Here is a 60,948-nt window from a genome sequence, read left to right as displayed (position 1 = left end):
TGCTGAAGGCCTAAAAACGCTGGTGAATTTGTTCTAGTCCAAACTCAAAGGCCTGAGACCCAAGTGAGTCAATGGTGTTTCAGTCCAAGTCTAAAGGCCTGAGAACCAGGAGCAGTGAAGTCTGAGGGGATGAGAAGACAGATGTCACAGCTCAAGTAGAAAGGAAAATTCACCTTTTCACCTTTCCACTGTCTTTTTTGTTTTTATGTTTTTTTTGTTTTTTTTTTGAGATGGAGCCTCTCTCTGTGGTCCAGGATGGAGTGAGGTGGTGTGATCTCAACTCACTGCAGCCTCTGCCTTCTGGGTTCAAGTGACTTTCCTGCCTCAGCCTCACAAGTAGCTGGAGCTACAAGCATGCACCACCACACACAGCTAATTTTTGTATTTTTAGTAGACAAGGGATTTCTCCGTGTTGGCGAGGCTGGTCTTGAACTCCTGGCCTCAAGTGATCCACCCACTTCAGCCTCCCAAACTGCTGGGAATACAGGTGTGAGCCACTGCGCCCAGCCTTCCACTGTCTTTTTGTTCTATTCAGGCACTCAATGGGTTGCACAAGGGCATCTTCTTCCTCAGTCTACTGAATCTCTTCCAGAAATACCCTCACAGACACACCCAGGATGTAATGTTTTACCAGCTATCTGGCCATCCTTTTCCCAGTCAAGTTGACACATACAATTCATCATCATACTCAGTATTTATTTATCCATTCTCTTGGTTAATATTGTTTATTTTTATTTTTTCTAATAACAATTCAACTATGAATATTTTTTATATATTTTCTTGTTCATACATGCAAGAGTTTCTCTAAAATGTGTATATTTTCTTTAAATACTCATGTGTATATATGTGTATGTGTGTGTGTGTGTGTGTGTAGAAGTGGAATTGCTACTGGGCATGGTGGTTCATGCATGTATTCACAACACTTTGGAAGGCCAAGGTGGGAGGATCATTTGAGCCCAGGAGTTTGAGACCAGCTTGGGCAACATAGCAAGACCCCATCTCAAAAAATTTAAAAAATTGGCCAACTTGGTGGTACACACTTATAGTCCCAGCTACTTAGGAGACTGAGTTGGGAGGATTGCTTGAGCCTGGGAGGTCAAGGTTGTACCACTGCACTCTAGCTTGGGAGTGCATGATGGAACCATTGCCCTCCAGCCTGGGACAAGAGCAAGCCTCTGTATCAAAAAAAAAAAGGCGGAATTGTTAGGTTGTAGATTATGTACATTTACCATTTTCAGATGTTGCTAAATTGCTCTCAAAAGTGACTGCACTTAGTTGTGCTTCCCTCAGAAGAGAATAAGAACCCCCATTCCTCAACGTCTTACCAATACCTGATATTGCAAGGCTGCAATGTTTACGAATCTAATGCATAGGAAATGAAATCTGTGTGGTTTAAGTTTGAATTTCCCTGATCTCAACTACATATTTTTATGTATTTATTGGACATTCTTGTGTGCTGTTCTATGCATTGCCCATTCACTTCCTTTGCCTGTTTGTTTTCCATTGGGTTGTTCATATTTGCTTTTATTATTTTATAGTAGGGATCAGCAAAGGTTTTCTGTTAAGGGCCAAGTAGTAAATGTTTTGGACTTTGTGGGCAATATGGTCTCTGCCACAACTATTCAACTCTGCCATGCAGCACAAAAGCAACCATAATACAAAATAGACGTCATCGTATTCCAGTAAGACTTTTGACAAAAACAGGTGTTGTCCGGGCACGGTGGTGTGTGCCTGTAGTCCCAGCTACTCGGGAGGCTGAGGTGGGAGTTCTGGGCTGTAGTGCGCTATGCTGATTGGGTGTCCGCACTAAGTTCGTCATCGATCTGGTGACCTCCTGGGAGCGGGGGACCACCAGGTTGCCTAAGGAGGGGTGAACCAGCCCAGGTTGGAAATGGAGCAGGTCAAAACTCCCGTGCTGATCAGTAGTGGGATCGTACCTGTGAATGGCCACTGCACTCCAGCCTGGGCAACATAGCAAGACCCTGTCTCTTAACACACACACACACACACACACACACACACACACACACACAACTGTTGGACTAGTTCTGGCCCATGGGCCATAGTTTGCTAACCCTGTTTTATAGGATGTTAATCCTTTATTGAAATATACTCATTATTTCTGTTTGTTTTTGTTTGCTGCTTGTTTTTAAAGACAGGCTCTTCCTGTGTCACCCAGTTGTGTGCAGTGATCTTAGCTCATTGCAGCCTCAAACTCCTGGGCTCAAGGGATCCATTCTCCTCAGCCTCCAGAGAAGCCAGGACTGTAGGCTCGCACCACCATGCCAGATAATTATTTTATTTTATTTTATTTGTAGAAACGAGTCTTGCTGTGTTGCCCAGACTAGTCTCAAATTTCTGACCTCAGGGAGTCTCCCACCTCAGCCTCCCAAAGTGCTAGGATTATAGGTATGAGCCACCATGCCTAGCCTAGTAATTGTTTTGAGAACCATTTACATGATTATGTAAAATTCAGAGGCACACACCTCAAAAGTAACCATCTTTTCTTGCAGGTTAAGATCAAGGGCTTTCAAAATTCTGGTCTCCATGGTGAGCTCATGCTGAAGATTACATTGCAGAATGAGCCAAGAAGAGCGCAAGCTTAAAAATGCCCTGCTTTCTAGAATGAAGGACGCAGGGGGAATCCTGGCTACTTAGAGTTTACCTTACTTACCCTTTGTGCAAAAGGCACCCTAAATATTTTTGACTTGAATAATCAAATAAACTGTGAGAAATAGTTATCGAGCTTAAATAAAAGCATAGGTGCCAAAAAGCTACCTGAAGTGAGAAGCTGGCTATACATTAAAAATATATTTTTTTAATTATTAGATATTAAATAATTAAATAGGCTGGGAGCAGTAGCTCATGTCTGTAATCTCAGCACCTTGGGAGGCCCAGGCTGGCGGATCGCTTGAGGTCAAAATTCGAGTCCAGCCTGTTCAACATGGTGAAACCTCATCTGTACTAAAAATATAACATTGGCAGGTACCTGTAATCCCAGCTACTGGGGAGACAGAGGCAGGAGAATCACTTAAACCCAGGAGGCGGAGGTTGCAGTGAGCTGATATTACACCACTGCACTTCAGCCTGGGCAATAGAGTAAGATTCTCTCTCAAAAAATAAAACAAAAACAAAAACTATATATATATATATACACACACATACACATACATAAAGTTTTGTGTACATAAGTGCACATACATGAACATTTCAAGACATGATAGGGTTAGGGAATAAAGAAAAAGATATCAAGTCTAATCCCTACTGATTGGATATCTGATAGGCGCCTACTCTACTGAATGAATCTTCAAGGTCGTGGATAGTTTCTAGGCTCTGACGCCTCCATATTTGCATGGGGAGCTTTGGGATGGGGAAGCTTTCACATTAGGCTCCAGAGGCTTGCAGTTATTCTGTTATGGTCTCAAGGTACTTGTACACACCTATCAACATCCCTAGAGTGGTCCTACTGTGCACAGGAGTTGGCATCTAATTTTTTAGGGCTAAGTGAAAACAATGATTTTTTGAACAAAAAATAACAACGTTGACAAATTTTAAACATCGTTTTAAGTTACACAAGTGACTAAATGTGGGCTTCTGGGTCCTCTTTACTGTACCTAGAGCTCAAGCAAGGGTAAAGGATGGCTGGGAGCAGCACGTGCCATTTGTACAGAACTGATGGGACCTTTGGGACGTGAGGGCTAGTAGTGAGGCTTCTGGCAGGACTGGCTGAGGGCCATTCTTGAAGCCAGCCTTTTCCAAAACATCACCAAAAAGCATCTTACTCTCTCAAGCTGGTTGGATAGTACAGAGTCAGATAGCCTTGCAATACTTCTGAAGACTCATATTGACCCGAAATTTCAAAACATCTGGATAAATATCAGAAATATTTCCCTATTCATGCCTAATCTTTTCTAAATCTGATTTTTTTTTCCTGATCTTTCCCTTTCAATTCTAACACAAGAGGAAAATGAGACTCAAGGGAACAACTTCTGGATTACAGAACCACATGTGGGTTCCAAAGTCTGAGTGCATAAATTACTGGGGAGAAATAGAAGTAGGCAAAAATTAAATCATTGTCCAAGAAACCAGATGTTATAAGAGATAGAAAAATAAAGGTAGAAGAATCAGAATAGAAAAGCAGGAAGATTACCACCTGATCAAGCTGATAATTTGTTAAGACCAAAATACCAACACCAAGTTCAGCCATGGAATTGATTACTTTTCACTCCCTCAGAATTACAAATAGAACTTTGAACAGGTACTTTCTGCTAATCTCTCTCTCGTTCTCTCTCTGCCTTAGGCTAATGTTAAAACATATACTTCGCCATCTGTAGAACACAAGAAAAAATTTAGAAAATGTTTGATATGAAAGAGAAAATGAAGGATGTTGAGGTAATAGGGAAAAACATAGTAACTGCCAATTTGCCTCATTTATTCTAAAATAACACAAACTTGTCAAGCTTTTCAACATCTTTTTGATTTTTTTTTTTCTTTTTTGAGATGGAGTCTCACTTTGTCACCTAGGCAGGAGTACAGTGACGTGATCTCAGCTCACTGCAACCTCTGCCTCCTGGGTTCAAGCAATTCTCCTGTCTCAGCCTCCTGAGTAGCTTGGATTACAAGTGTGCACCACCATGCCCGGCTAATTTTTGTATTTTTAGTGGAGATGGGGTTTCACTACGTTGGCCAGGCTAGTCTTGAACTCCTGACCTCAGGTGATCCCCCAGCCTTGGCCTCCCAAAGTGCTAGGATTACAAGCATGAGCCATTGCGCCTGGCTGGATTTTGTTTTTCAAGGACTATTTACCATACACCTACTTTTCAGAATTTACTCTGCTAGGCACTGAAGAGTTTTGCCTGATGCAGGGCTGCCTGCATGTAAATCACATGGGAAAGATTTGCAATACAGAAATCCCAAGATTCCATCTCCATTGATTCTATTATAGTAGGTCTCTGTGGGTCTCTGAATTCCCAGTGTTTAAAAAGTTCCTGATTCTGACATAGGCATCCACCTTTAACCAAAATCTATGACTTTTTGCCACAAGATAATGCATGTGTGGGTCCTCTGAGAAGCAGACATCAATATGGATTACTCATGCAAGAGATGTATTAGGGAAAATGATTGTGAGGGAAAATGGGGAAGGAGCTAAGGGCATCTCAAGAGCCATCAGACTGAGATGTAGGTCTGGCCCTAGGTGAGGAGGTGAAGGAAGGAAAAGAGTCTTAGATTGCAGTGCAGTTCTATAACATTTCAGCAAGGCCACAAAAATTATCTGTCAGAGTCCACATCTCCCAGGAACAGGCCTGCCTTAGTATCTCTGCCATGCTCAGTCATTGGCTGAGACCCAGCCCATAGGAAGTGTGGCCTTGGGACAAACAGGGTGAAGGATTTACCTTAGGACTGTTAGTCAGTTAGTCTCCCCACAATCAGAGCTCTGACAGGTGCCTTTCATGGCAGCCCCAGGATATAAGGTATGACATGGAGCTCTCCTCCAAGCAGTTTACAATTCAACTTTCAGAATTTAGAAACGCAGGGTTAGAAAAGACTAACACTAGTTTGGTTACCTTCCTAAGGCTTAAGAAGGCTGAATAGCATCCCTGCTGTTCTTGGACACCTCAGAGTTGGCATATTCATACCTCCACGGGGAGTAGTCCATCTTTGGGCAGTTCGGGCTGTTAGACAGTTCTATTATGTTGTGACAAACTGTTTCTTCTTAATGCTTTAAAAATTAGAAATAAGGCTGGGCGTGGTGGCTCACGCCTGTAATCCCAGCACTTTGGGAAGCTGAGGCAGGAAGATTGCTTGGGCTCAGGAATTCAAGACCAGCTGGGCAACAGTGAGACTTCATCTCTACTTAAAACAAAAACAAAAACAAAAAACATAGCTTTCTGGGCTGGGACCTAGTTGGCAGTGACATGGCCAGATGCACCAAGAAAGTCAGAATCATCAGTAAATACGGTACCTGCTATGGGGCCTCCCTCTGAAAAATAGTGAAGAAAATTGAAATCAGCCAGCAAGCCAAGTACACTTGCTCTTTCTGTGGCAAAACCAAGATGAAGAGATGAGCTGTGGGGTTCTGGCACTGTGGTTCCTGCAGGAAGACAGTGACTGGCAATGCCTGGGTCTACATACCACTTCCGCTGTCACGGTAAGGTCGTCATCAGAAGACTGAAGGAATTGAAAGCCCGGTAGGCACTCCTCTACTCTTTGAGACATCACTGGCCTATAATAATGGGTTGATTTACGCCCATTTATTATAGGCCTTGGCTTGTTAACTTTATTAGACATTCTGATGCTTGCATTGTGTTAATACTATTGTATTGGAAAAGCATGCTGAGATGGATTATTTTAATTCAGTTCCTTTTTTTAGTAGTCAAATGATAAAATATGGCATAAGAATATGAGCCTTCCAGGTTAGGTATATCTATTAGCTTTATATAAATCTGTTCCTGCCAGTTTGACTTTGAGATACATTGGAGCGAACTGCAAACTTTAGTTTTAAAATTACAGTTAATATTTTAAAAAAATGTTTTTAGTCTGGGCATGGTGACTCAGGCCTGTAATCCCAGCACTTTGGGGGCCTGAGGCAGGTGGATTACTTGAGGCCAGCAGTTCGAGACCAGGCCAGGCAGCCAACGTAGCAAAACCTTGCTGCTACTAAAAACACAAAAAATAGCCGGGTGTGGTGATACATGCCTGTAATCCCAGCTCAGGGGAGGCTCAGGCCCCAGGATCGCCTGAACCCAGGAGGCAGAGGTTGCAGTAAGCCGAGATCATGCCATTGCATTCCAGCCTGGGTGACCGAGGGAGACTCTTATCTCCAAAAAAATGTTTCTAAAGGTATAGGATATACTAAAGAATATATGTATACTGCCTCTTCTATTATACTTTTGGTGTTTTGTTTGACCTACACTGTATCAGCATTTTCAGGAAACAATTATAATTTCCCATTAAATGTCTATATATATATATATAATGATAATTAGCCAGGTGTGGTGGCCTGCACCTACGTCCCTGTTACTCGGGAGGCTGAGGTGGCAGGATCATTTAAGCTCAGGAGGTTGAGGCTGCAGTGAGCCATGATCACACCATTGCACTCCAGTCTGGGTGACAAAAAAAGACTGTTTCAAAAAAAAATCCTCAAAAATAGAAGAAAGTTTGGGGATATGTGCTAAATCCCCTCATTTAATAGTATGAAATCAGACCCACAGAGGATAACTAAATTACTCAAGGCAACAAAGTACCTAGATACAGACAGAACTGGAGCTAATATCTAGGTCAATTGCTCTTTCTATTCTGTACTTGGCTTTTTATTTTAAATTTTCATGGAAAAGAACATTTTTGACAAGTTTATTGTCACACAAAACAAGTCAATCACAATGATTCAGATGGTTTCCAGTTTATTTAAAAGAAGTTGTCATATCTCCTCTGTAATTACTGTTCTCAAACATCCTATGAAGGGTGAAGACACCTAAGAGATACAAAGACAAAGATAATTTCCATTTCATCTAAAGTTGTTTATATTTAGTAGAAAGACCAAAAAAGCTGTATTAAATACACCATCACACCACCTCCCCAAACCTTTATACTAAACGGTAGATGACTATTCATGTGGTTTGGTGTTTTACATGTTTGTTTTCTTTAGGATTTATTTGCGAAGAGTTGTTTCTCCACATTTACAAAGCTTTGAATTTTATAAAATACATTTCAATTTTAATTTTGAATGAAAAAGAAAAGATGGAGTACATTTTAAAGCTTAGGTCTGATTTTCAGTTAGCAAGAACTGCTAGAAAATTCTAAAGTAGAAACAACAGCACTTTGGCGCCACCTTGTGGTCAAATGTGAAAAGGTAGGAGAAAAAGGTTATGTGTACAGTGTAATTAATCTGTGAGGAGTTATATGTATTTATAGAAGGCAGTGGGGGGAAACGTGTGTGTGTGTGTGTGTGATTAAGTCCTTCCCTCCTTAGCTTTATTTTTTTTGCGACTGTGTCCTACTCTGTTGCCCCGGGCTGGAGTGCAATGGCACGATCTCGGCTCACTGCAACCTCCACCACCCGGGTTCAAGAGATTCTCTTGCCTTAGCCTTCCGAGTAGCTGGAATTACAGGCATGCACCACCACACCCAGCTATTTTTTTTTGTATTTTCAGTAGTGATGCAGTTTCACCATCTTGGGCATGCTGGTCTTGAACTCCTAACCTCAGGTGATCCACTTGCCTCGGCCTCCCAAAGTGCTGGAATTACAGACCTTAGCCACCACCCCAGACCCCTCCTTAGCTTTAAAAGAAAACTATTCTGACTGGGCGCGGTGGCTCATGCCTGTAATCCCAGCACTTTGGGATGAATAGCTTTAATACCTAGAAAGCATGGTATTCTTGCAGCCAGGCAAACACATGAACATATCAATAATTATGTGAGTAGAATGGTTGGGAACAAAATTAAAATACGTATTTTTAAATCACCTTTAGGAGTGAGTGAGCACTCCTAACTGCTTTCACCCTTGGTAACATTCACTTCATGGGAGTGGAGTGGTACCTGACTAGTAATCGGGGAGGCAGCAACAGGTCCTTATCCTGGCCACGCCTAGAGAGGGAACAATGTCTGCCCCTGCAGAGTTCAGTCCTGACCATGCCCATTCCATGCCTGAAAATTGGCCAGGCTGAGGCCCCCAGCCACAGGCTTCTCTGAGAAGCTCCTCTGGCCAGTTTTCAGAATGCCTATTTTCTTCTCAGGCCTCAGATACATGCCCCTGCCCAGCCTTGAGCAGAGTGTCAGCTCTGGGAGAGCAAAAGCTTCATTTTGTTCTCCGTAGAATTCTCCCATCCAAGTACTAACCAGGCCCGACCCAGCTTTGCTTCCGAGATCTGACGAGATCAGGCGCGTTCAGGGTGGTATGGCCGTAGACTCTCTGTAGAATTCTCAGTCCCTAACCGTGGCTAGCAAATAGTGGACATCCAACAAACATTTGTGATCAGTATAAATTAATAAATAATAAAGCTCAGACAACTCATTTAATTCCTACTGTACCTAGAACCCAAGTAAGTAGAGAAGAGAGATACTCTTCATTGGTCCCTGTCAAAAGCCCCAATTTCCCAGATAGTCCCAAGAGTGGCTTCTTCAGTTCACGCCATTCAGGTCGTTCTTTAAATGTCATCTCAGATGTTCTTTCTTGTCCTAAAAATAACAGCACAGTCTTCTTTCAAATTGTTTCTTCTGTGAACAAATATCGTTTAGTATGTGGTAGGTGCTGTTCTTAGCTCTAAATATGTAACAGAAAACTAAACAGGGTCCTGCCTGCCCTCAAGTTTATAATCTTGAGGAGGGAGTAGACAAAATTGACAAATACATAGCAGCAGAGGGCAAAGGAGGTTCCAGGGAGACAGAACCGCAAATGTGAAGCCCTGTTGGAGACACCTGGAGACGGAGAGGGAAAAAGTGTATGAGTGAAGGCTGGGGAGGGAAGCAGAAGCTGAATAGTGCAGGGCTTGATGGGTCACGGTGAGAGGCTTGGGTTTCTATTCTTTTTTTTTGAGACAGAGTCTCACTCTTTTGCCAGGCGCCAGGCTGGAGTGCAGCGGTGCGATCTCGGCTCACAGCAACCTCCGCCTCCCGGCTTCAAGCAATTCTCCTGCCTCAGCCTCCCAATTAGCTAGGACTACAGGCACGCGCCACCACACCCAGCTAATTTTTGTATTTTAGTAGAGACAGGGTTTCACTATTTTGGCCAGGATGGTTTCAATCTCTTGACCTCGTGATCCGCCCCCCAGGCCTCCCAAAGTGCTGGGATTACAGGCGTGAGCCACCATGCCCAGGCTTGGGTTTTTATTCTAACTGGGCTGGGCAGCCAATGGATGTGTTGTTAAGGATAACTGGTAGAAAGGGCTCATCAGCACACAGCAGGTGCTTTCAAGATACTATGAGTGTTTGTCAGGTGCAGTGGCTCAGGCTGTAATCCCAGCACTTTGGGAGGCTGAGGCAGACATATCACCAAGGTCAGGAGTTCAAGATCAGCCTGGCCAACATGGCAAAACTGTCTCTACTAAAAATACAAAAATTAGCTGGTCTTGGTGGCGAGTGCCTGTAATCCCAGCTACTTGGGAGGCTGAGGCAGGGAGAATTGCTTGAACCTGGGAGGTGGAGATTGCACTGAGCCAAGATTGCACCATTGTACCCCAGCCTGGGCAACAGAGCAAGGCTTTGTCTCAGAATTTAAAAAAGAGAGAGAGAATATGAGCGCTTAGTAATTGCAAGCATGATGGGAAGTGCAGTTGGTGCTGTATGTAGGTTCTGACAAAAGCCACAAGCTGCTTAAACATGTTGAGCCCACTCTAGACACAGCCCAGTATGAGGAGAAGGGACTGTGAGATTTAGCTGGGACCTTGAAAGGTGACTGAATGTCCATGAGTCTTATGCTTTTTATTGCTCTCTAGCCCTCCTAGCCTGCTGGACTTCATAATACTTGTCACTACCTACAATTACATTATTTGTTATCTTGTTCTTCTGCTTCTCCCACTAGAACATGCACTCCTTATTAGCAGGATTTTGTCTTATAGACTGCTATATAAGTACACTGTCCAGTGCATAATAGATGCTCAATAAATAAATGCTGAGTGAATGAACAAATGAATTAATGTTATGGTATATGCCCAGTAAAACAAGACTCAAGATCAAGTTCATTTTATTGAAATGTATAAAACCATAGCTGATCACTTTCTTCTTCCAATTTTTCCCATTGTTATTTGTTCAGTCACTTCCTTCCACCATCATTAAACAGTTAATAAAATGCTATTTCATTATTTTTAAATAAAAAATTTATGTAGAAATGGGGTCTGTGATGCCCAAGCTGGTCTCCAAATCCTGGCCTCAAGCAATCCTCCCTCCTCAGCCTCTGAAACCATTGGGATTACAGGCGTGAGCCACTACACCCAGCCTTTTTTTTTTGCTATGAAAATAATTCACTTAAATTGCTACTTTCTGTAGCATTCATCTCTTAAAATTTTTTAATTGCTACAACCTTATTTATAATTTTGTGATACAAAGTAACAATAGGTAGAAAGTAATAGGTGGTATTTTCAATGTGTGAATGTTATTTAACAAAATAATACCTGTGTTCTGAGGAAGAGATGCCAACTTAAAAATGTCCAATTAAATATTAACATACCAGTTAGAGTCATACTGCTTTGTTGCTGTTGTTCATACAGGGCTCTATCGAAAAAACAAAACTAAACAAAACAAACGAAAAAACGCAACAAATCAAACAAGAAACCTCAAAAAATAAAATGAATGAGAGACAAAATCTAACTAAAAATGCGACGTGGTATTGTGGGGGAAATTATGGTTTTTGGCAACAAACTTGGGATTAGAATCTGGTCCATGAGTCACTATGAGTGTGTGATTATGAATAAACTATTTGGTGTTCCTGATTCTGTGAAACAGAATTAACACGCATCTTACTGAGCAGTTACAAGGATTAGATGCAGTGCTTAGTAGATGCTTTATGAAAGGCAGCCATGCATGATTGTCAGTATTTCTGATATTTCAACAAATACCCTCTTTGTGCATAAACTAGTTTATATGTCATCACATGACACAAAATAATTCACATCAAACCAATTGCATGCTAACATCATTGAACTTTTAGGACAGGAATGGACTTCAGAGTGGTCCCTGACATTTTTGGCACTAGGGACTGGTTTTGTGGAAGATAATTTTTTCCACAGGGCGGTGGGGAGAGGCGGTGGTTTACAGGGAGATGGGGATGGTTTCAGGATGAAACTGTTCCCCCTCAGATCATCAGGCATTAGATTCTCATAAGGAGCAGGCAACCTAGATCCCCCACATGCACAGTTCACAATAAGGTTGATGCTCCTATGGGAATCTAACACTGTCATCGCTGATGTGACAGGAGGCAGAGCTCAGGCGGTAATGCTCACTCTCCCGCCACTCACCTTCTGCTGTGTAGCCTGGTCCCTAACAGATTTACCAGATCCTATCAGATCTGCAGCATGGAGTTGGGGTCTCCCGCTCTAGGACAAAGGTTTTCAAACTGTGCTCAGACGAACTCCTGGCTGCAGCGTGGGAAGTGGGGTGAAGGGGACAGGCTTCTTGAACCAGCGTAGTTACATATATTAGGCTTTGGTTGAAATGAGGACTTTTCTAAGGAATAAAGAAATGAAACCAGATTGGAAACTACCAACCTCCCTTATTATACAATCAAGAAAATTAGGACTTAAGGATCATATGTTAAGTGGAAGGATTAGAATGGAAGTTCGTGTTTCTTCCATTACACTGTCATTGCTGTTATTTTTTGAGACAGGGTCTTGTTCTGTCACCCAGGCTGGAGTGCAGTAGCACGATCAGGGCTGACTGCAGCCTTGAACTCCCAGGCTCAACTGATTCTTCTCCTCAGCCTCCCCAGTAGCTGGGATTTCAGGTGAGCACCACCATGGCTGGCTAAATTTTGTAGAAATAGGGTTTCACCATGTTGCCCAGGCTGGTCTTGAACTTCTGGGCTCAAACAGTCTGCCCACCTCGGCCTCCCAAAGGGGTGGGATTACAGGTGTGAGTCACTGCATCCAGCCTTGTTATTTATTTAAAATTACACAATAGACATTTTTAAAAACAAGGTCTTGGTTAGGAGTGGACAATTCTTCATTTAATTCTGGTTGTTGCAATAACCAAAGAAAGAAAATCTTTGTTCTAGTTTTAAAAATGAGGTGTTACTATACAAATTTTAGCTACTATTAATATTAGTTGAAACAGTTTTACATGAAAGATGAAAGTAACCTTCATTGTTGTCCTCCACAAATGATACTCGGCATTTTGATGGAGTGAGGTAATAAAAGATTGACAAGGGTATTGCCCCTTTAATATTTTGATCCTTTCCAGGACATCTAACACCAAGATCAGTTGATAAATTCTGTGCCTACCTTCTATACACATCGTTTTAATAGTTTCAATATAAGTTTTTGATTCACCTGTGGAATTATGGAAAACCAGTCAATCCAACAAGGTATATAAATCATTCCATGTTTTAGGGACTTTTAAGTAATTGGGGTACAGTTGTGTCCTTCTTCCTGTCATGTAACTTAAATTCTAATAGAAAAGACACAATTAAGCATGTTAATATAAACAAGGTGTCGGCTGGGCACGGTGGCTCATGCCTGTAATCTCAGCACTTTGGGAGGCCAAGGGGGGTGTATCACCTGAGGTTGGGAATATGAGACCAGCCTGGCCAACATGGTGAAACTGTCTCTACTAAAAATACAAAATTAACTGGGCATAATGGCACATGCCTGTAACCCCAGCTATTTGAGAGGATGAGGCAGGAAAATCGCTTGAACCCAGGAGGTGGAGGTTGCCGTGAGCTGTGATTATGCCATTGCACTCCAGCCTGGGCAACAAGAGCAAAACTCCGTCTCAAAAAACAAGCAAACAAAAACAAAAACAAGGTGTTGCTATATTAAAGGAGGAGGAATCAGCCTTTAGATGGTGACCTTAACAGGCAAGGCGACTTCAGCTGACACCTGAATGAGGGGCAGCCAGTTAGTGGAAGAACCAGAGGGAAGCCTTCCAGTAAGGGAATAGGCTGTGGAGCAGAACAAGTAGGGCAGTAGACTGAGATGAGGCCCGAGAGGAAGTAGGGCATGGATTACGCAGAACTTTTGAGGTCATGGCAAGGTATCAGGATTTTATCCTAAGTACAATGCAGAGTTTTAAAAAGGGAGCAACACGATCAGTTCTGGTTGAATTAGTGCTTGGTACCAGGCCCTTGGATCATAAGGAGCCTGTACAAACCTTTAAAGGCTGAAATGCCCCAGGTCAAAGACAAATCCTCATTTCACTCCAGCTGGAGCAGGGACTGCTGCAGAAACTTCTCTCAGTGCTGAAGGAGACAATGCCAACTCCCAGCAAGTCCTGGAGTTGAGAAAGACGCAGCCATGCAGTAACTGACAACCGAAAGTGAAGAAACAGCTAGGTGCTTAGGTACTTGAGTCCAGGGGGCCATCATGGAGGCACAAGCTCAGTTATACACAGCTGCACAGGTGTCCAAGGATGAATTACAACCACAGAAGACAAAGAAACCAGCATTCTCCTCATACCCAAGGGCCAGGAATCGCATCTTTTCTTAGTCACAGCCACTCCTACTGGAACGTTTTTATCACACATTGGACAACCCACATTTAATTTTGCTTCTGTACCCATTTTTGGTAGTGATGCCACCGAAAGGTAGATTCTCACATGTATTAGGTTTCTCGGGCTGGCATAACAAAGTACCACAAACTGGGGGGCTAAAGTGAAAATTATTGTTTCATAGTTCTGGAGGCTGTTAAGTCCAATATCAAGGTATCAGACTTGGTTCCTTCTGCGTGTGAGGCAGAATTTGGTTCATGCCTTTCTTTCTGCTTTTGGTATTTTGCTGTCAATCTTCAATATTTGATTTGTAGAAGCATCACCCCAATCTTTGCCTTCAACTACCCATGGTGTTCTCCCTGTGTGTGTGTGTGTTCAAATCTCTCCCAGCTTTTTAAAAACTATGGACACCAGACATACTGAATTAGGGCCCACCCTATGACCTCATTTTAATTGGATTACCTCTGTAAAGATCTTATCTCCAAATGAGGTCACATTCTGAGGTACTGGGGATTAGAACTCCAACCTATCTTTTTTAGAGGAACACAATTCAACCCATAACACTGTAAAACACAAAGGTTAGATAGCATTTAAAGTCTGGGCTCAAAATTACATCAAGTAAGAGATACCAGTAATAATTTTCCTACTTCATGGTTTGATTGCATTTCTTTGCCAAATAAAAAACACAATATTAGTTTTGGGCTTTTAATACCCTCTGATAAAATGAATTACTTTCAGTAACTGTCATATACAGGAAACTTACCTGATGCAATGGCTAAAATTTGTATACCTATTGGTTAAAATGAGAACTCATCCACACTTTCTCACTCAGAGACAACTTTAAAAACACCAAATCTTTATTGTTTTTTTTGAGACAGGGTCTCATTCTATTGTCCAGGCTGGAGTGCAGTTGTGCAATCTCCGCTCAGTGCAACCTCTACCTCCTGGGCTCAAGCAATTCTCATGCCTCAGCTTCCCGAGTAGCTGGGACTACAGGAACACACCACCAAACCCCAATAATTTTTGTATTATTATTTACTGATTGATTCAGACTCTGTCACCCAGGCTGGAGTGCAGTGGCGCAATCTTGGCTCACTGTAACCTCCGGCTCCCGGGTTCAAGTGATTCTCCTGCCTCAGTCTCCTGAGTAGCTGGGATTACACACACAGGCCATCATGCATGGCTAATTTTTTCTATTTTTAGTACAGATGAGGTTTTGCCATGTTGGCCCGGCTGGTCTGGAACTCCTGACTTCAAGTGATCCACCCACCTCGGCCTCCCCTAAAGTGCTGGAATTACAGGCGTGAGCCACCATGCCTGGCCTTAATTTTTGTATTTTCAGAAGAGACAGAGTTTCGCTATATTAAGATCTTTACAGAGGTAATCCAGTTAAAATGAGGTCATTAGGCTGGTCTCAAACTCCTGGGGCGCTCAAGCAATCCACCTGCCTTGGCCTCCCAAAGTGCTAGGATTACAGGTGTGAGCCACTGCACCTGGTCCCAAAACTCCAAATGAGGATGTTTGGTGATTTTAAATATACATATTTTGGTATCCAAAATATACCTCTGTAAGATTCATGAGAATTAAGAGAGGTCTAAGATATACCTTGTTGTTGACATGAATAATTTGTCCCTTTAAAATTAAAATCCAAAAAATAAAATTGAAAAATTTGCTATGTAAAGTAAATCTTAAAGTTTTCATCAGGGAGATTATCCGCCACTAGTAAATAAATGTACAAAATATGAATCACCAATTCATTATATTAAAATCAAAATAATTAACAATAGTGAATATAACAAAACCCAAATCGAAAAATTTAGAGAATGGATACTCTGGTCTAGTGAAGTTTTGAAAGAACTGAGTCCTAACACTAAACGCTTTTGCTGTTCCTTGGCTGCTTGGCACATTGCCACGCTTGTTTGAAGTTAATGATGGTGATGCCCTGTACTTTCCAGCATTCCACTGTCTCCAGACCTAGATCATCTTCTCGCAGTGTTTTTAATTTAACGGATCCTTACTTGGACTTATTTTCCAATGATTTTCATTTGAATGTGGCCTAAACCCTCAAAGCTCCAATTCAAAAATTCTGAGACTCTTTAATCAAAATAGAAATTTGATAATTTCTTATGAATCTTATTCTTCTAAGGTTTTCAAACATAAAGGTTATGTTTTCTAAACATCTAAAGTAAAAACTTGCTAATTTTAATTATTTGACCAGAATTATTTCCTGTAGCTCATAAGGTCCGGAAGCTATTTTACATGAACAAAAGCAAACACAAACAGTATTTACTATGCCAGGCACCTTTTTAAGGGCCTTACAGAAAATGGTATGACACTTACAGGCATTCTTATTACCAATGACAGATGAGGGAACTAAGGCACCAAGAAATTAAGCAACTTGCCTAAGGTGACACACAGTAATGGTGGAACTAGGATTCAAACCAGAGTTGTTGGGCTTCAGAATCTGTGCTCTCAATCACATCGTACTGCCACTCTCAAAATAACACAAGAAAATGTTTTCTTTAGTTAACTTTTATGAAAGACAAAGCAAGATATAGAAATTCAAAGTTTCATTTCAGCAGCCACCATGAATTACGCTTTTACCTTATGTAAAAGTTATTTTATACATAGCTTTCACAAACATTATCTATTGTGTAGTTACATCAACTTTTTTCAAATCCAAAGAATAAGGACATAACACACACAAATTTCTTTTAAATAAGCCTTAAAATCAGAATTATATTGATAAATGAAGTCATCTATTGAAAAAGTGTTATTTTACATCCATTCTGGGTATTACCACAAATTTTAAAAGTAGAAGCATAGCATTTGCCAGTATTTTTAAAAACCAAGTCAATACAAATTAGTCTGAAAGTTCTTGAAAATTAATAATTGATTTTCCCCACTATTTAATCATAACTGGAATAACCTTTGAAGAAACACTACTAGCAAACTTTAGACAACAATTATAAAACCAGATTGTTGGCAGAAGACAACAAAATGTAAGTTAGAAAATTCATAAACATACATTTATTCAGGAAATACAATTACTAGAATCCTTGATATTTCAATGATCATTCCACATTATAAAATATTCACAAACATGTAGTCTTTTAAGTCTACACCAGATCATGCTGATATTCTTTTCTGATAAGCCATAACCATTTCTTCTATTAAATGCTATAATACCTTTAATTGTAAACAAAGTACTTGAGCCAAACTACTTAAGTACTTGAGCAAAAGAACTTAAAAAATCTTAGGAGGATAATGATATTTTTGAAAAACATATTTGAGGCCGGGTGTGGTGGCTTATGCCTGTTATCCCAGCACCTTGGGAGGCTGAGGTGGGTGGATCACGAGGTCAGGAGATCGAGACCATCCTGGCTAACACGGTGAAACCCCATCTCTACTAAAAATACAAAAAATTAGCCATGTGTGGTGGCACACGCCTGTAGTCCCAGCTATTCAGTAGGCTGAGACAGGAGAATCGTGGGAACCAGGGAGGCGGAGGTTGCAGTGAACTGAAATCGCACCACCGCAGTCCAGCCTGGGCGACAGAGTGAGACTCCATCTCAAAAAATAAAATAAAACAAAACAAAATAAAATGGAATCATCAAATCCTAAAGAACTAGGCTGCTATAATCTAGTAGTATATTAACAAATGAAGTGCCCACATTAAGACAGCACATAATTATTAACGACAATATTTCTCATCTGCAATTTTTAAACATGCTTTCTCAAGTAACAATCATATATTTTTGTAACTTTTAAAGGCAAAGGGGGCAGAATGATGACAGACATTAAAAGCTCACTTTTAAACTACTGGTAGATTTTATTTTTAAAAAAAGAAAAAAAAAAGATAAGACTGTAATTACTTCCCAAAGAAAGAAATTACTTGGCCAGGTGCAGTGGCTCACACCTATAATCCTAATGCTTTGAGTACTGAGGAGTTTCAGGCTTCAGAGAGCTATGATCATACCACTGTGTTCTAGCCTGGCAGACAAGGCAAGACCCTGTCTCTTAAACAAACAAACAAACAAACAAAAACAACTAAGAAATATAATTAATCATTCAGTAGCTGCAAATTGAACTGTTCTATTCTGATACGTCCAAAACAGTGTCCAGTGTAATCAGATCATTTTATAATGAGTTCTCAACCCTAGGTTCCCTTTAAAACCACTTGGAAACTTAAAAAAAAAAAGTGATTTTCATTTAGTTGTTATGGGATAGGACCCAGGTATCAGTTTTTTAAAGCTCTGCCAGGCTTTCTAATATGTAGGTAAGATTGAGAATCACTAAGTCAACACATTTTGACATATCAAGAAAATAAATGGAAATAGGGGTGATAATTTATATTTGTAATTTACAAATCAAACATCTATATCATACACTTACTGTGTACCTAGTTTTATTTATGAATCTTCTACTTCTAAGATAAAAATTCCCTTCATTTCCTCACTGCACTTCACCATCACTGTACATCTTTGCCAATGAATGACTGTATTTTTCTATGGTCAAGACTTAAAATTCTGGGGTACATTATGAAAACTGCATTAATGAAAACAAATTATTGCTACTCATACTCAACAGTAGCAAGCTAAATGACTGTATTTGGTTCCTCTGAGCTACCCTCATTTTAAGATAATTATAAATAGGTGTCAACCCACACAAAGAACAGATTGTGGATTACCGTAGGGAAAAAAATAGCTTACTCAACTTACTAAAAGTTTCAACACCAAAAAAGATTTAACTTGGCTGAAAGTTCTGAAACAGCTGAGACACCAAACCAGGAAGCTATAATTTATAATGAAATGTTGACATCCTTAAAAGCTACTGCAGCTGTAGCTATACTAAAATAAGATTTCTTCAGGATTTACTTACCCTGAAATGCAAGAATACAAGCATAACAATAATATTACTGTTTTTATATGCACCAATACCTCTCTTTAATATATAAAGCTCTACAACAAATACCTCTAATAATTTTACAATTAAATTAAGTCCATACTTCTATACTACTTTGGTCTCAACATTTTAAAAACATCAAATTAATTTTGAAAATATACAATTTAACAACATGATCCTATCAATAACAAGCACATTTTGTAGTGGATTAAAGACACATTCAACCATGCAATCCAGTGTTCAGTACCTAAATGATGAATAACAATGCTGACTGATTTTTATTTTGAAAAATCATTGAAAACTGGAATAATTATCTGAGACTCACAGTGATCACAAACATGCAGATAAAAGCATACATTTCTATTCTTCCTGAAGGAATGTTACAAAATGCCCACTTTTTTTATACAGGGTTAATAATGATGCCAAATTACTTATATTGTTCAATCCATTATCTTTTAACATTTGTCACTTAAATTTTTTTTTAAGTACAAATATTCCTGTAATTTGTGACAGAAAATAAACCTCAACTTTCAGTCTTTAAGAAGACCTCAGCCACAGTCACACACTAATAGCTGCCTTTTAGTAAAATGGTGACATCCAGTGGACCAATGAAATAAAATATCTCTCAAATTCCCATATTTGAATAACAAAAGTTGCATCTTTAAATCCAACAATTTTAGGATGAGTTCCTATTTTGATGGAATCTACAGATTCTCATGATACATCACATCATAATTTCTATGTATCTTAAATATATTCTCTCTCCTTCCTATTTAAAATCAATTATTTAAACTGAGCTAGTAAGAATGTATACTCTTGAAGCTAGTGAGGTTAAAGGTATTACTTTTTCTTCTTTACTTCAGCTACTTCCCACCACAAAACAACTGGTTCGTCTCTAGGAATGGAAGGACCAAAATATAGGGGAAATACTGTGTATTAAAATAAAAATGAAAAGCATTGGAAAAAAACTGCAAGAGATGAAATCTGAATCTGTTTTGCATTTATAATTTGATATATTGTTGAATATAAATAGGGATGTAATCAGTAATGCTATTAATTACATCCTTTTGTCCCAATGCTCAAATATTAAGAATACATATTTTAGCAATGATTGTTTCAATGTTTAAAAACTTACTTTTAAAAATCAGTACAAATGAATATCCATTATATATTATGTTTAAGTAAAAGTAAAAAACTTGCACTGTGCTGAGTCATGGTTTACCATTGGTTATATATATTATGTGTGTGTTCAAAGTACAAAATGCAGCAATGATGTTAACATTGACAGTGTAATGAACTGCTCTAGGTGAGACTGTTAGGTTTAATTTCTTGGAAAACTGTAAAGAAATGTTACAGGTTAAAAAAACAGAGTAAGCAAAAAAAGAATTGGAGAACTTTACTTTTAAATCAGCAGCCAAATGAAGAAAACTTTTCTTTTCTAAAAAAAGATTTAAGAATGTAAAAGTACATTTTAATATTAAAAAAGCATTTTAAAAAATCTATAACAACTTTATGACAAAATCTGCATTTGAAAAAGGCCTGTAAAAACAGTAGGACAGAATTGCCCTTATCACCTTTTACTTTTTCTTGTCAGAAAAAAGAGTATGCATCTCTGGAACCATAAATGATGTTAAAATAGGCATTTATAAAATGGCAAGGAGAATTTCATGATAAATTTGTTTTTTTTTTTACAATCATTGGCATTGCAGCCATCAGTAAGTCACAAGGAAAACATCTCTAGCTAAAATGCAAAATGAAATATCAAGTTTTGAAATGTATTAGGTCTGTTGCCTGCGTTTTGCTGATCTCATTTTTTCAAAGCGCGACTCCATTTCTTCTAAGACTTTGGGTGTATATCGCACCACTAATTTAACCTTTCCTTGTGCGGCTTTCAGCAGTTCTACAGCTTTTTCATGATGCTCTCCTTCAACACTCTAGGGAAAAAAAAATACACTAATATCTACGTTTTGAAAAAAACTCAAAATGCAAAAATGTTTAAAATATATATAAGAAAGTTTTAATGCTATATTATTCCAACACTATAAAACTAAGAAATAATCCTGTTTTACCATTTTAAAATATATGAAATCCTCTCTTACATCATTTTCTGGCTTTAAGTTCCAAATAATTAGTATATCAACCTATATGCCTTATTATTTCAGTAGATCAAGCAATTGCTATTTTATAAAAATAAAATGAGGGTAGGCTTCTAATTTAATGTTGCCTTTAATGAAGAACTTATGTCATTAAAAATTACACTAAGCACTGCTAATTCACACTGCAAAATACACTTACAGTGCTTTGAAAAAAAAAAAGGATCATATTCCTCAAGGCATTTCTAAACCACAAGTTTCTTAGGTTTCTCCTATAACTCAAATATGCCCCCAGGTGGTCATAACAGATCACTACAAATAGAAATAAATTCATCCTTACCACTCCATTAACAGAGAGGAGTTGATCTCCTCGTTTGAGGCCCCCATGTCTATCAGCAATTCCACCTGGAATTATTCGAGATATATAGATTGGAGAGTTTTGTTCTTTGCCTCCCATAATATTGAATCCAAGGCCCTCTTCTGTTTTTGGTAGCTCTACAACTCGAGGATGAGAATGTCCTTCACTAGCAGCAAATGCAGCAACAGTAGCCTGAAAGGAAGTTTTGTGTATTAAAAATATGACTTTTATTTACTTTGGTCCTTTTACTTTTGAGCACATATTTTTGATGTTTGAACGCTCACAAATTCACTGGTGATTCTGAGAAGGTAAGCTAAACAGAAGGCACTTTAGAGATGACAAATGAGTAATTAATTCTGAGTTACACAGGAAATATTACGATTTTTTCAGGTCACTCCTAGCCATGCAGTGCCCAGTCTTTTGCGGAGTCCCATATGCACAGGGCTTGGCAGTAGGCTTGCTGAGCAGATGGACATTGTACATGGTAAGGAGGAAAACCCCTCCCCCAGCATGCCAACAGCCCTGAGCTTTAGGTCTGGATCGCCCAACTCCTTCCGGAGCCTTGTGCAGGACACAACCTACCCATATAATCAACATGGAGCTGTCCTTATATGTAATCATTTTGGCTTCTATACTATTTGTACTACATACTAAAGATGTCAAGAAATAACTCAATATTGTGAAAAAGAGGGGTACATATAGACAATCTGAATATTTTGTTGCTTTTGTTAACTAGTTACGACTAAAAATCCCCACAGAGCCATATCTTTTTTAAGGCTCAAATTTAGACTAATCCAAATTAATTATAAAGTTGAGATTTAGGGTAATTATCTCATTTTTTGGTGATGGATCACAAAAATAGAGAAAAGGAAAGAAACCAAGATTTACTGAATACCTGTTACCTTCAAAGCTCTGAAAAAGTCTCATTTTCCAGATAATGGAACTAAGGTTCAGAAATTCAGCAGGCTGTGAAAGTCACACAACTCAGCGATTAAAACCATGTTTCTCTGGTCTTTCCTACACTGACAAACTACATCCAAAAGTTTTAAGTATTTGTATTCAACAAAGAATACAATATTTCCTTTTGTGAGCCATTAACTATCCATAAAGAATTATCTGCTAATGATTAAGTTACCAACTGCTGATATTACCCTGTTCAAACAAACTGTCATGAATACGGAGGTCAATAACTGAATTATTTGAGGAAAACAATGACACACAAATGCACATAATGTAAAGAAGAAAGCAAAAATCAACCCGGGGAAGTACCCCAGCTCTATCATATGCTTTTTATATGGTTTGGGGCCAATAACCTAATCTTCATGCTTCCTCATCAATAAGATGAGGATAGTAATTCATGTCTTAGAATGTTGATTAGATTCTGATAATTAATATTATATAATATTGTATATAATATATACAACACAATTATGTATTACATGATACATATTGTGTGCAAGTATATTTCTAATGCATTATCTAAACTACATAAAATAGCTTATGTAATACCAATAAAAACAAATGTCTTTATTTCTTAGTACTTAAGAAATTTGGTGTAGCTTTAAAGATACATGTTACTCTTCAAAATAAGTTTATTACGAATTTAATAATTGCATATTTTAAACTTCTAATTTATGAAGAATTCTTACTTTTGGTAAACAAAAGAAATTTACCTTTGCAGTAGCATTTGCTCTCACTTCGGGACTGCTACTGATGTCCACAGTCTCATAGACATGTTCATATACCTGTAAAACCCAAAGTTACCATATCTCAGAATACACCACACTTAAGTTCTCTGTGAAGTTAATTAATGAGTTAAAATTTTTAGGCAAAGTTATTCATCTTTATGTTTTTTCTATCAGAAATTCAAAAAATAAGAGAGACTGGTTTTAATATTTTCTAAAGTTTTTAAGAAATTTTGAACCCAAATTTAGAGTATTATCTGACCTAATTAACTCAAATTTTTAGCAAATTTTAATGATGCTTGCTCACCTCTCTCACAGCATTGCAGAACTCACTTTGAAGGACTCTTTGTAAAGCCTGAAGTTTCTGTGGTGGTACTTCTCCACTCCTTTGTAGTTTTTCCAATAATTCAATTGCTCTACAAATATCTAGAGTTAAACACACACAGATAATTTTCTCCAAGGGTTTTCTCAATGCTTATGTAACAGTGTAGCAGTTAGGATTCATTCCTCAAGGGCTAATAATATACAATAGTGGGGAAAAAGCAGCATTGAATTTGCACATGTGTTTGGTGGGGAGGAGATTATGCGTGTGTACACACATGGAGGATGAGAATGTAAAATGTAAGAACACTAAATTTTATGGGAGATAAGAAAAACTACTGAGGTTCCAGAAACATAAAATTTAGAAAAGACGACCTTGGAGAAACAAAGGCAAATTGAATACAAAATATCAAATGTCATCGGAAAGGACAGTGACTCAAATGTGAAAGACAGATGAACACTGTACTGCTTCAGAAAAGCTGGCAATATTGTCAGAAACTAGTCAATAAAAATTTACCTAATTATTATTATTAGTAACCAAAGCAATGAACAGTACAAGGCACTATAAGCTAGCAAAATCACTCTTCATTTCTCAAAGGAAACATGATACATAGGTAGATGACCGTTCAAGAGCAGATGCAGTTAGTGGCAGGGACACATTGAAAACAACCATAAAAATGCATAAAACTAGCAGTACAAATGAAATAAACTGATTTGTTTTCAACTTAATTCACATTGTTAATTCAAACAAGCTCAAAAACCTATGTTTACGAAAAAGAAAAAGAAAAACAATTAGCTTTGTCAATCCGGTCTCAATACTACCTGTGTGACCTTGGGCAAGTTATATGACCTCCTTATGTCTCAGTTTCTTTCACTGTAAAATGGAAATAACAGTACCTTCTATATAGGGGTAATGAGGAAGAGTTATGAGCTCAGTTAACGACTGAACCACAGAATACATAAAAAAGGGCTTAGCAAGCAAAAATGTCATGTTACACTGGTACCAATTAATCTTAAGAAATATTGGCCAGGCATGTTGGCTCATGCCTGTAATACCAGCACTTTGGGAGGCCAAGGTGAGCAGATCACCTGAGATGAGTTCAAGACTAGGCTGGCCAACATGGTGAAACCCCATCTCTACTTTAAAAAAATAAATAAATAAATTAGCCAAACATGGTGGCAGGCGCCTGTAATCGCAGCTACTTGGGAGGTCGAGGCAGGAGAATCGCTTGACCCAGGAGGCGAAGGTTGCAGTGAGCTGAGATTGTGCCACTGCACTACAGTCTGGTAGACAAGAATGAAAAAACTCTGTATCTCAAAAAAGAACAAACAAAAAACTAAGATAGCATACATTTATACAAATATATGAAGCATGTTAGGGAATTCTCATTAAGAAGTGTGAGGATAACTGTTTTATTAATTGAGACATTTTAGAAGATTCAGGAGGTCAGCTATAACACTGTTAACTATCTCTACTTTGATTTTTTTTCCCCCAAAAACTGTTTTTGTAAACTGTTTTTGTACCCCAGGTGCTACAGTGCCCAGTATTCTATTATTGCTTTGCTTCCTTTTGACTTAAATGGAAGAAGTTCCTGATTTCATGTTATATTCAAGAACAGGACATTTTTTTTCTTTTTTTAAAAAGAGAGAGTCTCGCTATGTTGCCCAGGCTGGAGTGCAGTGGCTATTCACAGGTGCGATCCCACTACTCATCAGCACGGGAGTTTTGACCTGCTCTGTTTCCAACCTGGGCCGGTTCACCTCTCCTTAGGAAACTTGGTGGTCACCTGCTCCCAGGAGTTCACCATATTGATGCCGAACTTAGTGCAGACACCCGATCGGCATAGCACACTACAGCCCAGAACTCGTGGACTCAAGTGATCCTCTAGCCTCAGTCTCCCAGGTAGCTGGGGATATAGGCATGCGCCAGCACGCCTGGCTAAGTTTTCTTTATATAGTATGGCCTTCTTTGTGTTTGCAGACAAAAAACTATGAATAAATGTAGTAAAGATACTTATTGGAGACGAGGTCTTTGTCTGTTGCTGAAGCTGGGGTGTAGTGGTACAATCTTGGCTTACTGCAACCTCCGCCTCCAAGGTTCAAATGATTCTTGTGCCTCAGTCTCCTGAGTAGCTGGGATTACAGGCACCTGCCACCATGCCCGGTTAATTTTTGTATTTTTAGTAGAGACGGGGTTTCACCATGTTGGTCAGGCTAGTCTTGAACTCCTGACCTCAAATGATCTGCTCACCTCAGCCTCCCAAAGTGCAGGGATTGCAGGCGTGAACCACCGTGACTGGCCAGAAAACAGATTTTTAAATTTGAGATAAAGAAAGCTTAAACTTAAAAAATTAATCAAATGCAATGGAAACAAATAGACCTTCACCATTCTGATTTCCCATCACCAGAATGACTGATAAATGAAGACTGTTGGTTCATCAATCATTTTGATGTATAAAGTTATAATATGTAAGCCATATAAAAATTTCCAATTAACAAAAAAATGGAAAAAAGTAAAATGCTTTTGACTAAATCTAAACTGTACCTAATATGTGCTCAAATTTGTGTTTCATTAAAATCATATTTTGATGATTTAGAAGGGTAATTTAAATCACCATATGTGATCAGGTACTGAACTGTAACTGTACTGTAGGATTTTCTACTGTAGGACTGTTGGGAGTGTTTGTTAATAGAGTCTGTTAGAATTCTAAATAAGAATCAGACCTGATGTAATCTTTTTTCCCCTGCTAAATGGCAACCACTAGTACAGCTGTCTCGATAACCGTGGAGAATTTGTTAGGATCTTCTTCGGATACCACAGATATCAAAATCTGCAGATACTCAAGTCTCTGATATAAAATGTAGTATTTGCATATAACCTATGCATATTCCCGCTCCATACTTTAAATCATCTCTATATTACTTACAACATCCGATGCTATGTTAATAGTTGTTATATCACATTATTTTTGTCGTTGTTGTCGTTTTGAGATGGAGTCTTGCTCTGCTGCCCAGGCTGGAGTGTAGTGGCACGATCTTGGCTTACTGCAACCTCGGCCCCCTGGGTTCAAGCAATTCTTTGCCTCAGCCTCCCAAGAAGCTGAGATTACAGGCGACCACTACCACACCCGGCTAATTTTTGTATTTTTAGCTGAGAAAGGGTTTCACCATCTTGACCAGGCTGGTCTTGAACATCTGACCTCGTGATCCACCCACCTCAGCCTCCCAAAGAGCTGGGATTATAGGTGTGAGCCACCGTGCCAGGCCATACCACATTGTTTAGGTAATAAGGACAAGACAAAAATGTACACGTTCTGTACAGACAGGATTTTTTTCTCTGAGTATTTTCAATCTGTAGTTGGTTGAATTCATGTACATGGAACCCATGGATATGGAGGGTTGACTGTAATCATCCCTCTAAGGGGCTGAGCCTTTACTGAAGAACGAAAAAGGAAAACAAGCCTGTAACAGCACAAAACAAAGCCATGACTATCAAAACTAATTGCCACAGGAGTTCCACATTTTGTGCTGCATTTAAAAACACAGAAAACCGTTCGGGCGCGGTGGCTCACGCCTGTAATCCTAGCACTTTGGGAGGCCGAGGCTGGTGGATAGCCTGAGCTCAGAGTTCGAGACCAGCCTGGGCAACATGGTGAAACCCCGTCTCTACTAACATACAAAAAATAGCCAGGCGTGGCAGAGTGCGCCTGTAGTCCCAGCTACTCCGGAGGCTGAGGCCGAATTGCTTGAACCCGGGAGGCGGAGGCAGTAATGAGTGAGATCGCGCCACTGCATTCCAGCCTCCCCGACAGAGTGAAACTCTGCCTCCGGGGGGAAGACCACCAATATGTTAGAATCTTACAACTAGCTTTCAAAGAAAAACTCCTACTCCTGTTAACACCAAACAGATTTGCTCCCATCTATAAAACACAATACCATTGTGCTCAAGAGAAAGATGTCAGTCTTAGGCCTAACTCAGCAAGTGTTCCCAGAGTAGCTAGTCCTGTCTAAAATGACGTTTTAATAGGCTTAAGGGAAAGAATCTCATTTACTATGAGGCTTCCAAATGGTGAACACTATAAAGAGCAAATCAGCGATATTAAGTGAGCATTTGTTTGTGGGGAGGCATTAGGAAAGAGGTTTTTCTAAGTACAGTAATTCTAAAAATGTGTTTTCTTAGGGAACAATAGTAATACTCAGACTGTAACTGCAAATGTTAATATGTGCAATATAATTTTAGTCTCTATCCTACACTTTTTTTTTTTTTTTACCACCAGAACTCAAAATATTTACTCGTGCTTCTTAACTCCTAACAATGACTTCTAATGCTGGTGTATGAAAAGCATGCTTGAAATTGTTTGAAATAAAGGATTTAGGGACAGAGTGGAATGCTGGAAATCTGTAACATGACTGGAAACGCTGGAATGCTGGAAATCTGGTAGGCGCATAGCCAGTTATTTTCAGTCTTCTCTATCTCTAATTACTCAGCAGAGGAGGTTTTATTTTCCTTGACAGTCTGCTCTAGGAAGAATCAACCAACCAGTTTGCAACTGTGGGTTTATAAGAAATTGAAAACCTTGCACCTGCAAGTGTTTTAGCATCTACCACTGTTCTGCTTACTTATGTAACCGCCTTCCCAAGACCAAGTCAGTAGGATTGTTTTTAAAGCAACCTCTCCATTTCTGGGAGGGGCACAAAAGCTAGCAAATACCCCAACCCAAATACAAGTGAGGCTGTGGAGAAAGTAATGAAAAAGTTTGCGTGTAAACAAAGGGGAAGGGAGGTTCTGTTGAATTGTACCGTGTGTCCGTTCTCGTGTTGTACAGGCAATGAATGCAGTCTGTGCGAACAGGGTGTGTGACGTTTGCTTTTCGGGTGGACGGGTCTCCGAATGCTGCTTATGCTGTACCCACCAAGGGAGTGCGTGTGCGGCGTGTGTCTGCGAAGCTGGCAGTTTATGTTTAGTTGTGCTGTGCACCGGGACAGTCCGTGTTAACAGAGCAGGGCTTTGAGTATCAGTTGAAAGAACGTAAGCGTCCTTCCTAGAGCCAGGCACAGAGACATCGGCGGCCTCTGGCGCCGGCGCAAGGGACAGCCTGGTTCCGGATCTCAAAGCCTGGGTCACCCCTCCTCCCCTCCAGCGACCTAACACTCCTTCAACCCTTCCGCCCACCTCCGCCGAGCTTCGGCTGCACTCACCCCTCTCCAGCCGCACGGGTTCCCCTAGCGCCGCCATCTTCTCCCTTAGCCTACAGACCCACAGGAAATAACGACAGAAAGGCTGCGGTGGAGAGGCGGGGCCTACCGGAAGCCGAAGAAGTGAGCGCCGGTAAGTATCGCGAGATCAGGAGGGTAGCCGAGGGTTTCGTATCCGCCATCAGGGTAAGGGTACCTGGACTTGCGGCTTTTGAGGTTGGCCTGGCTCCGCTCTTTCCGCGGCCTCCTAGAGTTGGAAAGAGCTGCTTTCCTGACTCAGTTCCCTGCCTTGGGTTTCCCTTATCCTAACCACTTCGAACCCTTGCCTCCACGCAGAGGAGTCAAGTAGTCGATTCTAGTCCCACCTTGATCATTAGCTCTTTGACCCGGGACTGTTCATTTACCCTCTCTCGGCCTCAGTTTCCGCATCTGTACAACGAGAGGTTCTATCACTTAGGTGCTTTCAATTTTTAAACTCTGGGATTCGGTGGCAATTAAGTGTGTAATGACATGTTGTCAATTCTCAATTTGTGACAGCGTTGCTTTAAATTTAAAAATCCACGTCTTGAAACTTCCCTCCAAATCTGTTTAAGGGTGAAAAGTACAAAGAGCATGAAACATATCTGGGTGAGGGAGATAACAAGGTGCTTTGGGTGCACCACAAAGTAACAATTTTATAAGCAGCTGATTCTTATAAAATCTTAAGTAAATGAAATATTGTGAAGCAAATAATAAATTCTCAGTGCATTACAGGTTCTTTGAACCGATTCTGAAAATTTCACGAACCAAGAAAAATTTTAATATTTGCATTTGACTAACATTTACCCAAGCCCTTAGTCTGTACTGATACTGTGGTAGGTGTGTTTACATCCAACATTTCAACTTTCATGATAGGACTGTTTTAATAACTAGTTGCCCCTGGTCCACCCTTTCCATTCACCTTTAGTATTTTTATTTTCCGAATCCATCATGAATGCCTCTACTATGTTCCTTTTTCTCCCCTGGAATTTTGATTTCATCATCACAAGTTCGTTCAGAAACTTTCAATGATTTCTCTCCTGTTTCCTATTTCTAAAGCCTTGCATACTCTGACCCTGACTCATCCAACTAACCTTTCTCATTACCTCTAGGTGCAACCACCACTTCAGTCCAGGTGGTATATTTTCAGTCATGTTTATTCCTGGTTCTAAGTCTTTTTGTTTGTTTTAGAGACATTGTTTCTCTCCGTTGCCGGGACTGGGGTGCAGTGGTGTGATCATAGCTCACTAAACTTGGGCTCAAGAGAGCCTCCTATCTCAGCCTTGCCAGTAGTGGGGACTACAGGCAAGCACCACCATGCCTGGCTAATTTTTAAATTTTTAGTAGAGATGGGGGTCTTGCTGTGTTGCCCAGGCTGGTCTTGAACTCCTGAGCTCAAGCAGTCCTCCTGCCTTGGCCTCCCAAAGTGCTGGGATTACAGGTATGGGCCACTGCACCGGGCCCCAAGTCTTCATTTATGTTGTTCTTGTGTAGAATGCCCTTCTTCATCCCCTCTTATTCTCCAACTTTTGTGCTCACTCAATTAAACCCATTTCATGGGTCCCTGCTGAAAACATGCCACTTCTACCAAGGCTTCTCTTCATATTGTTCCTCTTTTTTGTCCTCGGATGGCCTAAATACCCTGCAGTAACAGTCAGGTGCTTATTTCTTACTCATTGTTGTCATATCTTCTGGTGCAAATGTGTTTAAGAAATGTTTATTAAACATCTAATATCTACCAGGTGCCTTGATAGGAATACCAGGTGGAGCAAGATAAATGCAGACATTGCCCTTATTTCTTCAAATATTGTTTCTTTCCATTCTCTTGCTCAGCTCCTTTGGTGACTACTGGAATCATGTGGATGGACATAGTATACATGTATATTGAGTTACCTGGCATTGTCTCACAGCTCAGTCATGATCTGTTCATTTCATTTTTTTTTTTTCTCAAGATTTTCTTTGTGTTTCCTTTTGGATAATTGCTATGTTTTCATGTTCATTAATCCTTTTTCAATATCTAATATTGAAATCCTGTCTAGTTTATTCTTCATATAAGACATTGTAGTTGTTGCCTCTGCCAGTTGGAATTGGGTGTGGGTGTGGGTTTTACATCTTTTTTTTTTTTTTTTTTTTTGAGACAGAGTCACTCTGTCACCCAGGCTGGAGTGCAGTGGCATGATCTCAGCTCACTGCAACCTCCGCCTCCTGAGTTTAAGCAGTTCCTTGCTTCAGTCTCCCAAGTAGCTGGGATTACAGGCATGTGCCACCACACCCAGCTAATTTTTCTAGTTTTAGTAGAGATGGGGTTTCACCATCTTGGCCAGGCTGGTCTTGAACTCCTGACCTTGTGATCCACCCACCTCGGCCTCCCAAAGTGCTGGGATTACTGGCATGAACCACCGTGTCCAGCTGGGTTTTACATATTTTATGTCTTAACATGCTCAATCTTTTCTGTAGCTTCTTAAACACATAGAATACAATTATAATGTCAGTATTGATTGATTTTTGTCTTCATTATGGCTCATAATTTCCTGTTTCTTGCATGCCTGGAATTTTTTTTTTTAACAAAATGCTAGACATTGTAAAATTTACTTACTTGAAAAACAATTTTATTCTTTTGGGGTTTCATATTTTTAGGTGGAACCAATTCAGTCTTTTATGTAGGGCTAATTGAATCCCACTAATAAGGCAATACCCTTCAAAGTTCCTTACCCCATGTGAATTCTGTGGTTTTTCTACTTTGGTAGGAACAAGAACTATTCTTATGAACTCAGATTGTGATTTTTTTTTTTCTTTGCTCTTTTCCTTTCCCTGTCTGGTAGTTTATTTCTTCTTTTATTTTCCTTTTTTGAGATGGAATCTCGCTCTGTCACTGAGGCTGGAATGCAGTGATGCAGTCTCAGCTTACTGTAGCCTCTGCCTCCTGGGTTCAAGTGATTCTCGTGCCTCAGCCAGCCAAGTATCTGAGATTACGGCGCCTGTCACCACACCCTGCTGATTTTTGTATTTTTAGTAGAGACAGGGGTTCACCATGTTGGCCAGGCTGGCCTCAAACTCCTAACCTCAAGTGATTCGCCCACCTTGGTTTCCCAAAGTTTTGGGATTACAGGCATGAGCCACTGCACCCAGCCTGGTAATTTCTTAACATGTGTAATCATCATACAATTTCAGAATCCCAGGAATAAGTAGAAGATCCTGGAAGTTTCCAGAGAGGATAAAAAGTCATATTCTAAGGATTGGAAATCAGATCAAGATTGTAATTCTCCTCAGCAGCACTGGAAGCTAAGACATAGAGAGCAATTAAACTTATAGAAAAAATTATTTGCAAACTAGAAGTCTATACCCAACTGTATTAGGTTTCTAGGGCTGCCGTAACAAGATACAACAAACTGGGTGACTTAAAACAATATTTACTGTCTCACACTTCTGGAGGCTAGAAGTCAGAAATCAAGATGTCATATGCTTTCTGAAAGTGTGGAGGATTCCTTCCTTCTCTCTTCCTAGCTTTCTGGTAGTGTGCTGGCAGTCCTTGGTGTTCCTTGGGCTGCAGCTGCATTACTTCAATCTCTCTTGTCATTATCACATGGCGTCTTCCCCTGTGTATCTGTCGTCGGCTGGTCGTCTTCTTATAAGAGCTCCCTACTCCAGTATGTCCTTATCCTAAATAAATTATATCATCAATGATCCCATTTCCACTTAAGGTCACATTTTCAGTTTCTGGGAGTTAGAACTTTTACTTATTTATTTTATGGAGGGGAAGAGATACAGTTCACCCCATAACACCAACCAGAGTATCAATCAGGTATGAAGAAATAATAAAAAATATTTCACACATGTAAGTTCTAAAAAATGTTAATCTTCCATACATAGTTTCCCAAGTGCTACTAGAAAATGTGCTCCATCAATAGTTGGAAGTTAGCCAAGCCGAGTACAGTAGCTCACACCTGTAGTTCCAACTACTCAGGAGGCTGAGGTGGGAGAATCACTTGAGCCCAGGAGTTTGAGGCTGCAGTGAGCTATGATTGTGCCACTGCACTCCAGCGTGGGTGACAGAGTGAGACCCCATCTTAAAATAAAAAGTTAGCTGGCCAGGCACAGTGGCTCATGCCTGTAATCCCAGCACTTTGGGAGGCTGAGGCAGGTGGATCACTTGAGGTCAGGAGTTTGAAACCAGCCTGGCCAACATCATGAAACCCCATCTCTACTAAAAATACAAAAATTAACCAGGAGTGGTGGTTGGCGCCTGTAATCCCAGCCCCTCGAGAGGCTGAGGCAGGAGAATCACTTGAAGCCGGGAGGTGCAGTGAGCTGAAATTGCACCACTGCACTCCAGCCTGGGCGACAGAGCAAAATCTGTCTCAAAAAAAAAAAAAAAAAAAAAAGTTAGCCAAAAAAGGTATATGTAATTCAAGAAAAAGAGGATCCAATATAGAAGAGATTAAGGTGATTTCAGAATGATTGGTGTATTTGAGTGCCTCACAGAAACAGAACCAATAGAATAGATATATAGGAAGGATTTTTTATGAGGAATTGGCTCAGGAGACTACAGAGGCCAGGAAGTCCCATAATTTGCTGTCTTCAAGTGGGGACCCAGGAAAGATGGCGTTAGTTCCAGTCCAAGCCTGAAAAACCAAGGCCTGAGAACCAGAGGACCCTCTGGTTTAAGTACTAGTCTGAGTCCAAAGGCCTGAGAACTGGGATCACTGGAGTCCAAGAGCAGGAGAAGGACGTCTGAGCTCAAGTAGGAAGGGCAAATATGCCCTTCCTCTGTCTTTTTGTTCTATTCAGGCCCTCAGTGGATTGGATAATGTCTGTTCACAGTAGTGAGAGTGATCTTTACTCAGTTTACTGATTAGAATGCTAATCCGTTCTAGAAACTTCCTGACACACTCCGAAATAATGTTTTACCAGCTATCTGAGCATACCTCAGCCTAGTCAAATTGACACATAAAATTAATACACCACAATTGTGAAGGGAAGCCTAGGGTAGCAGACATGCAGCTGGCAAAGAGAGCAATCCATTCACATTGGAGCAGGGCAGAAGTGGAGGTGAGGTGTTGCCAAGAAAAAAAATTCATAACACATTTATGCATTTTAGTGGATAGTTTGGGAATACATTGATAACAGGCACATGGAAAACTAAGCAAATAGGGGGAAATAAAGCAATTATTAACTCTAAAAAAACTTAAACAAGGCTGGGCGCGGTGGCTCAAGCCTGTAATCCCAGCACTTTGGGAGGCCGAGGCGGGTGGATCATGAGGTCGAGAGATCGAGACCATCCTGGTCAACATTGTGAAACCCCGTCTCTACTAATACAAAAAAATTAGCTGGGCACGGTGGCGCGTGCCTGTAATCCCAGCTACTCAGGAGGCTGAGGCAGGAGAATTGCCTGAACCCAGGAGGCGGAGGTTGCGGTGAGCCGAGATCGCGCCATTGCACTCCAGCCTGGGTAACAAGAGCAAGACTCCGTCTCAAAAAAAAAAAAAAAAAAACTTAAACAGCCATGTAGTAAAGGAAATACGATGAGTATAAGGTGGTTCAGCTGCATACAATATATTTAGCAACTTTTAATTTTTTGAGTATAAACCCCGTAATGCTGTTTGCATTTTAAAAAACAATAAAAATGAAAATTAATAAATAGCAATTATAATACTAAAGATAATATTTGATATATTTTATTTTGAAATCTTTAATTTGTATTGGCCTCATGTTTTCAATTTGAAACTTTGCTTTTGGGAAGTGGAATAAGAAAACTTAATTATAAGCACAATTTGAATGCTTAAAAAGCACAGACTTGTTAGGTTTAAAGTAGTGTTTAATGATTAGACAATTTTCATTTAATAGATTTGTAAATCTGCTGTATTTGGTATTTGAATTTCATGGAGCTGTAGTCTGTGGATTTGCTACTTTTGATCAGATACTCACCCCTGGTTCAATCAGCTCTATCTGGTAGAGTGGAAATATGGTTTACCCAGGTCTCTGATAGGTCTGGGGGCAGAATATCTTCCCTTAGAAAGGGATAGAGTAGAGCAGGCAATGCATTTGGCCTGTCTAATATAGTACATTACAAATACATTTGGGAAAAATGTTTCAGATTCATTAGGAGCAGCAGCCTGATGTTATGGGAAGAGCACAGGACTAAGTGTCAGAAGCTCTGGTTACTAATCATAGCTGAGCCACCTTGTGATAGTATGATCTTGAGAATATCACATTCTCACTCTAGACGTGTTTCCTTATTTGGCATGACCACTGAATAAGGTCCGTTTGAGCTAGTGCAGTGACATCCACCTGTAGTCCCAATTCTCAGGAGGCTGAGGCAGGAGGATGGAGGCCAGGAGTTTGAGGCTGTATGATTGTGCCTGTAAATAGCCACTGTACTCTAGCCTGAGCATCATAGCAACACCTCAACTCTTTAAAAAAATCTGTCAGCACATAAAAATTACCTGACTCTATGTAAAGAAACTAATTAATATAAATATTTATTTATTTAAATCCAGATTCCCTTGAACTTCATGGACTTAACAAATCAGAATCCTTAGGAGAAGGCGCTGGGAAGCTATACTTTAAAAAACCCCTAGTGATTCTGACACTGCTAGCCTGACACAGAGACCTGTGTTCAGGATTTAAAAGATTATTTCTAAGGCCTTTTTGTTTTTTTTTTTAACTAAAATTCTGTTTCTTTATAAAACTGCAGAGACAAATTACTGAGAAAATGATTTTCACTATAAAAGAACATAGAGCGGGCCGGGTGTGGTGGCTCACGCCTGTAATCCAAGCACTTTGGAGGCCAAGGCGGGTGGATCACCTGAGGTCGGGAGTTCAAAACCAGCCTGACCAACGTGGGGAAACCCCGTCTTAAAAAAAAAAAAAAGGAACATAGAGCTCTTGCATAAAGGGTAGCATTTCTAGCTGATTTTAAAATTTATTTTATATTAATTATTTTAGGCATAGGTAAGGAAGAAAAAAGTTTTGGAAACTACTTCTAAGAGGGAAAAATACGACTCAACTAACAACCCATTTGTACTTGACATTCAAAATAAAATAATCAACTATTGTGTAAGGAGGAAACCCCAAAATGTTCCTCCTTAATTGAAAATTCAAGAGTATCAGAGTTTCAAACGATCTAGAGAATCCAACTCCATCAATTTAAAGAAGAGAAGATGGATTGCTGTCCTGCGTCTCAAAGGAGCCCATTTAGAGTATGAACCAAGGGAAGCTAGTTTTCCTTTTATGCCTCTACCAGGTTATTAAATCACCAGGCCTCCTAATCAAGAATTGCTCTGCAATGGTGGAAGAACTCCTCTTCACCTGTTGCTTCCTCGTATTACTTCCTGCCTCAGAGATGTAGAGGAACTTTAGAATAGGATGTTTGGGTCTAGACAAATCCCAGTGAAAGCTAACTTATGCAAATTTACTCTTTGTATAACAAATGAAAATCCTAAGTAGGCTGCCAAGGTATGAAAGCTTTATTAACCCAAGACATTGCAAGTACAACATACTAAGTGAAAAAAAGGAGTGGGTGGGGAATAGTGGGGGTAGAAGGCTGTCTAAAGGGAAGCTAGGAAAATGGAAAGTAATATGGAGAAGCAATATGCTCCAAGTGGAGTGTTTTACTATTTCATTGCCTGTTGAACTCTACACAAATAGGCTCTACTACATAAAATAGCTATTTGAGACAGTTATGTCTTGCAGGGTAGAACATTACTCTCAAGTAAAGGCTTCTAACAATACAATTAAAGTCTCAGTCTTCTTCTTCTTTTTTTTTTTATAAACAATTTCTCTGATGTACTCCTCAGCAAAGTAAAATTTTGAATAAATAGATTCTTTTATTTGAGGTGAGTGATACTGTCAAATGTTAAAGAGCCTGCATTTTAAAATGATTTAAACAATATGTTAAAACACTTGGCCTAATTAACTAAACATAACAGTATGGGAAAATCTCTTCAGGAGCACCTTTGAAGGGAAATTTTATCACAGATTTCAGATCAGAACATAGAAACCCATCTGGGAGTTCCAGAGATCTAACATAAACCCTACTTTTCCTTGTAGGATGAGTTGCAGATTCTATTAAAGTGTAAGGGTTGACTTTTTTAATGTCACTTGTTTCATCATCACTTTATAGTACATGTAAAGGCACAGATTGATGTATTTTTCTGGCATCTTCCTGACGCACCCTTGCCCTATATAAATCGGTTTGCCAGGATCTTGTCGCTTAAATTAGCCATTGCAAACTCTTGGTCCTGCCAACACAGGCAATTGTGCCAATGTTCTCAGCATCTACTGGCAAATGAGCTGTTGCCTTTTCTTTGGCTTTCTGCGTGTACCTGGAGCCATCATGCTTCCTTCACAAGGCAACAGTCTGGCTTAGTTGTCCCTGAGAAAGACTTCAGGATTGGTTGGACTCATTCTGGCTCTCTCCAGGGCGTGCATCCTGCACAATGTATTTTCAGCCACGCAATGTATTGTTCAGGATTTGTCGTGCACATACTTGCAGATTGGCAGAGCCAACTGCCAGAGATGAGAACCTTTTAAGTTGTTGTCAAACGTCATAAAATGTGTTCCATGATTAATTTTGTGGGCACAGATTGGTTTTTGCACAGAGTCCAAAATTTAGGATATGTCACAGTGACTAAATGGCACCGGCATGCTGAATGAATTTGGAATTTGTTTTGTCAAGTGTGGGAGCAGGCACACAGATGGGCTTTGATCCAGTGGTGCTGCTTGGAGTTCTCATTATAGCAATGATGTCACTTGTCACGTGGAGTAAGTGATAATGCTGCCAAATTGTGGAAAAAGCAAGGCAAATAGGAAAGTACACAGGCCAAAAGAAAGGACTTAGGTAGCACAGTAAGCTTTCACTATCGGATGACTTCTCCCTAATAGACATAAACATTGTTTTAGGACTGCCAAAAATATGCATAGTAAAAATATAGACAGAAGGGAAAACTTCCAACTGAAAGGGCCCTTCTTTAAGGGCCTGTAATCCAGGAAGTCTTCACTTAGAGAAAATCAAGTAAAACAAACACTTCCTTGATTTTTATATTAGGCTATACAAGATTTTTGAACTGTAAACAGGAGTCTTTCTGCAATATCTAACCAAACTGAAGCCAAAGCATTTTGCTTTATAATAAAAGCTTTGTCTACTAAGAAAATCAGCAATCATGCTGGGAAATGGAAAAATAAAAATAAAAACCTTATAGTGGCAAAGAAGTACAGTATATTCTCACCAAGTGTGCACATCAGAATTCTCTGTAGGGCTTTACAAATATATTCATGATGCAGCTAAAGCAGTGCTTAGAGGGAAATTTATAGCTATAAGTGCTTATATTAAAAAAAGAAAAATATCAAATTGACAGACAACCTAAACTTCTATCTTAAGACACTCAACAAAGAACAAACTAAACTTAAACTAAGTAGCAGAAAGGAAACAACAAAAGTTAGGGCAGAACTAGAATAAAATGAAAACAATACAGAATAGAAGAAAATGGAATATAAATAAAAACAAAATCTGGTTCCTTGAAAAGATCAACAAAATTGACAATGCTTTAGCTAGTCTGGCCAGGAAAGAAAGAGGAATTACTAAATCAGGAATGAAACAGGGGACACTACTACCAACCTTACAAGAATAAGAAAGAATATAAGGGAATACTATGAAAATCTCTCTCTCTTGCCACACATATACTGTATATAACTGTATATGTATATCATCTAACATCTAATTTGTTGAAAAATATAATTTACATTTGTCATATAATTCATGCCAGAGGGCCACCATGTAAATTTTGATTAAAAAACTCTCGAGTATGGCATGAACATTTGTATTTTCTGAAAATATAAAAGTTTTTGTGATATTGACAAACATGTACTTTTTGTTGAGAACCATTGATCTACCACATAGTAGGCATAAAAATTGTTGAATTACAATTAAATATGCATCAATTAAAATTAGGTATTGCTGCATATACACACAAAAATCCAGGCTGGGCATGTTGGCTCTTGCCTATAATCCCAGTACTTTGGCGTGATCTCAGCTCACTGCAACCTCTGCCTCCTGGGTTCAAGCAATTGTTCTGCCTCAGCCTCCTCAGTAGCTGGCATTACAGGCACCTGCCACGATGCCCAGCTATTTTTTTGTATTTTTAGTAGAAACTGCGTTTCACCATGTTGGCCAGGCTGGTCTCGAACTCCTGACCTCAAGTGATCCACCCACCTTGGCCTCCCAGAGTGCTGAGATTACAAATGTGAGCCACTGTACCCGGCTATTTTCAGCACGTTGGGAGGCTGAGGCAGGAGGATCACCTGAGGCCAGGAGCTCGAGACCAGCCTGGGCGACATAGCAAGACCCTGTCTCTATAAAAATAAAAAGTAAAAAAATTAGCTAGTCATAAAAGTGTATGCTTGTGATACTAGCTACTTGGGAGGCAGGGGCAGGAAGATCGCTCAGGCCCAGAAGTTCAAGGTTGTAGTGAGCTATGCTTGTAATACTACACTCCAGCCTGGGTGACAGAGCAAGACCCTGTTTCGGAGAAAAAAAAAAAGAAGAAGACTGTTTTGAAAAAGACAAACAAACAAACAAAAAAAAAACCTCACAAAAGTCCAAAATAACAGTGCATTTAAAGTGAGTAAAAGAAATCCAAAGATAGGTAACTTAGTACAAGTATGACAGTCCCATAGGATCCCAGCTTTTTTCATTTTGCGTCACCTTCCTAGGACATGGCTTCCATAGTCAAGTTCACCCATAATGAGATGGCTGCAGGAGTTTCAGTCCTTGCACGTGAGTTGCATGCCAGAAAAAAAAGAATAAGGAATTGCAGAAGGATAAAAATCACCCTTCCCAATTGAATAAGCATCTTTAAAGCACGCTTTTCAGATGTCCAACATACTATTTTGACCTATATCTTCTCAGCCAGGCTCAGTTATATGTCTTCATCTTACTGCAAAAGAACTAGGAAATAAAAATCTTTTGTTTTGAATGACAAAGAGCCCAGCTACAAAATCTCAACTCTGTCCCCAAGGAAGAAAGGCAAAATAAATATGGGGATAAGCCTCCAGCAAGCTTTGCCATACTACACTACAACTTCTGGAAATTACCTCTAAACTTAGTTCCTGAAGCATTCCAGGTCAATAGATTTATTTCCCTTCATTGGAAAGTTTTCAACTTGTTAACTCAAAAATATTTACTAGCAGGTGCTACAGGAGAGAGGAGAAATGTCAGATGTGTTCATGTCCTTGAGAAACTTTTAGGCAATTTCAGCCAATGGAACCTACACCAGTGAGACAATTGGAATATTATCTACCTGTATGTATTGAAATGCTGTGTTTTTTGGTTTGGGCCACTACTTTATATTTTAAACCTAAAAACCCATTGTCTGCAAACTGACTCAAACTAAATTGAAATGAGCCACATTACTGTTTTAACCTAAACTGAATCTGAAAGCTAATATTTATTCAACTACAAACCATTCAGTAGTGTGAAGATTAAACAAACAAGCAAACAAAAAACCCTCTCCAGATCTGTGTTTCTCTTTTTCTCTTTCTTTTCTTTTCTTTTTTCGGAGTCTCTGTTGCCCAGGCTGGAGTACAGTGGTGCGATCTCGTCTCACTGCAACCTCCGCCTCCCAGGTTCAAGTGATTCTCCTGCCTCGGCCTCCCCAGTAGCTAGGATTATAGACACCTGCCACCATACTCGGCTAACTTTTTTTTTTTTTTTTTTGAATTTTTAGTAGAGATGGGGTTTCACTGTGTTGGCCATGCTGGTCTCAAACTCCTGACCTCAAGTGATCTGCCTGCCTCGCCCCCCGCAAAGTGCTGGGATTACAGGCATGAACAACCGTGAACCACCATGCCCTGTTCTTAGTGTTTCTTATAACTTCCCAGATATGAACAAAACTTTGCAAAAGAGCCCTTCAATAATTTTTAGCTTCTCGATCTTTCAACTGATGTGGCCATCAAATGGCTAGTCAGAAGACAAACACATCAAGACAACAGCTTTGTCAAATCAAATTATGGCCTACTATATCACTGTGCTGAGGCCTAGAGGTACCAGGACTTCACCCTCCTCTCAAACAGCTCATGAACCCAGTGGAAGGGGTCAGACATATATAAGCAACCAACAGAAACAAAAGAGATGGCATTAAATATTACTCTGCTCTTGTTGCTTCAGTTGTTACTGCTTATTGCTGCTCTTGTTGTTGCTTTAGTTGTAGGGGTTTTAACAGAGTTGCAAAGTGTTGTGGAGTAATGAGTGGGGAGAAATGATTTCTCACTGGAAGTAATCAGAAAACACATTAGAGAGCAGTGGTTCTCAACCAGGGGCAATTTTCAAGCCCATAGGACATTTGGCAATATTTGGAGATATTTAATGGTTACGACGATGGATAGTGGGGTGAGGGTGAGGGGTTGGTACTGGCATCTAGTGAGTAGAGGTCAGAGATGCTGCTAAGCATTTTTCAATGCATAAGACAACTCCCTACAACAAGAATTACCCAGCATAAAATATCATAGTACCTAGGTTGAGAAACCCTGCTTGAATAAGATGGATACATTGCACAAGGAGGATTAGAATTTTCGTAAGTGGATAAATGGGGACAAGAATCACAGAGACATTACTATATGACCAACGCCCTATGGGAAAAAATATAGGTGTTGTTCAGGAAGTAGGAGGGAGGACTTCAGTAGGGTATAAGGTACACAGCTGAGGCTGGGGAAGCTGTAAAAGGAAAGGGGAGTTGGCATTTAGGTTGATGCAGAGAGTGCAAGCTGCTAAAGTTTGGATTTTATTCTTTTGGCCAGAGAGAGCCACAGAAGGATTTTAAAAATGGAAGCAATAGGATTAAAAGTGTGTTTTAGAAATAAAATCAGAGGGAAAAGCTTTGATTCTCATAGCAGATTGTAAGAAAATTCCTTTAAGGGAGTCACCTTTATTTTGGGTGTTGTCTATTGATTATTGGCCTCTAGTTGTTGGAAAATAGCAAAACTACAGAAAAGGGAGAAATTCTGCGTATCTGGGCCTGGGTGGGATGGGCAGTGAGGAGGTGAGGAGGGGCAAGGGAATGAGAGAGTGGTGCAATGCTGACGTTTATGCTGTGAGATACTTCCTCATGGCTTCCAGAGCTTCGATAATCTTTACAAAAATCACAACATGCTTGTCGTGCTTAGATTTCTTGGGCAAAATGACTATATTTGGGTTGATTGTGAAGATTGGGATAGGAGGTTGGTGACAATGGTGCAATGGTGGCATAGAAGTAATAATTTGGATGCTTCTGTAATGGGAAGTTTCTTCTTCTACTTCTTCCTTTTAGATCCTGTAGTCCTGCCCCACAGAACTGCTCATGCTTCTCCAATATGCCAGTCTGTGTCATGCTTACATGCTCTTCTCTCTGCTTGGCACATTGTCCTTCTCTGTCTAGTAAACTTCTGCTCATCCTTCTAGACTCACTTCAAATGTTCCATTCTTTGCTCTGCACTGCATACGAAATATCAATATTGTGTTTATTTTCCCCAACCAGAGAGTGAGCCCCTTCAGGGATAAGACTGACATAGTAATCATCTTTGACTCTCCAGCAGGTAGCAAAGCGTATTACCCAAGTGATCATTCGCTGAATGAACCATGGGTAATAAGGTCAGTGAGTGGCAGAAAGATTGTGGCTCTGGGCCCACATAGCCTTTGCTTGGCTGCTGTTAGAACTACATTTTTTTTCTCCTTATTAATTTTATATTTTAAACTTCATCCCCTAGCTTTAATATTTCCTTCTGATAGATGATATTCTATCAGGAAGAGAAAAAAGAAAGCCCAAAGTACAACTTTAAGCCTTGAGTGAATGGGCTAAAATCATGTTTCAATGTGCTTTTTAGAATACTTCCATGTAATTAATTTAACATTGACCTGCTTATTAAGAATCCATTATTAAGAAAACAATTGTAAAAATTATTAAGAGCATTTCCACAGATCTTAGCTACTGACTCATCTTGCTAGTTCTTAATAAACTTGACCGGAAAATCTCTCACTCACAGTATTAGGTAAAATTTTTTTTTTTTTAACCATTAGGAAATATTTACCCTTGGGTTGATTTCTATGTGTTTTTATTGTTGTTGTTAATGTGAAGAAAGTCCTGTACAGGAACAGCTGCACATATGGGACAATGCCCAGGCATGGTTTAAAGACCCCTTTTCAAAACATCTTCCCCACACTGGTATTATGCAATGCCTCTGTCTCAACAATTAATAAGTATTTCCTTTTGAGTTAAACCATGACGTATATAGCCACACTATATAGCTTATTTTGAGATAGGGCAAGACTCTTCTGGCATCAGAAATCCATATTTGGAATGTGGATATTTTGTCTTTTCTGTTTGTTATTTCATCTTATATTTTCCTTCAGAATTTAGTAAAATCCTTTATGAAAGTGTAAGCTGGCTCAGGTTAGGGGTTTTCAACTCTGCTAGGGGGCAGGGTTTAACGGGGGAGACATCCATCCTGGGTCTGAGGAAGTGATGAAGATGACACCACAGTTTCAAAGGGCCCCAGAGCCCTGGCATGACCCTCATCTCTCCTCCCACAGCACTCACAGCCTGTCAACCACAATCTGCCTAAGAGACAATCCAGGACAATCTCACCACTTCCTTTATCACATATTCCAAACTATAAATTTATTCCTAATAGTCTAGATCTAATCCTATCTGTTTATTCATTATTCTGACCCGACTGCCCATTTCCTACTTCCACCCCTTTTTCTGTGCCCTGTGGTCCGTCATCGGCAAAAGCCCTCGTGTTCTCAGCCTCTTCTCTTAGTGTCTCCTATATATTGTTGTTTTCAAAGAAACCTGGACCTCTGAGTCCTGCTTTCTTGTAGCCTGTTTGAGTGGTGCTTGTTTTCTGTTCCACACCCCTTTGAGCTAATAGGATAGAGTATGACTCTTGTGAGATCAAAAACATATAGCCTATATTTGGAATGTGAATTTGAATAGAATTCTGGACTTAGAGGTGGAGAGATGTCTCCCTGGTTTTTATTGCTCCTATCTGACCAAGTTCTCTTCTCTCTTGGGGTGAAAGTTAGACATTATTACCAGCTACCCTTTCTTATTGCAGTCATCTTCTGACTTTGGGTTTCTCTCTCATGTTCCTTGAAGACGTAAGCTCCCAGTGCATCCTCACTTGTTTGTGACAACGATGTCGGTACAATTTCTAGTGATTTAATCTCCGTGTAGATGACCATTTCTGTGCTTTCTGGTATCTGAGTTCCTTGACCTCTTCTATAATGATTTCATTTTCTTCCAACCTCAGCCACTCACTCCCATGGATTGGGCCATTCATAGCCTTCCCTCAACTTTATCCTTATCAGTAACTGCTCCTTTTCCATAATCTCAGTCTCCCATCCAAGAACTAACCAGATCCAACCCTGCTTGGCTTCTGAGATCAGACAAGGTTGGGTATGTTCAGGGTGGTATAGCCATAGATCAAAATCTCAATCTCAAGTATTCTACCCTAGGCCCACCACCTCATATCTTTCCAGCTCACTGTCTCTCACATCCTGACTTAAAAATCCTTTGACCTAACTGTAAGGCCGGCTGCCTCGCTGAAGAGCCAAATGGACATACTTATCTCTCTGTGCTGGCTCCCCACACCTGCTCCTATCTGGTTTCTCCATGCAGGCTCCACACACCCACTCCTGCATTCCTCACTCAACCCTTTCAAAATTTAAAAAGCCCGCGGAAAATTTGTCCAATGGCAGTTTAACATTAACCTCCCCAGCCAGTCAGCCTACCAATGAAACTGTCTGCTCTTTGTTTCCCTAACAATCAATCAAATCTCCTTACCAATGAAATTGTCTGCTCTTTGTTTCCCAATGACCAATCAACTACCTCCACTTCTTATAAAACCCCACGCCCTGAGAAGCCCATTGCGACTTCTCTGGCCCCTTCCTGGACCACAGAACCTCGCCCGGGAGCTGAATAAATTGGATTCTCATTTTTTCTCACTGGCCTCAGTTTCCTCATTTTAACTCGGCAATATACCTTACAGCTGGTGCCGAAACCCGGGAGGGGTTGTGAGACCCCCTCCTAAGGGGGTAACCAACTCCTCCACCTGAAGCCAGACCAGGGAGCCACTCCGCCACAAGGTAAGACTTCAGTTACCCATAGCCTCTCCCGCTGCTTGTCTCTGGACTCCCTGTCTGTAACCGCGGCCGCGTCAGGGACTCCTCTCTGCCGTGGGCCCAGGGCCCCGGCTCTGTTCAGCTGAGGGCCCAGGGCTCCAGCTCCGCCTCGAGGACCTGAGTGTAGAGGAGACGTCCCTACGCTCTTGTCTTCCCCCCGTAAGGGGTCTGCGGAGGGTCAGGAACCTGAGGGAGACGTCCACTTCTTCCTGAACCCTCTCTGGTGTCCGGTAGTGTCGTCCGGGATGCCTACCGGTCATCTCTGCGGCAGCGGGCGAGACTTGAGTGACTAGAAGCCCTGTTTACTCCTCCAGGCCCTTAAGGCCTAAATTAAACCTTGGCTCCTAACCCCAAAACCTGCCCTTTGGCAAATCAGCTCCCGTTTAATTATATTCTCAATTTCTCTTTCTGTTTCTCCTTCTGTTCCCGAGTGAGTGTGTGAGTGAGTTTTTTTCCCTTCCAGTAAAATTGTATCCTGCTTTGCAAGTTTTATAAGTTTACAAATTCTTGTATTCTTGTTCTCTATTGCTAATAACTGTAAGTTTCTACAGTGAAGGTCATAAAAATGCCCAAGCAGGCAGGACTCTAGCTTTCTAAACACTGTATCAAAAAGAAATAGATAAGGCCTGTGCTAAAATCCTTGAGCTCTACAGATAGCAAACATCTGGGTCACATAACAACTATCACATGTAAGCCTAAGTTAAGTACCTATTACTGCTTAATAAATTGCCTTTGTTCTATGCCTGCAAACTTGTTTTAGTGCCACTGTGTACTTCATATATAAAAAGCCAAGCCCTGTCTTTGTTAAGTGCTTAATATTAAAATGCTAATCTGCTAAGCCAGTAACCACCTTAATAAAATCCTCCTGTTTCACAAAAAGAAGAAAAAAAGAAAAGAAAAAATCATGGGTAACCAAAAATCCCACCCAAACCCTAAGTCACCACTGGGATGCCTAGTTCTAAACCTACCCAAGCTAGGCCTCTCTATAAAAAACAAAAGGCTACTCTTCCTCTCCACCGTAGCCTGGCCACAGTATCCGCTAAACAACCAGTCCAAGTGGCCTCCAGAGGGCACACTTAACTTTAATGTCCTCACTAATTTAAACAATTTTTGCCAAAAGAAAGGCAAGTAGGCCGAGGTTCCCTACATCCAAGCATTCTGGTATAAAATATGAAAAACTCCCATACGAGACCTGGTAAACTTGGCATTTAAACTTTTTAATGGCCAGGAGGAAAAGGCTAAGGCCGTCCGCCAGGTCCATTTACAGCAACAGGTAAGCCTCCAAACCCAAGCTATCGTAGCAGCCCTAAGGCCGGCAGCACGCCCAGCATCTGGTGGGGAAAACTCCTCAAAGTTCCTCCAAAAAGGTCCCCTAGAACCCACCCAGACTACTTCAAAGGTCCCTCCCGGGCCCTGCTTCAAATGTGGCCAAAAGGGACACTAGGCCCGGCAGTGCCCCTGTCCACGTCCACCTCCCGGACCCTGTCCAATCTGCAAATAAACTGGACGCTAGAAGGTAGACTGCCCATTCTGGACTACAGGCTCACCCCCTGCATCTCCATGTGAGGGGCAGGCCAGTCCAAAGGATGCAGTCCCTTCACTTGAACTCCTTGGCCTCATGAATAATTAACGCAACCCGGACTCGAAGACCCCCATCACCCTTGCTGAGCCCAGGGCGCTACGAAGAGCGGGTAAGTCCATTTCCTTCTTAATGGACATGGGGGTTTCCTATTCTGTATTGCCTTCCTACTCAGAGCCTAGTACACCTTCCCAGGTCTCGGTTGTGGGAATTAACGGGAAGCCCTCCTGTCCCAACCGGACCCATCCTCTAACTTATTACCTGGAGGGACACCCATTAACCCACTCCTTAATCATACCCTCGTGCCCAGTCCCCTTACTGGGACGAGATATCCTCCAGACTTTAGGGGCTACCCTCCAACTCATTGGCTCTCCACAGTCCTCCTCATCTCCTACCCATCTCCTGGTATTAACTTTAAATAACAATGCACCCAGTCACGATTCCTCGCTTCAACCCCCTATTCCTCCTGAGATAATTAATCTCTCAGTATGGGATACTTCCAAGCCCATAATTGCCACTCATCACATGCCAGTCAAAATATTCCTCAAGGACCCTACCCATTTTCCCTCCTGTCCTCAGTTTCCCATCTCAAAAACCCACTGCCAAGGCCTAAAGCCTATTATCACTTAACTCCTAGCACAGGGACTCATTCCTACCAGTTCCCCTTGCAACACTCCTATATTGCCAGTCCAAAAGCCGTGCGGCTTTCACCTGGTTCAGGACCTGTGCCTTATCAATGAGGCAGTAATTCCCCTCCACCCTGTAGTTCCCAATCCATACACACTATTATCAAACATTCCCTCCACTACTTCTCATTTTACAGTCCTTAACCTCAAGAATGCCTTCTTTACCATTCCTCTTCACCCTAAGTCCTATTTCCTCTTTGCCTTTACTTAGACCAATCCCGACACTAACCTCTCGCAGCAGTTAACCTAAACGGTCCTGCCCCAGGGCTTTAGAGACAGCCCTCACATATTTAAACAAGCATTAGTAGCTAACCTAACCTCTTGCCCCCCTCAGCCTAGTCTCCTCTTACAGTACGTGGACAACCTGCTGCTTTGCAGCCCTTACCTCTCCATGTCACAACAGCATACTGCCGCTCTCCTTAATTTCCTGAGGTCTAGTGGTTACCGGGTTTCCCCTTCCAAAGCACAGCTGTCAGCCACCTCGGTGATCTATTTGGGTGTCCACCTTACTCCCCAAACTAAGGGCTTGGCAGTAAACCACAAAAAGGCACTACTTACACTGCAGCCCCCGGAAACAGCCAATGAAATCTTCTCCTTTTTAGAATTTGTAGGATTTTTCCATCACTGGATTCCTAACTTTGCTGTTTTGGCCAAACCCTTATATGCAGCAGCTAAAGACACCCCCCTGGGACCCTTCTCCCAGCCAGGAGTTGTCAGACAAGCCTTTAAAACCCTGCAGGCTGCCCTGTCCAAGGCACCTCCTCTTCAATTACTGGATCTCACTCATCCATTCCACTTATTCACAGATAAAAAACAAGGAATAGCAGTAAGGGTTTTAACCCAACCTCTGGGCCCCACCTATCAGCCTATAGCCTATTTGTCAAAACAGCTTAACCCTACTGTTAGAGGATGGCAGCCTTGTCTGCAGGCCCTAGGAGCAGCAATGGAACTAACCAATGAATCCCTAAAACTTACCCTAGGCCAATCCATCTCAGTGTTCTCTCCCCGTCGGCTAACTAACCTACTCTCTCACAAGTCTCTTGTGCACCTAGGACCCTCCCGTTTACAGGAGTTTCACCTACTCTTCATTAAAAATCCCTCAATCAGCCTCCATCCTACCTCTCTACTCAACCCGGCTACCTTGCTTCCTCTTCCGTCTCACTCTCCCTCTCCAGCCCACTCCTGTCCTAAACTCATAGATACATTAACCAAACCACGTGAAGGCCTAACTGACCTTCCTCTACCTGATCCAGACCTCACTCTATATGTAGATGGGAGTTCTATAATAATGGCTGAGGGACAGTGAAAGGCAGCTTATGCAGTAGTCACGGATTCAGCCACCCTTGAGGCTTGCCGACTTCCCGATGGAACCACCTCACAAAAAGGGGAGCTCATTGCTTTAACCTGAGCTCTCACGCTCCCACAGGGCAAGAAATCATCCCTCGCTTCGGCCTGCCAGTGACCATCCAGTCCAACAACGGCCCGGCCTTCACTGCTCAGGTGGTCCAGCTGGTCGCTGAGTCTCTCAACATTTCATGGAAATTACACGTCCCATACCACCCTCAGTCTTCGGGGCTGAAACAAACGAGCTGTCTTCCTCCCCATAGTAGTTGGCCTCTCCCTAGCCTCCTCTTTAGCAGCTGCTGGAATTAGAGGCGACGCCTTAGGCTACAGTATCACTTCAGCTGCTCAACTAGAAAACAAACTCCATGTGGCCATTGAAACATCAGTTGCCTCTCTGGCCTCTCTTCAGCGACAAATTACATCACTAGCCCAGGTAACTCTCCAAAACCGACGGGCTCTAAGCCTACTAATGGCGGAGAAAGGAGGTACCTGTCTGTTTCTCCAGGAATAGTGTTGCTATTACATCAATGAAACAGACCAAGTAGAAGAAAATGTCAATACTCTCTATCGCCTCAAGGAAGACCTCCGAGGAATGCCAAGTGTGCCAAACTTTCCTCTTAACTGGTGGCAATCTCCCATATTCACCTGGCTAGCTCCTGTTGTCATTCCCCTAATCGTGGTTTGTCTTCTACTAATGCTGGTCCCATTCTTTCTTAGGTTTTTACAAGCTCGCATGAAAGAAATTTCCAGGGCGGCGATAAATCAAATGCTACTTCACCCCTACGTCCAACTCCCAACTGAGGCACCGGCCAACTGACCCCCCCAACTCCGCCTCTGTTCAGCAGGAAGTAGCCAGAAAGAAGCGACGTCCTATATCATCAAAAAGGTCGGAATGTAAGGCCGGCTGCCTCGCTGAAGAGCCAAATGGACACACTTATCTCTCTGTGCTGGCTCCCCACACCTGCTCCTATCTGGTTTCTCCATGCAGGCTCCACACACCCACTCCTGCATTCCTCACTCAACCCTTTCAAAATTTAAAAAGCCCGTGGAAAATTTGTCCAATGGCAGTTTAACATTAACCTCCCCAGCCAGTCAGCCTACCAATGAAACTGTCTGCTCTTTGTTTCCCTAACAATCAATCAAATCTCCTTACCAATGAAATTGTCTGCTCTTTGTTTCCCAATGACCAATCAACTACCTCCACTTCTTATAAAACCCCACGCCCTGAGAAGCCCATTGCGACTTCTCTGGCCCCTTCCTGGACCACAGAACCTCGCCCGGGAGCTGAATAAATTGGATTCTCATTTTTTCTCACTGGCCTCAGTTTCCTCATTTTAACTCGGCAATATACCTTACACTAACAATGAATTTGTCCTACCATCTTTTCACTGTCTTTTACATCCCATGTATCATTAGCTCCTTATCCATCCTAGATCTTATAGTCTATCATAATCATCACTCACTTCATGCACCCTTAACTCCCAAGAGCCTCTTTCATGTCTTTTCCCTTTGGAAAACCACCAGTCCTAGTTATTTGCAGCCCTTTTCCTACTTTGCACCTGTTTTCTGGTTGCTGAACTTGGCTGGAGGAAAGTACCCTGTCTACTACATTGTCTCACTTTAAACTCATGAGCCCCTAAATTCAAGTGGGCCCAGCAACTGTAATTCAAAGACTTTGTGAACTCTTGCTTCACAAACACGATCTCAAACCCTCTGCTCTCTCCTCAAACTTGTGGCACTTCTTCCTTCTTCATTCTCAGCTGATGGCCTCGATTCCCTTTACAACGGCGAAAATGGAAACAATCAGAAGAGACCTTCCACATGTGTGGTTCCCATCACTTCTTCCCAGCCTGCTTGCATCTTTGCCTGTGTCCCTAATCCATTCTGCCACCCTGAGGAACTGCCTATGAGTCTATCCAGGGCACAACCCTCCTTTTATACACTAGGTCCCAGGACCTCATATCTACTTGAGATCACTCTAGCAATTTTACTGAAGCCATTTTGGAGAGGCTTCCTTTCCTTTTTTTTTTTTTTTTTTTTGAGATGGAGTCTCATTCTGTCACCCAGGCTGGAGTTCACTGGCACAATCTCGACCCACTGCAACCTCCACCTCCTGGGTTCAAGAGATTCTTCTGCCTCAGCCTCCCAAGTAGCTGGGATTACAGGCGTGCACCACTATGCCTAACTTTTGTATTTTTAGTAGAGACAGGGATTCATCATGTTGGCCAGCCTGGTCTTGAACCCCTGACCTCAAATGCAATAGATTGGGCCCGGCTCAGCCTCCCAAGTAGCTGGGATTACAGGCATGTGCCACCAAGACAGGCTAATTTTTTTTTTTTTTTTTTTAGTAAATACAGGATTTCACCATGTTGGTCAGGCTGGTTTCGAACTCCTGACCTCAAGTGAGTCACCTGCCTCGGCCTCCCAAAGTGCTGGGATTACAGGCATGAGCCATCACGTCCAGCCAGACTACCCATTTTTAAAAGGCCACCCTGACCACTCTGTTGAAAATAAACAATGTGGGAGTATGGGGACAGCAGAGAGACTAGCTAGAAGGTTAGTACAGTCAAAGATGAAGGAGACAGTGGGGTAGACGGGGAGAAGCAGTGATATGTTGAAGGTAGAACATGTTGGAGAATAGGATTTGCAAATGGATTGTACAAAGAGGAAGGAGTCCAGGGTGACTCCTGGATTTTTTATCTGAACCACTAGAGGAATTGGAAGAATAGAGCTGCCTCTAGGTGAGATGGGGAGGACTGAGATGGAGAAGTTCTGGAGAAGGCAGAGACTGGTAGTTCAAATTTTGGATTTGTTAAGTTTGAGTTTTCCATTAAAGAGACAGAAAAAAACCACAAACAGAAAAAAAAAAATGAAGATCACTTCAGATAGCAACATGTCATAAAGAAAAGAAAATAGCCATAGAGTGACTGAGGAGGAGTTTCTTAGACAAGCTTGTTAGTGAAAGCATCTCCGAAGAAGGGACATTTGAACTGCGTCCTGAATGATGAAATGAGGCCAGCCAAACAAAAATCTGGAAGAAAATCATTTTAGTCAGAGGGTACTACAAAGATAAAAACTTGGAGGCAGGAATGTCTGAGAGACAGAAAAGCAGCCAGTGTGTCTGAAGTGGGTAAGATGGAGAGGCAGGCAGGGGCCAGGCATACAGCGCCTTGTCAGTCACGGTGAAGGAGTTTGGATGCTATTTTATGCACCAACGGAAGCCTTTGGGAGGTTTTAAGCTAGATGTTGCATGATCTGATTTATGTTTTACTAAGAAAACTTTGGCTCCTGGATGGCGCATGGATTTATATTATATTAATTATTATTGCTCTTATTATTACAGGAGACAAAAGTAGAAGCAGGGAGAGCAATTAGAAGCTTTTACACTAACTGGCAAATACATTATGGTTCTTTCCACTACACAGCTCTTCATTTCCTGCCTCTAAGTCTTTTCTTGATTTCAAGGGATTTCTGGAGGGAGAGAATGTATATTATATTTATTATATTTATTTTATTTATTTTTTTAGAGATGGGGTTTCACCATGTTGTCCAGGATGATCTCAATCTCCTGACCTCATGATCTGCCCTCCTCAGCCTCCCAAAGTGCTGGGATTACAGGTGTGAGCCACTGCGCCCAGCCTCAGAGTATGTATTCTTAATATCTGTGCCCTCTGACATGCCCAGCACTATGTCCTGCCCACAGCAGGAGGCTCAGTACTTATTTTTGAGTGAATTATAAGGCTCTTCTCATCAAGGCTGAGGAGCACTGTTTTTTAAAATGTATATGTGTATTTCTTGTATATAGCATATTGTCTGTCTCATAGTTAAGACTCAGTGAATGTCTATTGGAATGGGGCAAGACCTCACTTCAGATAACCAGTTTACCGAGAGAGATCCTTGGATAGGCAGAGGCAGCAAAGAGGGTTTGGGCTTTGCTAGTGTGGAGGGCAGGAAAAAGGCAGGGAAGGTGGAGCATGTTGAGAGAAGAGAGGTGGGTAAAGTCACCCAGCTTTGAGCAGGCCAAGGGTAGGTTTGGCCTACATTTTAATTTAAGGCAGCCTGGTTTCATTGATGGTGATATGATCCCTATGTGTGGGAATACGTGAAATGGTTTGATCACCATGGGACCATAATCCATTACCCAAAGCCTTCGTTAAGTAGATAATTCTGTTCAGCCACACACATAGCCAGGCCTACAGGAATTTGCCATCCAGCACCGATACCAATGCTGCAAGTCCCAGCAAACACAGGATGGCAGGCCGAATTCAAGCTTTCTGGCACTCGTTCTCTTCTGGCTGGGACAGATGTCCTCAGGCCCAATCTCGGGCTGGCAGAGAGTTAAGTGCTGGGCTGGGTCTGTGCTTTGTGGTGTGTGCTAGGCTTGCATTTGATTCTGTCCAAAAGAGGTCTGTGGGCCAGAGGGATGACATTTGGCACCAAGAATGTAACCCAGGTGTCTGGCTCTTTTTCAGCCCCAAAGCCTTATTCTTTTCCCTCAAGTCTCTGCAATCATTTGGAATCCATGACTCATCATCCAGAGGGTTCAGTGCCTTTAGATTAGGGATCTACACCCATAGCTGATGATCCACTGGACTACCACACTTGGCGTCTAAACAGAGCCAACAGGGTTGGTTACAAATTCTCTGTTAATTACTGTGTGTAATTACACTAGACCCAAGGTTGGAGGCAGACACCCTAATCTGTTGTTATTTTATATGTGAATTGTGTATAATTTTTTAAAAGCACATCATTTTAACTTTCTAATTAGGATATGGGGACTTGGGGTGGCAACTGTTGTTATTTAATCATGCTTTTTCTGGGGAGGGAAGGAGAGGAACAAATTTTCCTTTTTCTATCAACAATTGCTCTCATTTCTGCATTAAGAGGGTGGAAACTTGGTTCCTCCCTCATCCCCTTTGGCTCAGATTCATAAAGGTTGTTGATTTTGACTTTGGGTTGCCCTGCTTTGTTTTTCCCCTCCTTTCATGCTACCTAACACAATACATAAGTCTTCCTAGCCAGCACTCCCTAAGGGTGGGGTAAGAAACACAGCCTATTAAAAAAAATTTTTTTTAAGCTTTGGGTAATCTTCTTTTTATATTTACCCAAATAAACCAGGTTGGTGGCATATTCTCCTTTGTTTTTGCATCTGAGATAAAGTTTAAATGGTGCCAGAATGAATCACATTCCTTGTGTTCTTGTACCCAGCTGCAAAACATGCCAGGCTCAAGCCCAGGAACACAAGTAAGATTGCATGCAGGCAGAAAGCGTCACCGCTGTCTTATCTCCTCCTGCTCTCCTAAAAACACTGCATTTATTTATTTATTTTATTTTATTTTTTTGAGATAGAGTCTTGCTCTGTTGCCCAGGCTGGAGTGCAGTGGCATGATCTCAGCTCACTCCAACCTCTGCCTCTCAGGTTCAAGCAATTCTCCTTCCTCAGCCTCCTGAGTAGCTGGGGCTATAGGCGCCCACCACCACAGGTGCCCATCTTTAGTAGAGACGGGGTTTCACCGTGTTGGCCAGGCTGGTCTTGAACTCCTGACCTCAAGTGATCCACCTGCCTTGGCCTCCCAAAGTGCTGGGATTACAGGTGTGAGCCACCACTCCTGGCCAAAAAATTGCATTTATTATATACTGCCCCATCCCCATGGAGAGCTCTTCACATTCTAATATCATTGTTGCCCATCCTTTCCTTCCCTTTGAGAGAGACTCAGCATTTCCCCTTTCCCATCCTATTCTCATTCCTACTTCCTAGCTTTTCTATCTACTGTATAACCTGCTGAGCTTCAGTTTCCTCTTGAGTAAACTGGAGATAATAAGAAACGCCTGCTTTGCCAATGTCACACAGCTATTGAGGATCAAATGAGTTAATGGGTAGGAACGTGCTTTATTTCTACAAATGTAGGCTATCATCAGTATTATTTACCTGCTGTTCTTTGTTAGGTAGCTACATAGTCTAGCTTACCTCGCCGGGTTTCGAATGTGGAAGGCTAGCTGTTTCTGGTAAGTTTCAAAGCCCCAAGAAAATGATTGGAAATGAATCAATATAAGAACATTTTCTTGTTGGGTAGTTCATCCAATTATTATGTATGTTGTTTGTCTTCTTTTCATTTGGATATAGGTTGCCTTCAGCTGTCAGTACTGTGAAATAAAAGACAATATTATAAATCCTTTGGAGATTAAGCATTTCCATCCTAATAGCTGCTGCTCAAAATTTGATTTCCCCTTGATTTTCAATAAAAGGAGGATAACAGAATGTTATTCATTCTAATTATAAAGCAACAGGAATTCTAGGCATTACTTTACAAATAGCTGCTCTCATGTCAGAATAATAAGTGTTGAGAGGAAGAGCTCTGAGCCCTTTACTATATTCTTTGTTTTAATTATTTTTATACCTGTAAGGAAGATGGACGTATTGAGGCACAGAGACTCCACAGAATTGTTGTCTGAGTTGTGACAGCGTCTCATCTTCTTTTTCATTTACACATTTAGCATATTTTTTGCAGGCTTTGTAAAAAAAAAAAACTTAGTCATGTTTACAATTTTTGCACTGTTTTTATTTTATTTTTGGTTGGTGTTCACCCTGTGTTTCTGAGGGTTTGAAGCTGTCTGCAAAAAGCTGCTATCTTTGTCTCCAAAGAATACATAAGCCACTTTTGTGGAATCAGAATGTGTTAGGCGAAGCGCATGTTTACATAGGAAAAAAGCAAAATGAATTCAATATCAGTTAATTCCATGCTGGGTCTTATGCTAGGCTCTTTACATGTGTCATTTTACATAATCCTCATGGCAACTATATATTATATAATATTTACAAGTTTTTTCACAAACTGAAGTGAGCAAGTTGCATTATCGGACTTTAAACATACCTGTGCTATGATGAAAAATCTAATTTACTATGTGTTCTGGTCTATGGGATTTACATTTTTGAAACATTTTATCTTACCAAATTGTAATTACTTCCCCCTACCTTGACAGATTCCACTGTTTTTGATTTAAAAAAGAAAGTATCCCCTTCATCTGCAAGTATATTAAGATTTAGTTATATTTGAAAAGTTAAACATAAATCTGCAAAAATGCTAAAATATAATTTATTCATAATTCTTATTCAAATGGAAAGATAAAATATTAGTGCTACTGTGTACATAATTTTATGCTGATTTAACAACTTCCTTAATTACAATTTACATTAAATACCTCAAATTGCATTTTGTGGGGTTTTTGTTGTTGTTTGCTTTTTTTTTTTTTTTTTGAACAGTGAAAGTGAGACTTTTAATGACAGTTTTGCAAGATTGGTGTTTGGCATGCAGGCACACCCAGTACAGTTTTAACAAGCAATTTATCCCCTTTTTTAATTCTCTTGAGACAGAGTCTTGCTCTGTAGCCCAGGCTGGAGTGCAGTGGCATGATCTCAGCTCTCTGCAATCTCTGCCTCCTGGGTTCAAGTGATTCTCTTGCCTCAGCCTCCTGAATAACTGCAACTGCAGGTGTGGGCCACCATGCCCAGCAATTTTTTTTTTTTTTCAGTAGAAATGGGGTTTCACCAAATTGGCCAGGTTGGTTTTGAACTCTTGACCTCAAGTGACCCACCCTCCTAGGCCTCCCAGAGTGTTGGGATTACAGGCATGAGCCACCAAGCCTGGTCAGCATTCTGTGGTTTTAAAAGACAATACAAATAGTACTTACACTTGTCCTGTATGTTAAAGGATTCTCTGGGGAAAAAAAAGAGTTTCTGGTGGCTGGGGAACTACAACCATGTACAATGAGGAAAGTGTGCTGAGTAAACATAGAGACCATCTTCTGGTCTGCAGCTTTAATCACCAAAGCTCTGTCAGTGCACATAAATATCTATTTGCTGCTGGAAAGGTTGTATTGCCTTTGCCCAAGGAGAGCCCCAGATGGGATTTGAAGCCTTCTATAGTTAGGGTTACCCTTTTCAGCCAAATCTAAACCACTTAAAAATAAAATACCACTTTGAGCACAGTGTGATCACCCCCTAAAGGAAACTTGCAAATAATATCAGCCCCAAGAAACTAAAGGCAGAAAAGCAAATGAAACCTTTTCACTTGTCTTTTCAAAGGGGGAGAAAACTGTCATTCTTTGGACAAATTATTTACAAATGACATTATATATTTTATATCCCATAAAGACTCTACAAGGAAGGTATAATTTCCCCAATTGTGTAGATGAGAAGTAGCTAAGTATTGTGTTTAAAGTCATGTGGGAGCCCAGATTCAAACCTAAATTGGTCTGGCTTTTTCCATTTCATCAATAATTCCTCCTTGGAGGAATAATTACCTGGATTTTCTTCATTGAAAAGTTATCAAATACAATAGAACAAGTATTTTTAAAAAAAATATAAAAACAAAACATTTCTAGTCAATTGTTGGATTTCTTTAAAGAAGTTCTGGGTTAATACCAGGTAGGCCTTTTAGTAATGTATTTTATTTCCTTCTGTCTGCCACCAGCTGGAGCTACTGTATAAAAGCCAGTCATTTTGAGTTCAAAGTAAACTGTAGAATATGAAGGTAGAATACTTTTGCCCCTAAACAATTTGAGAATAAATTGTGAGGAATTGAAGATTGAGAAATGTAGTGTCATAGATGGTTAAGTAATAGCTATTGATCACTTACTAGTTATGTGATTTGGTCAAGTTGTTTTGACTGTGACTCCCAGTTTAGTTAGTTATGAAATGGTTATAACTACCAATCTTGTGGGGACCACTGTAGGGAAAATTAAATGCTAAGAAATTAATATGTAGCCTACCACATAGTATGTACTCCACATGAGGCCATTAATATCATTGGCAGTTATTATTCATTTTGTTATCGGTATTACAGCCCCAGGGATGCTCAATTCATTGTAACTACAATTCATATTATTATTCATTATCGTGTGCCTGGCATATGGCAAGTGCCACTTGACTTCCCATTTCTCGGTATGTGATTTTTGGGTGGATGTCCTAGCTCATAAGGAGATGCCTTCAGTGTGGTGGACCGTGGGATGGCACCCACACCTGGAGGCATTCTGCTTGGATGTCACAGGAAAGGAACCTGTGAGAGGCATTTTTGAGGTTGATCAGGTCATTTTGGGTAAGAGCAGTATTACTCAATATGTGTTCTGTAGGATTCTTGTCTCACATGGACCAAATAAGAAAGAGAAATATACCATATATATCCCTTTTCCACTTCAGGGAGCCACAATGCATATAAATATATTTAAGGCTCTGAAAAATACTGTGAGAATCAACTGTTCTTCTATTTATGCCTAATCGTAAGTGATTCTTCCATTTTCCCATGAAATTAAAGAAAGACAATATTTAATATATAAATTTAGATGAACATGGGTATTCATGATTTCATATTATAGAAAACTATGTTCAGAAATATTGCTTTTAACTCAAATTTTATTTCTTTTTTCCACTTAAATTTTATGAGAAAGACATCAGTGTTTTCGTCCTTATTAGCACCACCTTTGGAGTCATATAATTTTCTGGGGCACTTATTGGCTCACTTAATTTGAGACACAGCAGTTTTTAAATGTGTATGATTTGCCATAGATTTTATTTCTAGTTTTAAGTATCCATTTGTATAATACCTGAATTGAAAAATATCCTAGTATATTTTTGTAATTATACTAAATGATCTTAAAAGGTGTTTTAAAAAAAAGTAAAATTGTGAGGTTGTAATCTCAGAAATAATTGTGAATTTTGGTTAAATTTACTTGCCTTCTATTTAATGCTTTTTGTCAGGTAATCTCTACTAATTTGACACCAAAACTAGCATTTATTTGGTTAATATGTTCACCCTAAATAATACATTGTTGATAAAGCAACTATAAGAGAGCCCAGTAATACAAGAGCTGGTATAAGAACTGGAATATATGAAAGTTCTTTCTTTTTGAGGGATCATTTGAGGAAGAACTTTGTCTCATACCTATATTTATATAACTTAGTGTTGTTGGTATGTAAATGTGTATGTATGCGTTGAAATACCTGTTTACATGCTAGAAACACCCTCTTGGCAATGGTGGCAATAGTGAGTAACTGTTTCCATCAGGATTTTTCTTGAGAGTAGTCTGCTAGCAAGTGCTGTATGGGACAGAAACTTTGGCCAGAAATCTGTATTTATAATCATATCAATTTCTTATATTTTCTTGGTCATTTTTACTTGCTTTTCCCTCAGAATTTAGACAAGTCTTTTAAAAAAAATTATAGCAGAGTCACTCCCATCCCTGAGACAGTTGGCCAGGAGCTTTACAGAAGGATAGATACTCCATTGAGGCTAGAATGGTGGTAGATTGGTGATTAGACTACAGAAGAACCCCCAGGGGAAGGTAAGGGCCTAGGGATAAAAACATGGCCCTTCTTATTCTGTCATCCTTCTCTCCATGTAATCTCAGCACTGATGAACCATTAGAATCTCCACGGAAGGTTTTAAAAAACACATGATGTCACCTGAGAACATTTAAGTCAGAATGTCTGGGGGTGACCCCAAGGATTAGTGTCTCTCAAAGTCTTCTTCAGACTTGAAAGGGTTAAACCTCCTAGATGATCATCAGTTCTTTTGTGTCTTCCTTCTAAAAATTTGAACAGTAGTGACCTATTAGAAATCAGGAGTTAGATCTGAACTGAGAAAGCATCTGTGCAATGTGCTCTATTTCTTTGTGTACCTTCTCCCCACTCCCAAGTCACTCCTAATATTTCCATTATAGATTTAGACACAGAAAACCCGGGTGAAGAAGCTGCATGCTCCCGATGGGATGGGATGATATTGGTAATGGGAAGTCTCATTTCTGAATTGAATTTGAGTGCTGGGAAAGCATATTGGCTAATGTTTCAGTCGTTTGGTTGAATTTGTGTCTTTGACAACAAATGCCTGTGGTTGAGTTTATACAATTCTCATCTCTTTCCATTTCCCCTCACTTGGGCAAGCTTCCTCTGTGTATTTTTTCCTCTGATGGGAAACAGCCTCTGCAGCTATTTTTCTTCTCGACCAATAGACTACCTTCTTGTGAGTTATAAAGAGGATAAAATGTGAATCACAAGCCAAGACTAGAACCCTTCTCATATGGGCATTGTCTATTGAGGAGGCAGTCAATTTTAGAGATAAAAATCAGGAACACCAGTCCAATAATAATAATACCTTACAAGTGTATACCTCACACGTTGAAATACCTTTTAAAACACTCATATTTGTCCCTTTTCTCTTGAACATTCCAAAGAGATTGACAGGACAAATATCAATAGTCTCATTTTAAGATTAAGAAACACAGATGTTGTGAAGATAAATCAGTTCCCCATGATAACATGGGCAGGGACAGAGGTCAGACTAATAACTGGTTCTTCAGTAATTACCCACCTTGAGCAGCTCTGAAGGTTATAGAGTAGACCAGTGGTTCCCAAACTTGGCTGCCTACTAGAATGGCATGGGGGGATTATAAAATAACACAATTACGCCAACTTGCCTCTGGGGCACTAATTCCATAAACCTGGGATGAAGCTCAGGGAATCTGTAATTTAAAATAATTTCTCCATAGTTGTTCTCAATTCTGACTGAACATTAGAATTACCTGGCAGGGAGGGGCTTTAGAAAATCCCATTGGAGAATCACTTGAGCCCAGGAGGCTGAGGCTGCAATGAACTGTGATTGTGCTGCTGCACTTCAGCCTGGGTGACAGAGTGAGACTCTGTCTCAAAAACACAAACAGAAAGCCGTTTCGCAGACTGTATTCTAGAGAAGTTAAATTAGAATCTCTAGTGCTGGGATCAAGGCATCAGGGGGTTTGTAAGTATCTCCATGTGATTCCAATGTGCAACTAAGGTTGAGAAACACTGCTATCGACTAGAACTTTACAAACTCTGTTTTTCAGAATTTCAGCACAGCAAGTAGGAAAAGACAGGTGTAGAATTGTTACTCGTCTGGAGTAAGAAGACCAGGATTCAAGTCCTGGCTCTGCCACTTGGGAATGTCACTTCATCTCTGTGAGCCTCAGTTTTTTAATTCATAAAATGAGGAAAATGAGCAGTATGTACCACTCAGGGAGGCCATGAGGGTTAGATGGGAAAATGCGGGTGAAATAACCAAGCACCATACAGCCACCAGCTATTCCTGCTATTTCTCAAAGAACTGTATTAAAGATCGCGCGCACGTGTGTGTGTGTGTTTCCTCCAGATGTTCCCTTTGTGTTCAGAGTTTCTACCCTCAACCTTATACAGAGTTAAACTTCTAGGACATGAAACAGAGCTCCAAAAGTTTCCACTAATGAGATAAGATTTGGAAATTAAAGGAATGTCCTCAAGGCTTCTTTTTGCTGTTGCTATTGTCATGTTCAGCCCTCTGAACCTTGGAGTTATGAATCTGCCATTTTGCTAAATGTATACTCAGAAGGGCAATTTTGTTTTCAGAATACAAGAACACTTTAGCTATCAGTATTCACCCTCCCCAATGCTCCTTTCTAGCTCTTTGAGCTCCC

At 40.6% G+C, this 60,948-nt stretch overlaps 1 protein-coding gene, 1 long non-coding RNA gene and 1 pseudogene across 3 annotated transcripts; 2 read left to right on the top strand and 1 right to left on the bottom strand.

Annotated features, from left to right (window-relative positions):
- The first annotated feature begins 5,915 nt into the window (after positions 1-5,915).
- Positions 5,916-6,192, top strand: LOC110567233 (large ribosomal subunit protein eL43-like; annotated as a pseudogene).
- Positions 6,193-20,713: 14,521 nt separating this feature from the next.
- LIN7C (lin-7 homolog C, crumbs cell polarity complex component) lies at positions 20,714-28,761 on the bottom strand. The gene is made up of 5 exons (XM_012452237.3): positions 28,695-28,761; positions 23,482-23,600; positions 23,163-23,234; positions 21,472-21,681; positions 20,714-20,972 (listed from the first exon to the last, which is right to left on the bottom strand). The coding sequence occupies exons 1-5, from the start codon at positions 28,729-28,731 to the stop codon at positions 20,817-20,819; spliced, it is 594 nt and encodes a 197-aa protein (XP_012307660.1). The 5' UTR covers positions 28,732-28,761; the 3' UTR covers positions 20,714-20,816.
- Positions 28,762-28,840: 79 nt separating this feature from the next.
- LOC135270107 (uncharacterized) lies at positions 28,841-49,785 on the top strand. Of its 2 annotated transcripts, XR_010338345.1 has the most exons (3): positions 28,841-28,877; positions 44,730-44,826; positions 49,189-49,785. It is a non-coding gene; the product is annotated as an uncharacterized LOC135270107 (long non-coding RNA). The 2 variants fall into 2 exon arrangements; XR_010338344.1 differs by lacking the exon at positions 28,841-28,877 and having other exon boundaries at positions 44,159-44,826.
- The last annotated feature ends 11,163 nt before the right edge of the window (positions 49,786-60,948 follow it).

Source organism: Aotus nancymaae, unplaced genomic scaffold, assembly GCF_030222135.1.
Source record: "Aotus nancymaae isolate 86718 unplaced genomic scaffold, 86718_ANA_hifiasm-v0.15.2.pri h1tg000059l, whole genome shotgun sequence".
NCBI lineage: Eukaryota > Metazoa > Chordata > Mammalia > Primates > Aotidae > Aotus > Aotus nancymaae.
Note: the sequence above shows the minus strand (reverse complement) of the source record. Positions and strands in the feature narration are given on the sequence as shown.

Bases quoted from the DNA above. Each gene is read 5' to 3' on its own strand.
- LIN7C (XM_012452237.3), bottom strand. From the start codon at position 28,731: ATGGCGGCGCTAGGGGAACCCGTGCGGCTGGAGAGGG. The intron at 23,235-23,481 runs GTGAGCAAGCAT...TGGGTTTTACAG, and splicing joins TCTGCAATGCTGTGAGAGAG to GTATATGAACATGTCTATGA. The intron at 20,973-21,471 runs GTAAGGATGAAT...TTTTTTCCCTAG, and splicing joins TCCTCTCTGTTAATGGAGTG to AGTGTTGAAGGAGAGCATCA.